Here is a 72089-nt window from a genome sequence, read left to right on the forward strand (position 1 = left end):
CTTCCTCCACTGCCGGCGCTAGCGCCGGTAACCCGATTTCCTCCTCTAAACTCTTCATCACAGAGGCCAAATCCTATACCCTCAGATCCCTATCACCGGCGTCGACATCATCATCAAGCATATCAAGAAAGAGGTCATCACACAGCCGTTTCACTTCCGGCGACTCCTCGGAGTCCTCGCGCTGCCTCTTGGAACTTGGTATGTCCTCCATCTATCATCAAGCATATCAAGAAAGAGGTCATCAGGTTTGTCTATTTTATTTCTGTTGCCATTGTCTTGTGTGCCATCTCATCTATATAATTTTAAAAGTCTGTTTTCTCTTCTATAATGGTTTCTATATAGTTGATTCTGGTTGTTGTAATATTCTTCCCCGTGCACATTGCATTTGAAAAGAAGAATGGGTAGGTTGCCCCGATTATTCATGTATTGAATTGATGGATTCCACCTTGTGAGGGTGACATTCTATCTTTGACCTGCATTTGTTTTCTATGCCTATCAAGAAATAGAACTATTGAGTGTTTTCAACAGATGCCAGATGCTTGCAATACGAGTGTGAATCTTAGTTTCTGACAACCATGTATATATAAATTTAATTTTGTATTACTTTTAAGTCTTTAAAGAGAGTATATAAGATGGGAATTTGTGTGCCCAAAGTATGGTTATATTTATCATTAATAAATTAAAAAAAACTAGTTTCTTGTATTAATTGCTGATTTTTTTCCTTGTTTGAAAACAAATGATGTTTTTGGTTATATGAAACCCTAGATCTGTGAATTTCCTCTGAGATTTGGGAGTCAACGAACAGAGATCTGTCATAATGTTGCTTTGTGTATGAACCTAATTTAAAAAATAAATGCCCACAAGGCTTTTATTGCAAAAAAACGATAAAAATAAAATAATTTTTTTCCGAGGGCAGGGAAGTGAATTCTATCACCTTCATTTTTCCGTATGTGAGAGCCATTTAAGAATTTGTAGCCTAGAGAATGCATGTTTTTATTGCTTTTGCTCAACAAGGGACCCTACTTGGAGTGAAGTGTCTTTGATATAATTTTGTCTCGGGTCGTTGATCTCTTTAGTTGAAATTTTATGACTGTTTTGCATTTGCCGATTTCAAAAACTGCTATTTCTTGACCATTATTGCAAAAAGTTTCAACAAATTCCGTTATTAGTAAGTTAATGCTATACTTCTTCAAAAAGATATCATTGAACCTTTGATATCTAATTTCCATTGCTTTGTGTGTCATTTCCAACAACCAAGTGATATTTTGGGGTTCTATGGATGAGCATATAAATATAATTAACTTGATTGGATATAGACTAGTTGCAAATTAGAGTTTGAATATTATGGAATATGGTTATTGTTATTATTCAATTTAATTAACAGTAGAACTTATAAATTAAAGAATCTTGAAGTGAAGGTGATGGTGTGGGACAAGTTGACAATTTGTTCTATTGTGAACATAAACTTAACGACACAAATTTTTATATATTCTCAATATATCCTTGGAAATTCAAAAATCGCTGTTGATGGTGTGCACTTTGGATCAAATTCATTTGTGTGGTTTTGTTTAATTCTTGTATTGTTAGTGTATAACAAAAACTCAGAAATATGAATTGCACCTGTTACTTGTTTAATTAACTAATAGTTATCTGTGCATGTTAAATGCCTGTGTTTTACTAAATCAACAGGAAGCTGGAACTGAAGTTGACCCATCAGGTCACCAAGTGTAGAGTCTGGGAAAAAATTGGGCAGGCTTGTTTTTGATAGGTAATTTTTTATTGTTATTTTTATTTTTAATGAAAGTATAAATTCAAAAGGGTACATACACTAAAGATTTCTGGCGACGTCCCTCTCCTCCATCCTCATCCCAAACCCTAACCCTTTTGAAAGTATAAATTCAAAAGGGTACATACACTAAAGATATCTGGTAGTTAAAAGCCAATATACACACACACATATATCCTGTTACATATATGTTGCTTCCCTTAAATTTTTCTTTTTCTTTTTCGTTTTTTAAATAGCAGTTTTGTAATTTTCAAAATATATTTCATTTCTGCTAACATACATGGACCACCCAAATTCTTCCCAAAATGTAATACAAATTCAATTATATGTGTGACGGTTTCTACCAAAAATCTGAGTATGAACCATTATATTTTACAGTGCTTATGGCAAGTGAAGGTATGGCAAGTGAAGGTGTGGCAAGTGAAGGAAGACATGAAGCTAGGGCAAAGTGGAATGAAATGCACAAGGCTTACCTAGTAAAGTTATTGTGTGAGTATAATACTCCTGCGTACCGTTCACAAAATGGATGGACAAAAGAGGCATGGAACAAGATCGTACGTGACATGATAACCAAGTTTTCCAATCCAAGCATCACCACAAGCCAAGTCAAAGCATTAGAGCAAGACTTGAAAAAAACATACAAGCTTCTAAAAGGGTTTTCTGAATTAAGTGGGTTCGGATGGGATTATGAAAGACATATTGTGTCCGCTCCTGATGATGTCTGGGCACCACTACTAGAGGTATGTACATACATAATGACTTGTTTCATTAATTACAACCATCTGATTTGAAAAAAAAAATCAAACAGAGGAATAGAGATGCAAGGAAGTGGCATACTAGACCGTTTCCATATTTTATGGCATTGCAGGAGGTTTATGAGGGTAAGCATATATTTTTTAATATTTTACATTTATAAACTTGTACTTCACTAACAACTTATATGTGTAAAATGTAGGGAGGTATGCTGAAGGCAAACGATCTCGTGGTATAGAAGATTATGAAGATATCTCCCAATCACCAATGCACACCCCTAACTCCAAGTGTCTTTACTCCAAACGATTCAAGGCAACAATCACTCGCGACACGAGGACCCGAGGATGATGATATCATGCAAGTGGAACCGCCTAGTTCTCAACCACGGAATCCTCACACTCAAAGTTCAAGCAATGAAATTCTACGGGGACTAAGAGATCAAGATGGACACAGTAAGAAAAAGGGAACGAAAAAGGGAAAAAAAGCCATAAGAAACATCATTCAATATGGATAAATACATTGCATTTTCGAGAGCGAGAACAAAGAATATCTTGAAGTTCTCAAGGGCACTCAAGTAGTGGAAAAAAACACAATAGAAGATTGCATGAAGGTGTTTAATGAAATGAGTGGCATTTTCACTGAAGAAGAAATGTTCAAAGCTACCCAAATTTTCATTAAAGATAAGAGTTATCGTGAACTCTTCTTATGTCTTCAAGAAGATCATAAAGTGCCATGGCTCAAAATGATGTTCTCTAAAATTGAGTAGAAGATGATTATGAACTTGTTATCCTGAACTTGAATGTTTTCATAAGCACAATTTTTTTCCCATGAACTTGTTTTGATTATGAACTTGTAATCTTGAACTTGTGAAAGTTGTTATGGAGATCTTTTCATTATGTGTAATATTGATTGTAGGTTTTTTTTTTTATAGGCAATGGTTTCGAACAAGACACAAGATTCATTCATCTAAAAGTGCTTTGCGATACAATAGATAATAAACAATTTTATGAAAACCACACCTATGATCAAGCTCGGCGGTAGCTACAATAATCATTCCACATTTGCATTGCTATTTCATCTCTTTTACGAGCACCTGCAGTTCGCTCAAAGTTCATGGTGTCAACATCCTCTCCGTATGACTCATCTCCATTAGGAACAATTGTTTCTTCGGCTTCATTATCGAAATCCTCAAAAACATCTCGTATCTCATTATGTATACGGATGAAGTTATGCAACATACAAGCAAAGAACCACTATATCGCTTTGAGAGTCTATTGGGTGGAAAGTTGCTACTTTAAGGATTGGGAACCCTCATCTTCAAAATGCCGATAATGCGCTCAACATGATTCCGTAATGACGCATGTCGCAAATTAAATAGTTCTTTATAATTGCTCGGTCTAGTTTGCGCCGACCTTGCTCCCCGCAAAATGGTAACGGACACCTCTATATGGAGCAATAAAATTTGGGGTATTAGCATATCCTCGCGCCTACTAGATAATATTTACCCCTGTGGACTTCAAAAACCTTGTTCAATCGAACGTTGGAGAATCCTAGCGTCGGAAGCAGAACCTTCCCAACCAGCTCGTACATATACAAAACGAAGATCAAAATCACATGCAACCATAACATTCTCGTGATAACGCTTTGCTTCTTTGTTTCGTAAGGATCTTGCTTATCCAAAGAAATCGTGATTGGAATATGTGTTCCATCAATAGCACCAACACAATCCTAAAAAATAAACAAACATATAAACATTTATAAAGACGGAAAAAGTTCACAATAAACTTCATAATATATAGATTTGCCTACCTTGAAATATGGGAAAAAAATTTTTTTGGGTATTCGAATAACCCGGTGATGTCGGTGTTGATGGAGGTTCTATATATTCACGAGCAAGTCGAGTAACATGCTTTTAAGTACTTTTACTAAAAATATCGACTAACCGTTTCTGCAGAATGTTGAAATCGCTCTTGCACATCACGGTTACTAGCATTATGAGCTAGAGTATACATGAACATTGCTAGTTGCTCCTCGATCGCTGTCCGCTTTTGAGTTGCAGAGGAGGGATTTTTTTCTCTTAGACGATCAACCAGTGCTTGAAATATATAAGGCTCCATACGAAATTCTCTTTTGCAACGCTCCTCATGACCTTGAAGAATTTCTTGTACATATGCATCACCTGTAAGAATGGATGTGTGATGTTCTACATTTCGCAAGGTGCCGGACATTCTCTTGACCAATTGTTGAGCATGAGTAGATCATCTTCTTCATTTCTTTTTCCTCCAAAGATGTAAGGAATCCATGGTGAAACAATGGTTACAACACTGATTTTTTTTTTCAGTTATGTGCATAATGCAAAGGAATCATGTTGTGTATAAATAGGGAAAAATGATAACGGCTATAATTATAACGGCTATAATTATAACGACTATATTTACAACGGCTATATTTACAACGGCTATTTTTCAAAGTTTAATTACCAACGGTTATAATCCAATGGTTATATTTATTATGTAATAATTATTTATTATGCAAAACAAACACTCATTATATAAGAAAAAAATATGTAATAATTTTTGTAATATTTTTTTATTTTGTTACCCAAACACCCATTCTGTAGGAATAAAATATGTCATAATTTCTGTAATAATCACTTGCACTTCCTGCATAATAAAATTATGCCATATTTTTTTATTTTGCATCCAAACAGGCCCTTAAACTTTTTTGCATATGCTGCCTGGATAAATTGAGTTTAGCTACCATGATTAAAATTTTCTCAAAAAATATATTTTTGTTTTTTTAATCTTCTCTCAAGAAGCTACATGAACTTAATGCTTGTGCTTGAGTTGCTTTTTAAGACATGTTGCCAAAGAAACAGAGTGGGAAACAAAGTAACATGGAGGAGTCCTTGATAAATAAATCTCTTTCATTATCAATACTATGGACAAATCTACATTTCATGCAAGTTGGGTTTTGATTAATTACTTCATGCCAAAGTAATAGATGATTACTTCGTGTTGTCATTAAGAGTAACTATTTTACTATTGTTTGTTACTTGGTGCCCTACTTCATTGGTTTGTCTTTTTGAATCAAGTTACCTTTTTCCTGTGTGATTCTATCCTGCATGTGGTTTCGTATGTGTTCTTTTCTTAATCTTCCTCAATCTTACAATGGTTAACTATCATTTCATTAAGGTCTAGCCCAAGCACAAATTCTTTCCCTTTTGTTGGTGTCATAGTTGTAGCCTATAGCTGCCTCTTTCTCGTTCACTGGGTCGCCATTGTTGTTGCTTACCTACAATCATAAAAGAGTCAAGCTCTTAAACTGAGCTCGAGCCCAGTAGAAGTGCATTCGAGCTGGGCTTGGGCTCGTTTTACTAGTCTTACTCGGATTAGGTCTTTATGTCCAAAATATTTATTTATTCATATAAAAATCAGCGATGAGTAACGTGTTCAAATCCTCTTTGTGGTTTTTTGGGGCATAGTTTTGGGTTTTTCTTTTCTTTTTTAATAGAAGAATTTCAACATCAAATGGGTATCGATCACCATGACAATGTGAAGCTGGGAAAGCAAAGCCCGCCCGGCATTGCACCCTTTGACCACTCCGTTGACGGCTTCTTTGCCACCATGGATTCCATCTCCGCCCTTTGTGGTGAGCCATCGTGTGAGGGCTTCTTGCTTTCCCAAATCGAACGATTTTCCTCCATGATCATGTTTTTGAAGTGAGCTCCTTCTTTCTAACCTTAAAATTATATATATATATATATTTGGCATGACTACTGAAATAGATGTATTATTATGACACTACTAGAGAATGGCGACAGTTCTATTATGAACCAAAAGTTCTGAATTTTTCTTATGAAAGTGAGTCCGGTCAAGTGAGTAATTTCAGTGAGGGGATAACATTGCAACAGTTTTCTTCAGCTTCAGTTTCAGTACCGGAGGTTAGTTTAGTTAAGTGTGATTTTTTGTGTGCTTTCAAGTTTTATGGAGTTCATTTTGGAGTTTGCCATTGGTGAGTTGATGGTGCTTAATATGTGTTTTTTTGTAATGCTATTACAGGTGGAATCTTTACCTCAAAATGTGAGATCTTCTAGTAGGTATGTTGTGCTGTACTAGATTTCGTTTTTTGTTTTATAGTTATATTGTTTATTGTGTTACTTCTTGTTCTTGATACAGATATTCCAACTATTGTTTTTGCAATTTTGATGCTGTCTTTTGTGTCAGCTTTAAGTGGGTAAATGCACATCTAAAGAAGTTTTTTTTTTTGTAAGCAGTGATTTTGTGTTGCATGTTGGTGGATCTGTTTGGGCGTTGGACTGGTGTCCTAGGACAGATGAGAAAACTGAGGGCCAAGCCAATTGCGAGGTAGCTTTAATGTTTACTCCCAAAATTGTGCTTTTATTAGCCCAGGCTCCAAGCATGTATTTCCTTTTCAATTGTGTTTTGTGGTATATTTTTTCGTGTTTGGTTTAGCTAAGAGCCTAAGATGGTGCTTTCTTTACAAGAACTTGACTAATAATGGCATAATAGGAAATTCTGATGACATCAAACACTCTTCTGATAATTTTTGTAACTTTTAGAACAATTTGGTTGATATAACGGTGGCATTTCATTTTGATTCAGTAGGTCTTTTCTGCGCTCAATTCACGATGTGCACCATGATTGAACTAATATGAAATTCTACAAATCATAATAGAAAAAATTTAAATGCAAATATGGTTTCCATTCCATGTAATTATTGTAAGGTTTTGCGATTTTAAGAAAATAAGAGACACCATGCATTTCATGGCCATCTAGCCTATCATTTCTCTGAGTAGTCATATTTGCATTTAAATTGTGGTACCTTTGTGTCACATTTGTAGTTTTTCTAATTTGTGTTACTACATCTAAATTATTTTTCATTGCAAGCTGTGAAAATTAAGCACATTGGCTACATCATATCTGATGTGTTCATATCATTCAAGTGCACTTGTACGCCTCTTCTTACATGTGATCATTTGCGTCCTGTCTTCATCTATTGGGTGAACATTCATTTATTAAAATGTAAGAAGACAAATGCCATCATCTGTTTAAATATTAAAGTAATTTTTGTCACATTCCATTTTTTTATACTTGAGTTGATATAGTTTGGTGATGATTGACCATGCGTATGTGTTGTGACTCTGTCTCCTTTGTATACATTTGCTTCTTTGTCTTCTCTCTTGTTGTATAGCACTCTCACTCTTTGCTTTGTTTATAGTATCTTGCAGTTGCTGCCCATCCTTCTGGCGCTTCATATCACAAGATAGGAGTACCTTTGGTTGGAAGGGGCTTAATTCAGATTTGGTGCCTCACAAGTTTGGACAAGAAAAATGAATTATCTCAAGCGAAGCCTAAAGGAAGAGGGAGACAAAAAATAAACCTAAAACAATCAGAAACAGAACTGTCTCATGAGTTAAACCAAAATGAGTTCTCTGCTACTAGGAGGAAGAGAGGGAGACCTAGAAAGAGACAGGCAGAAGATGATGCTTTGTGTGATTCAGATAACAAGAAAATATTACATTTACCAAAGCCTCGAGGTAGACCTAGAAAAATAGAAAAATTGAGTACAGATGATTTGTCCAGAGGGGAGATTCTTCCTGCTAGGCCTCGAGGAAGACCGAGAAAGCACATGAATCGGGGATTTAATCGTCCAGATAGTGTCAATGGATTAATTTTAGGGAGGTTCATCAGGACACTGGAAAGTGTGGATGGCAGAGAAGCACCTCCATCCACTGATCATGTGAGTTTAAGCACAATGCATTGTGTGTCAGTTTTAAATGTTGATGCAGGAGATGCACCCAAGCGGAGGGAAAGGCCTAGAAGGGAACCATTATCAAGTACAAATAAGTTTCGTCGCGAATCTGTTTTTGAATTACAGGTAGATGCATCTGGTAATGGTGCGCTTACAAGCACAGAGAACTGCATGGCTCCTTCGCACATTGGTTTGGGGAATATTGCTTCACTGTCGGTGACTTCAGGCAATTTAATTGTTGAGAAGGAATCATGTGTGTGCAGTGTAGATGACATTGCAACATGCAGTGTTGAAGTAGACGTAGAGGCGTATGGCAGCAATCTAATTTCTAGCAGAAGTGATTGTTTGCCATGTTTGAATGCTGATTTGCAGCATGTTGCTTTGCCTTTGACAACTTCAGCTGGGTCAATCATTAAAGAGAAGTCATTTGTTTCTGGGTTTCATGGACAACCTAGGGAGTCAACAATTTCAAGTGCAAAAAAGGGTGTTCTGACACCTGGTGTTGATATAGAATCTAATGCGTCTGACAGTAGTCTTACATTAAACTCAAATGAGAGCATGACACCTTTGAATTCTCGTTCTGGGAATGCTACGATGTTTCCAACATCAGGCAATACACATGCTGAAGAGAAATCATTTGTGCCAAGGCCTGGAGGAAGACCTATAGATCAATTTATTCAAAGCACAAGCAAGACCGTTTCAACATCTGGTGCTGACTTCAAGCTATTCAGTAACCTAGAGCTTGCTAATTCAAGAGAAAATTTAATTTCTGGTGATTGTCAAAGTGAATTAATTGTGTCAGACTCATGTGAAGGTGTCACAAATCGAAGGGAAGAAACTATTCCTTGTTCTCATATTCTAGAAAATATTGCTTTGCCTAGGATGGTTCTCTCTAGCTCACAATGGAAAATTTGCATGGGATGTGAAATGGAGGCCTAAAACCTCCACTAAATCTGAAGGCGAACAACATATTGGCTATCTTGCTGTGTTGTTGCAGTGGTTCTATTGAAGTGTATGCCCATTTTCATCTTTCCTTTACTTTCTTCCAGAATTTATATTATGTACTTGTTCACTAGATTCTTGTTAAACATTTAATTTTATTTGTAGATGTACTATAGGTCTAAGTAGCGTCACTACCCTCTTAAATTTTAATGTATCTGGATTGTTTTAGTTTATTAAGTTTACTATGCTGTTTACAAACGCTAAATAATAGTGACAACCTGATCACTTGAAATAATAAATGAAACTGGGTGTCTTAGTTTTAGCTGTGCTTATTGGGTATCAAATAGTGAACCTTCACCCATTTACATAACAGACCAAGTCTGTTAAAGTATTAAAATGTTACTGTTTGAAATTTGCAGCTTATGGTATGTGACTGTTTAGTAGAACAATCTGAATATCTATCTAATCTTGATGTCAATAGATAGACAAGAAAGGCCCACTAATCTGTCTTTTCATCTATGATCAACCAAACCACTAGTTATAGTGGCGACATTTACATTAGCTTGCATTGATGCATGGCTGATGACTGACTTTAAAGCTGTTTAAAATAATTAATAATTAATTTTTTATTTTTACTTTTATCTTTTTTCTTATACCTTAATTTGCCATCTGCCTTTATGCTTTAATTCTGTGCACACTAGGTTTCATTGATGAGATGGTGATTTTTGATTGTCAGTCTTTGCAAATTCATGTCTCTTTCCTGTTTATTGTCAGTATTTTTATGTATTTATCCCTCAAATATAGTGATCTCCAATGTTTATGCATTAGGGAAGTAGAACATTTATTGGAAACTGTAGGTAATAAGATTACTATGAACTGCAGAATGATTGCGTGTTTCATTTTGTACCTTATTTAGACTAGTAGTCTCAAAATGTAGAGTTGCGTTGGCCTCTTGATATTAGCCTTTGTAATATCATATGGTGATCATTTGTGGTATTATTTACTTGCCCCAGTTGCAATCGTTCCTATGATAGTATTTTCATCTTAAATGGGTATGCTCAATTTCAAAGGTCATGATGTTCTTTTCTTTCTTTCTTTTTTTTTTCTCTCTCAACAAACTTGTTTATGTAATTGTCAGTTTATATCACATGCAGGTGGGACGTGCCGCATCCTTCCTTGGTCAGGAGGCTATACATCTCTTCTAGAATTGAAGGTACTGATCCTCGTTTTATTAAACTGGAGCCTGTTTTCAAATGCTCAAAGATCAAATGTGGAGATAGACAATGGTATGATGACTTGGTTTCCCCTTTCCAATAATTTCACTTTTTTGAATTTTCTTTTGCTCATTGGGCAAGAAGTAGGCAATTGAATCCACTCTTGCTGTGAATCTCATTAGACGACAAAACCACTTCATTGTGTTTTGGGTTTTGATTTTTAAGTAGGAATGGATAAAGAGAACTTAGAGATCTTTTGTAGAATTTCCCTTTTATTGCATGTTTACATCTTTTGCTTGTCAATATACCCAACTCCTTAGGATATAGTATGTAGATTCTGTTTTCCATATTTGCTCTATATTTGCACCCTTTATTTTTTCCCCCTTTTTCTACTTGATAGACTTGTAGTTTCATGCCATGGTTCCTGTTTTGTTAATCCTTTTTGTTCTCTTTTCAATATATTGTCCATGTTTTCTTTAGAAAATTATGTTTCGTGAGAGATAATTTTCTGCCGTAGAAATGATTGCTTGGATGCTGACTCAATCTAGAAGCAATCCTCTAACTTTACTGACAGTTTGACAATGACAGAGATAAAGTAATATATACTTAAGTTACCTGCTTGTAGAAATCAAAAATCTTTTTGGACCGTTAAGTCAGAAATTGTATAATGTTGGACATCACAGACGTGCTTCATAGATTTATGTTAAAGCTTAAGCTATAAGGGGTATGAACCAGAAACACAAGTTTGGGCCCTATAATTTTAATTTTTGATTTAACATTTCAAGCTGACCTAGGTTTTAGATTTGGCCTATCCACTTAAAAACCTCTCTTCTTGCAAGGCTTCGTCTGACGCCAGAAACTTGAGGGCCCAAGCGCAAACTTGTTCTGGGAAGGTCTATGTCTGTCAGGCTTATTTGTGGCTGTTTTCTTTAGATGCAAACTGAACCAGCAACTCAAAGTAGATGAGAACCAGAAATTCTTTGATCCATCTGCAAACTGAACCTGATTCCAAAATAGAGACCACAACTGTCATAAAGAGAATATAAGAATTAGGGCTTTTACATAATCCAAAAAACATTATTATCCTTCTAAACTAAACTAGGAAAAACACCTGCTAAGTGATAAACACAAATGTGGGTGCATAAAATAATACTACTCTAATATTGGTGCAGCACGGTCTATTGAATCTGAGCTCATCCGATATCTAAAATAACTTTTGAACTCTTTATAACAAGTGATAACTTATGAAAATAACATTCTTAAGTCCTAAACCTAGGAAGTGTGCTTGGATCTTAGCTTCAATCTTTATTATCATAGATTAATTGCGCATCCTTTTATGGGATAATAGTACTTGAGCACCTAAACCTAGGGAGTGTGCTTTGGGGGCTATGTTAGAGCTAATGTAAGAATGTCATTAAAAGTTGCCTTGATGTCTGCCATTATAGTTTTTCTAAGTTTCTAACTATTTGCAACATGTAATTTCTTAGATTTCCAAATAATTATGAATTCTTAGCCTTTTAAGTATTACATCTTTCCTGTAATTCTGTATATCATATGAATATTATTTCAATAGTTATGTTACTAGTATCTTCTTTTCTGATTCATTGGACTCTACCTTTTTTTCTGACATTCCCCTAACTTTTGGAATGGTCACGTTCAGGTTCTAGTGATTTAATGTTAGCTGGATGCCACGATGGAACAGTAACGATTTGTTTAATCATGTTACTCTACTTCTTTGTGTTTATTCAATTCATGCAAAGAATATGACCATTGAAGCCATCTATTCATTTATGTAGATTGTCAGAGCTGAAGTTTTTTTAATGTTTCAGGTTGCTCTATGGAAGTTCTCTTCTCACTGCCCTTCTCAAGGTATGCTGTAGTATTCTATTTTGGAGTATTTTTCCCAATCTAATGGATACAACTTTTTTGATAAAAAACAATTTGGTTGCCATTTTTGGCTTTTTGCATAAAGGAGAACATAGTTAAATCAACTATATGGTGGAAATTGGGCACTTGCCTGTTGATTTTGAATGATTGTCATTACTCTTCTAAGTATTCTTACTCATGATTTCCATTTTACACTCCTCTACAGAGACAAGGCCTTTGCTCTGTTTCACTGCTGATGACGGTCCCATAAGATCTCTTGCTTGGGCGCCAGAAGAAAGGTGATGGTTTTTAAAATATTTTGGTCTTTATAGCTCCTGTCCTTGAAGGTTTGTGATTGGAATATGTTGACTTTGTAGTGCATTTGATAGAAAAGATTTCAGTGTGGATGGTTGAAAGTATGTTATTCGGTCTGGCTTTTGCTTTTCATCCTTATTTGTCTGCTGATTAGAATAGACCCAGCTTACGTGTTCTGATGTGCTTTGACTTGATTGTTTCAATAAATGAGCTATATTTGGTAATAGTATAGGAATTTCTTCTAAATAATAAATGACTTTATAAGTTTTTCTTCATAAATTATGCTAAGAAGGCATTGCACATATGAGGCATTGATAGTAAGGGAATTATACCTCTAGTCACATTGTTAGAAGGCAATTCAAAAGATCTTTAATGGTCTTATTTAAAGGATATCTTTAATGATCTGTTTTGCCTCATCATCCTATTCAATTTTGAATGTTGTAGAATATGTAGTTCTTTCACTGCATTAAATTTTTTGTTTTTTATTTTTCTGATGGAGGACATAGTTAGAAATGAACATTTTGTATGCTTAGTTTCTTTCTTATTGATATATGGCTTATTTATTGATTGTGTGCAATTCAGTGATCCTGAGAGCTCAAATCTAGTAGTAACCACCGGACCAGAAGGCCTCAAGTTTTGGGATGTACGGTGTGTATATTTACTTATCTCAATTCATTTTAGGGAAGAATCCGTTTTGTCTTGTTTATATTCAATTACGTGGTATTCCTGTTGCACATATAAATTGCATTATAAACATCATGCATTTAGCTAGTATTCATGCATTTTTCCTAGTTTTTATGGTCATTTCCCTTTCTCCTTGTACAATCTACTTCTTCTAGTTGTTTTCATTGTAGGAAGCTGGAATTGGTGAGAAACACGGAGGCGGGAAGAAAACACGACCCTACCGTGAGTGCGAGAAGTACACGTGGTCCATAAAGTAACTGGGGCCCAGCCTTTATCTTTTGGCTATAAAGAGGACCATAAAGGGGCTCTAAAGAGGGGGGGAAAGATCAGGAAAAGGGGCTGGCGGCTGGAGAGGGAAGAAGGAAGATCTGAAGACCTGGAGAGGGTTGAAGAAGGAAGGAGAGCTGGAAATTGAAGATCAAATCTTGTAGACATCATAGGGAGTTCTCTCAGCTTGTTGTGTTGCTTTCTGCAGACTTTCTTCTCTTTCTATCTTTTTCTTTGTAACTAAGATGATGTGTGAGTAGAACTTTTTCTTAGGTTTGGGATTAACCCAAGGTGTTTTTTGTGTATGATGTGTTGACACTTTTTGTATGGATCTTTTTATGCTTAATGGTAGATTTCTTGAGTTGATTTCTGATTCGTGTCAAAGCTTGTGATTGTGAAAGCATTGCTTGCTATCTTAGAGATCTAGGTTAGCGAAAGGATAACCTAGGGTCTTGGAACCTCATTAATCATCCCGAACTTGCTTTGAAGGCGGTTCTTGAGGGCTCATTGCTTAATCACTGTTTTTTTATTCAGGGTTTTGAGAAGGGTTTATCTACCACGAAAGTAGGGAGGTAACCTTGATCAAGCCTAACTTGTTATCTCTTGAAGAGAGTGACAAGTAGCTTAGGATTAATGCCCTTCAGAGATCTGCCCCAAATCTAGTTTAGATCCGAGCACATCATTCATGTTATACCTTGTGGTGAGTTCCCAACCTAAGTCTATTTTTAATCGAAGAAAGATCCACGACCACGTGTCCCTTGACACTGATTGTGTTTTCATTCCTTGTTTCTTGTTGTTCTTAATTCTCACCTTTTTTTAATTGTCTAGATAATCTCTTGTTGCAATAGGTTGGTAATTACACTTGGTCCTCGTGGGATCGATACTTATTTACTACTTGGCAAAACCGTGCGCTTGCGGTTGTGCAACAAGTTCTTGGCGCCGTTGCCGGGGACTATAGTGTGATATTAATTGAATTGCAACCTGGTTAGACTAGGCATTTTATTCTCTGTTTTTTCCCAATTAGTCCAATTCACTTAACTTGTTTTTATTTCTTTGCGAGGTTAATTCTCATTCTATGCAAAAGAAATAGAAGTCTTCAAAGTCTGTTAGAACCCGGATCAAGAATTTGAGAGGGATTTTTCGACTTCAATATCAAAGGAAAGCTAAGCTTAAAGAGTCCTCACAAGCATCAAACATGGAGGATAATAGTAAAAACTTTGAAGGAATTTGCAGCCCCGAGTGCTCAAGGATTGCATTCCGACATTGCAATGCCACCGGTTAAAAGCAAACAATTTTTCAGTGCTGACCCGAGCACTCATGTCATTAATTCAGCAGAATCAGTTTGGAGGTTCACCAGTAGAAGATCCACACCTCCATCTCTCTGTTTTTCTCGAATACTGCGACACTGTTAAGCTCAATGGAGTCCCACAGAATGCAGTTAGACTCAGACTTTTTCCATTCTCTTTACGGGACAAGGCTCGAGCTTGGTTACATTCACTACCTGAAGGCTCTATCAAAACATGGGATCAATTGCTCCAAGTTTTTCTTTCTAAGTATTTCCCGCCAAGCAAAACAGCTCAGTTGCGGAACCAAATCACTGGTTTTTATCAAAAGGATGGTGAATCACTGTATGAAGCTTGGGATAGATTCAAGGAACTTATGAGACTATGCCCACACCATGGCTTGGAGAAATGGCTGGTTGTGCAAACATTCTACAGTGGATTAAACTATAACTCTCGCATTTCAGTTGATGCTGCATCAGGAGGAGCTTTGATGAACAAAAAAGTGGATGATGCCTATAATTTAATTGAAGACATGGCTCTCAACCATTGCCAATGGGCAAGTGAAAGAAGCACCACTCCAAAACCTGCAGGAAGACATGAGGTGGAGACCTTAAACTTAATTGCAGCCAAGGTGGATGCTTTAACTCAAAAATTTGACAAACTGAATGCTCCAAGTGCCGCCAATGCTACATGTGAAATCTGTGGTTCCACAGGACATCTAGCTGTAAACTGTCAACTGATCGCATCCCCCTCTTCAGAACCATCAGTGGAGCAAATGAACTATCTCAATTTCAGTCAAAGACCCGTCAATGATCCATTCTCCAACACCTACAACCCTGGTTGGCGAAATCATCCTAATCTTTCCTACAAGAGCAATCAACCTCACTTTGATCAAAACCACAGCTCTAATGTCCCTAGACAGCCACCAGGATTCCAGCAGAGAATTTCCAATCCACAACCTGTGCAGAAATCAAATTTGGAGGCTTTGCTAGAGAATTTTGTTGTAACACAAGCCAAGCAAAATGAAGAGTTTAAGCAACAAGGTCAAGTCATGAATGAAGCAATTCGGCAGCTTACTTCTAAGGTTGATTCCTTGGCTACCCACAACAAAATGCTGGAAAATCAGATTGCTCAACAAGCTAGTTCTTCATCCAGACCCCCAGGGATGTTTCCAGGAAAACCAGAAATTAATCCAAGTGAGCATTGCAAAGCTATAACTCTAAGGAGTGGAAAACAATTGGAAGATCCCAAGTCAAAACAAGCTGAAAATGAAAACATTGGGGTGAATCCAGGTGAAAAGAAATGATACACAACGACAAGCGGCTGAACACAACGATGGAGATGCGAGAAAAAAAGTTGATGAAACACCGAGGGTATATACCTCCAAAACCTTACGTGCCACCAGTGCCATTTCCACAAAGGTTAGCCAAGGCCAAGTTGGACAAGCAATTTGGAAAGTTTTTTTAGAAGTTCTTAAGAAGTTATACATCAACGTTCCTTTCACAGAAGCTTTGCAACAAATGCCATCATATCACGAAGTTTTTGAAGGATATTTTTGTCTAAGAAAAGAAGATTAGAGGAGTATGAAACGAGTGGCATTAACGGAGGATGCGATTGCATTAATCCAAAACAAATTGCCTCCAAAAGCCGAAGGAGCCCGAGCGACTTCTCGATTCCATGTGAAATTGGGGCAGCAAGCTTTGAGAAAGCTCTATGTGATCTAGGTGCAAGTGTAAGCTTGATGCCTTTGTCAGTGTGCAAGAAACTAGACATGGGAGAGTTAAAGCCGACAACAATTTCCTTGCAACTCGCGGATCGATCCGTCAAACATCCAATAGGTATTCTTGAAGACATCCCAATCAAGGTCGGTAAGTTCTTTGTACCCGCTGACTTTGTGGTGTTAGAAATGGAGGAAGACACTCAAATTCCAATCATTCTGGGGAGACCCTTCTTGGCAACTGCAGGGGCACTTATTGATGTTAAAAATGGCAAGCTTTCTTTAACTGTTGGTGAAGAAAAAGTAGAATTTGATTTGGCTAACTCTGTTAAACACTCTTTTGTTGAAAGTTCATGTTGTAGGGTTGATCTACTTGAACAAGCTATCAAAGAAGAGTTGCCAAAACACATTTCCAAAGACCCTGTCCAGTTGTGTTTGGTACAAGATGAGCAGAAAGATAATGAAGATGGTGAGAATGAGAAATATGCACAGCTACTGCAGTCTAAGAAATTTCTGCAACACCAGCAGCTCATAACTGAAATTTTGGAACCAGTTTCCACAGTACACAACCCAGAAGACTGTAAAGCTCCAAAGGTAGAACTAAAACCTCTCCCATCCACTCTCAGGTATGAATTTCTTGGACCTAATTCCACATATCCTGTGATTATTAATCTTTGGACCTAAGCGGGCGGAATCGAAAAAAACTTCTCAATGAGCTTAAATTGCACCAAAAAGCCATAGGATACACAATAGATGACTTAAAAGGAATACAACCATCAATTTGCATGCACAGAATTCTACTTGAACCTGATTTTAAACCTTCTATTGAGCACCAAAGAAGACTAAACCCCAATATGAAGGAAGTTGTTAGGAAAGAGGTGCTTAAATTGCTTGATGCCGGTGTGATTTACCCAATTTCCGATAGTGAGTGGGTCAGCCCTGTGCAAGTAGTTCCCAAAAAAGGAGGCATGACTGTTTTGAAAAATGAAAATGATGAATTAATCCCAACTAGAACTATCACGGGTTGGAGGATGTGCATAGATTATAGGAAATTGAACAAAGAAACAAGGAAAGACCACTACCCACTCCCTTTTATAGATCAAATGCTAGAAAGGTTAGCTAAACACTCTCATTTTTGTTACTTAGATGGATTTTTCTCGGTTTTTACCAAATTCCTATCCATCCTAGTGACCAACACAAGACCACATTCACTTGCCCTTACGGCACTTTTTGCCTATAGGAGGATGCCATTTGGTCTTTGTAATGCTCCCGCCACCTTTTCAGCGTTGCATGACGACAATTTTTTTCAGATTTTTATTGAAAACATCATGGAGATTTTTTATGGATGACTTTTTCGATGTATGGCACAACCTTTGATGAATGTTTAGCTAACTTGTCTAAGGTGCTATACAGGTGCCAAGAGATGAACCTCATCCTTAACTGGGAGAAGTGCCATTTCATGGTACAGGACGGTATCGTGCTGGGACATGTGGTGTCCGAACGTGGCATTGAAGTAGACAAAGCGAAGGTGGAAGTCATAGAGAGGATGCAGCCACCTACAACAGTTAAAGCAGTCCGTAGTTTCCTAGGACATGCAGGATTCTATCGGCGCTTTATAAAGGATTTCTCCAAAATTGCAAAACCCTTAACTAATTTGTTAGCTAATGATGTTCCTTTTGATTTTAATCATGACTGTTTGAATGCGTTCTGCAGGTTGAAAAAGGCATTAACCACCGCACCAATAATTCAGCCACCTGATTGGGAGTTGCCCTTTGAAATCATGTGCGACGCGAGCGACTACGCTGTAGGAGCTGTGCTTGGCCAGCGGAAGGAAAAGAGATTGAATGCAATCTACTATACAAGCAAAGCGTTAGATGAAGCCCAAGTCAACTATGCCACAACAGAAAAAGAACTCCTGGCGGTTGTGTTTGCTTTTGACAAATTCAGGTCCTACCTCGTTGGCTCCAAAGTGATAGTATACACAGATCATGCTGCGATCAAATATCTCCTAAGCAAAAAGGATGCAAAGCCAAGGCTAATTAGGTGGATTCTCCTCCTTCAAGAATTCGATCTTGAGATTCGTGATAAGAAAGGTGCAGAAAATGTGGTAGCCGACCACCTCTCAAGATTGCATCAAGTTGTGGAAAAGAATGGAGAGAATGAGCTAGCTATTAACGATGCATTTCCTGGTGAACAGTTGCTGAGGATCTCCACAATTGACACTCCATGGTATGCAGATTTTGTGAACTACCTAGTTTGTGGAATTCTGCCACCAGACTTGAAATTCCAGCAGAAGAAAAAGTTCTTTTCAGACTTGAGATACTATTTTTGTGATGAACCATTTCTTTATAAACGATGTGCTGATGGAATACTTCGAAGGTGTATCCCTGAAGATGAAGCGAGAAAAAAAGTCTTGTTCCATTGTCACTCTTCATCTTATGGTGGTCATCATGAGCTCTTCAAAAAGCTGCGACCAAAATACTTCAAAAGCTGGGTTTTTATTGGCCTACACTTTTTCAAAGACACGAGGAGATTTGTGCTTGCTTGTGATCGTTGTCAAAGAGCAGGGAAACATTTCAAGAAGGCATGAAATGCCTCTTAATTACATCCTTGAAGTGGAAATCTTTGGCGTTTGCGGAATAGATTACATGGGGGCCGTTTCCATCTTCATGCAACAACGAGATATATTCTTGTGGGTCGTGGATTACGTTTCCAAAATGGGTTGAAGCTGTTCCATCCCCAACAAAGCGATGCCCGGACTGTAATTAAGCTCTTCAAAGCGGGTAATTTTTTTCCAAGATTCGGAGTTCCTAGAGTCGTCATAAGTGATGGAGGATCACACTTCATAGAAAGACAATTTGAAAGCCTCCTTAGAAAATATGGGGTAACACATAAGATCGCCACACCGTACCACCCTCAAACAAGTGGGCAGGCTGAAATTTCAAATAGGGAGATCAAAAACATACTTGAGAAAACGGTTTCAACAACAAGAAAAGGATTGGTCATCTGAAACTTGATGATGCCTTATGGGCATATAGAGCGACTTACAAGACCCCAATTGGCATGACACCATTTCGTTTAATTTATGGCAAGGCTTGTCATTTGCCAGTTGAATTGGAACACAAGGCATTTTGGGCAGTTAAAGCTCTTAATTTTGATATGAAGACAGTAGGAGATAAGAGGAAGCTTCAATTACAAGAGCTGGAAGAATTGAGATTGGATGCCTATGAAAATTCAAAGATGTATAAGGAAAAGAACCAAGCGTGGCATGACAAGCGATTTTTTTCGCAGAGAATTTCGAGAAGGGATTTGGTCCCGCTTTTTTTAATTCACGACTCAAGATTTTTCCGGGGAAATTAAGATCAAGATGGTCAGGACCTTTTGTAGTGACCAAGGTCTTCCCGTATGGCGCTATTGAGGTTCACAGTGCAACAACAGGCACTTTCAAGGTTAATGGGCAAAAGGCGAAGCATTACATTGTTGGAGAACCTATTGAGAAAGGGAGAACTTATGTTCTCTCTAACTCCTCCCATCATTGAATAAATGAATAAAAAGGGGTCGTGCTCGTGACCTTAAACAAGCTCCTGTTTTTCCTTTTGATTGTCAGTCTTTGTTTTAATTTTTCTGGTTATGTTACAAATTCTCAATTATATTAGCTGATTTAAGTTCAACTGTTTTCTGCAGGTTCAGAGTTGTCCCAGAGCTCTTTTTCGACTCATTTGATGTTCAATTATACTGGACTAGATCACCAGCAGCCAATGCAGACTCGTCTGGGTCACCTTGTATGAAACACAACCGAGTGCGTCGGGGAACACAGGTGTGGATCGTACGCGGACTGGGAGAATCCAGAAACAGTTTTCCCTCCAAATTTCCAGTCTTCTGCTCCCAATCCCAATGTCCACTCCCACTTTCCACCCATCCCCATCACTTTTTCGCTCGCCCCAAGACTGACCTAAACACTACCTATGCCTTCCCCCAATGATCTTCTTGTCCTTGGCTTTACTCCACATTGCCTTTTTCCTACTACCAAGACACTCTCATAACTCTCCCATCCCATCAACTATCCATCATCCCATCTCATCATCCCATCTCCGAGCATTCACATATTTTAACACAACCCCTCCCCCACTTTTTCTCTCAAAGATCAAACCATCAACCTAAAAACTCCATTACTAACTCCATAACCAACCCCCCCCATTCTCACCGGCCTTTTTAACAATCTCACCCTGAGTTCCGCCGGCAGCACTTTCATCATGCAGACCAGGGAGAACCCGGGCGCTGCATTGCTGCAGACCTGACTTTTGAGGACCAGCCCCCATGAACCTTCTCCGTGAGCCACCCCCAACATTGAACAGTCGCTAACGCTTCCACTCAACACATCATATTCAAGGATGCTTTCCAAAGGAATAGGTACCGAGTTCTTTTCTAAAGCGGAAAATCATCCTAACCAGGTATGTTGATGACAATCTTCTCCGCACCTTGGGTATCCTTGATGATGTATATTGGATGGTAGGCAACCTAGGGTGGACCGCATTTGTCAACATGAGATTCCCCCACTTATGAACGCCTCACCCTAGAGTTCTTAAGCTCGGGTTGATGTCCATGTCTGTCACGGTCCGGTAGTAGCGAAGGTGAAATCACATTTAGACTCCTCAACCAGGATTTTAAGCTTAATTTGGCTCAATTTAACCACATTTTTGGTCTTCCAACTGGTGGTGACCGCAGGACACCTAAAGACTTTGATGCCACTGACTTTTGGCACACCCTCACCAATGAACCCAAATATGAACCCTCAACTGCTAGGGCAACCAGTCTTAGGAATCCATGTTTCCGCTACATTCATCGTATTATGGCCCTCACATTGTTTGGTCGTGGTGAGTGTGAGGCCATTGTTAGGCAGTCCGAGCTCATGTTTCTCTGGGCAATGCTCCACAACACCCCTTTAGACACTGGTTCCCACTTGGCTCGTCAATTTGCTAAAGTAGGCAAGGCTTCCTCAGGAGACATTGTCCTTGGTGGTCTTATTACTCCTATTGCCTTTGCTTTTCATTGTGACCTGTCTCCGTTTCAGAGTATTCCAGGCAATATTCGGTTGGACATGGAAGCTTGCATTGCTATGAAGATGATCGTCAAAGAAGCTGATGTCCACTACCTCATTCTCAAAGGGACACCACGTTATCCTCTTCCCGACCACGAGCGGACCCAACGTCCCACCGCCCGCGACAAGCGGGGATTTCTGGCTCGAACCCTCATGCACCACAACATGCTAGAAATCCCCTGCGGAACAAGCTCCACAACCCCATGGCGATTCCACAGACTGCAGACTATCTCCCACGCATCATGAGCGCCCTTGACTCCATTCTTCTGTGAACAACAAGCACGCTGGCCAATCTTAAACCGGCTCGATGAGCAAACTAATTCAATCTACGAATGGCTAGTCGAGCAAGGCCACTTTCCTCCTCCACGAGTGATCGCAGTGGGTTCTCTACTCCCCATTTGCTTACTTTTTAATTAATTTCTTAACATTGAGGACAATGCTTGAAGTAGGCTTGGGGAGTTAGTTTAATAGTTGCATTGCATCTTTTCATGCATCCCTTCATGCACTTGCATTTGCATATTTATCTTGAGTTGATTTCACTTGTCATCGAAATCCTATGATGAATTGTGTAGCGTGACACAAAAAGGCCATGGAATAGATTTTTCTTATCTAATAGTGATTGAATTGCGACTTGCATTTGCATGAGTCTAACTTTGCTAATCTTATTGCTTATGATCTTGCATTTTTAATTTAGTATATACATTTTGCAATGGATTCTTCTTGAGATTTTGTGATCCCATAGCATTCTCTTTGCCTAAGTTAAGTTCTCAAATAAGAGGGAAATGATATAGGTGATGTTTTGAATTCGACTGAGCGAAAAAAAGAGAGAGGTCTATGGCGAGCACTCCTCTGTTTTTCATGGGCTATTTGCTATCGAGACATGAGTGCGTCTATGTAGGATTGTAACATGTAGAAGGGTGGCTCTTGTGCCTAACCCGGATGTGCACCCTTCGGAATTGATCAATCGCATCCTATGTTAGTCGGACAAAGAATTGAGGATCAATGAATGGTTAAAGAAATCCTATTGATCCCTCTAATAAGCAACTTGGCATGGATTGTGTAAGGGAGTTCTATGAAGTCTCTAAGACTCATTGCATCTATATATCCTATCTTAAATTTCAGGACCATTTGCATGTGAGGTGAATCAAGTTCTTTTGTGATGCTCGTGTACAGTCTATCCTATGGGACAAGCTGAATTACTCCATGACCTTTATGAACTCTATTCATAAGTTATGCTTGTGTCCTGTGCTAGATAATGTCATCATTTGAATTCTGTTAACTTCCCTTGTCATGTTGTCTAAATTGTAACATTGCTTGAGGGCAAGCAAAATTCAGGCTTGGGGGAATTTGTTGCACATATAAATTGCATTATAAACATCATGCATTTAGCTAGTATTCATGCATTTTTCCTAGTTTTTATGGTCATTTCCCTTTCTCCTTGTACAATCTACTTCTTCTAGTTGTTTTCATTGTAGGAAGCTGGAATTGGCTGAGAAACCTGGAGACTGGGAAGAAACACAGCCTACCTGTGGTCTGCGAGAAGTACCTGTGGTCCATAAAGTAACTGGGGCCCAGCCTTTATCTTTTGGCTATAAAGAGGACCATAAAGGGGCTCTAAAGAAGGGGGGAAAGATCAGGAAAAGGGGCTGGCGGCTGGAGAGGGAAGAAGGAAGATCTGAAGACCTGGAGAGGGTTGAAGAAGGAAGGAGAGCTCGAAATTGAAGATCAAATCTTGTAGACATCATAGGGAGTTCTCTCAGCTTGTTGTGTTGCTTTCTGCAGACTTTCTTCTCTTTCTATCTTTTTCTTTGTAACTAAGATGATGTGTGAGTAGAACTTTTCTTAGGTTTGGGATTAACCCAAGGTGTTTTGTGTATGATGTGTTGACACTTTTGTATGGATCTTTTATGCTTAATGGTAGATTTCTTGAGTTGATTTCTGATTTGTGTCAAAGCTTGTGATTGTGAAAGCATTGCTTGCTATCTTAGAGATCTAGGTTAACTGAAAGGATAACCTAGGTCTTGGAACCTCATTAATCATCCTGAACTTGCTGAAAGGCAGTTCTTGAGGGCTCATTGCTTAATCAACTGTTTTTTTATTCAGGGTTTTGAGAAGGGTTTATCTACCACAAAAGTAGGAGGTAACCTTGATCAAGCCCTAACTTGTTATCTCTTGAAAGAGAGTGACAAGTAGCTTAGGATTAATGCCCTTCAAGAGATCCGCCTCAAATCTAGTTTAGATCCAGAGACATCATTCATGTTATACCTTGTGGTGAGTTCCCAACCTAAGTCTATTTTTAATCGAAGAAAGATCCATGACCACGTGTCCCTTCACCCTCGATTGTGTTTCATTCCTTGTTTCTTGTTGTTCTTAATTCTCACCTTTTTTTAATTGTCTAGATAATCTCTTGTTGCAATAGGTTGGTAATTACACTTGGTCCTCGTGGGATCGATACTTATTTACTACTTGGCAAAACCGTGCGCTTGCGGTTGTGCAACAATTCCTTTGTGGGATATAGCTATAGTTTATCTGGAAACCATGAGTCCTGTATGTATCATATGCTATTAAATGAATTCTGCTGTGGTCATGGTGGCATTTTTTTTGTCCTAATTAGCAATTTTCCTTCTTGTTCTCATTGACATTTATCCTTGATATTCAGTTTTTTATTGTTATCTTAACTTGGTTGTCATTGAAATCATATTTCTGTTTTACTGTTTATGTGAATTATGCTAGACACAAAAACTGAATGTACTTTGTTGCAGTGATCCACATCGTCCTTTGTGGGAGCCTTACCCTGTGCAGAGAGCCATATTGAGTTTGGAATGGATGAAAGACCCCTGGTAAGATATATGGCAACCTACTTTGTGAAGCCTTTTTCGCGCTTCATTAAGGAATACCTATTTCAATGAAAAAAATGAACCACCGGAAATCAGACATTTTTTTCTAGTCTTTCTTGTTACTATGATAAGATATTTCAAGCTGAATATTGATGTTGGAGTTTAAACATTGGTAAGATCCTTCTTGCTAGAAGAGGATCTTTTAAGCAATCTTCACTGGCAGAGGATGACTTTTTTTTTTTTAAATTCTGGGAAAGGCTGCTGATATTTGTTTCTAGGGCAAGAAGAATTAGTAATCATTTGGAACCTCTGAGTACATGTCCATACACAGCAGTGTTGTTGCCCCGGTGCATTTAATGGATTTTATTTCTTGCTTGCTTATGGGTTTCTGGCTGCTTTATGCTTCTGCTTTTTTGTTGTTAGCATGGGCCTGTTAAATGCAAATTTTAATCTCTGAATCACTTGTCGTTAGGATTTTAAAGACTAAAAGTTGTAACTTGACCAAAGTTTTAAAATAAATCCAATATCATGGCTGAAAATCATCATAGAAGCATGATCTTCACTGTTGGGCCAATTTTTAACAACTTACAAATATCTCCCTAAAGAGTTTCCCTGGGGTTGGTCAGGTGGCATGGGGGTACCCTAGTTCATTGAGTGTCTACCATGGAATGTCTTAACATAAATAAAACTAGCCTAAGATAATATCTTTAATCGGTGAGAAATATCCTATATCCTAGTTAGGCCTCTCCTGTGTTGAGTCAGTCTTTTTGAATTTAAATTAATCATAATGCTCTAAGATTTAGTTATATCTTCATTGTTGAAACTTTCTTTCTGGTGCACTGCATCACTTTCTAGGTGTGTTATTATCTCACTCGATGATGGCACGTTGAGGACCTTCAGCTTGTGGGATTTGGCAAATGATGGTCCAGTGATTGGAAAACCTTCTGATGGCATGAAGCAGCCTGCATGGCATAGTTACTTTTGTTCATCATTTGCCCTTTGGAGCATCCAAGTGTCACGTTCAACAGGTACCTTTGATGCTTATAGGTTTTAATTGTTCCATGTTTATTTAGCAATTTTTATGTGTATTATATTACAACATACAAGAGGGGTATTTTATATAAAAATTGAAAAACTCTGCCCCTATCTCCGCCCGGCAACAACTCTACTTTGACCCTAAGGAATAGATTGTCCTAAAGTATCTATACCTTTGGTGCTTATTCGTTTCTATATGCTGTCCTGGCACTTTCACGCTGTCATCGTCTTCTTGGAAAGTCAACATTTAACAAGTCAATGATGCTCACTTTGTACTTCATTTATAGGTCTAGCTGCTTATTGCGGCGCAGAGGGTTCCACGTATTATTTTAAGGTGATTCACTGTTCTCATGTTTGCATTGAGGGGGAACATACCCCATTTAGAAAATGTAAGAAACCTCTGATTTATATGTCTAAAGGATTTTCTGTTAACAGCTTACAGTTAATTCTCTGAAGGATCCTCGGAATCGTCTCCCACACATTTTATGTGGTTCACTTTCAAAAGATGGTGAAACAGTGAAGATAAGCACCCCATTGCTCAACACTCCATCTCTAGTGACAAAGCACATGAGCACCTGCACAGTGACCTCCCAAGCTCTTATTCCCTATACTGCAGCTGCAAATCATGCTACTGGACCAAAAGACTTAAAATCTTCACTTCCAGGTTTGTGTCAAATCTCACACGGGATATGCAAATCCTGACTGCCAAACTTCTCTGAGTACTTATCAGCTATATTGTATTGACAGATGATTGGATATTTGTTTCAGGAAATAGGATCTTCTTTTTTCCTGAGATGAAGAAGCCAAAATCAAAGCTGAAAAATGTAGAGGATATATCAAAACAGTTAGTTCAGAGGAGTGAACATGGATGTAGAGAAGCAGAATCAGAGTTTTTGGATTTTCCTTCCAAAATTTTGGCTATGCACAGAGTAAGATGGAACATGAACAAAGGAAGTGAGAGATGGCTTTGCTATGGTGGCGCTGCTGGTGTTGTACGCTGTCAGGAAATTTCTTGAGTAAAACCAGCAACAACATTAATGGTATTATAGCATGCGGCTTCCTGCTAGACGACTGGATCTATTGCGCAAAGTCCCTCTTTCTTCCCTTGTGCAAAATGTAATATTATAGTGTAACCACTGGTGTATTTATAATGTTTAATGCAGTATATAAGATAAACAGTAATTCTTCTTGAGTTATTCTCTTTGTGAGGCCCATGTACTTTTTCTGTATTTTGGGGTTCCAGTAATTTTCTAGGTAGCTATTACTTTGCAGAACGTTCAAGCCATTCAATTTGTTATTTAAAGAGCATGATGATCTCTTTTCTTCAGGTGACCTCTTTTATGAATTTTGTAAATTTTAGGCGGTTTTTCTTTTTTAGACTGAATAAGATCAATGGTAAATTTTTTTTGGGCATTGTTTTGCAGCAAAGATGAAGAATAGACCCTTTTTTCCCAAAATAATGACGAACTAGTGGAAGAGTTAGGGATGATTTTTTTTTTTTTTAAATATGAGACTTTATTTTCAAAAGTAACTAAACCCAACTTTATTCTCTTCTTTGATCTTTCCTATGTTAATAACTTAATACTGATTTTTCCAGGTGCACAAATTTTGTCATAGATAGAATTCTAACTAGCATGTGATATTAACATCATCATTAATAATAACAAGAATAGCAGTATTAATAATAATACTAGTAATAAATAATATAAACACATATATCTAAAGGAGTTGTATAATACTACTATTTTTTGAGACTTTCACGGAATTTTTTTTTTATTTTTATTTAAAAATTTTCCTATTGCATTTAAGGGGTTGTTTGGCTGTCTGTAACTAAAATTACATACAAATGAAATTACAGTGTAAATGAAAATTCTATATTTCAACTTACATTTATGCTGTTTGGTTTATTGTAATTGAAATGTTGCATATAATTTTTATTTGCTTGGTTTGATGTAAGTTTAAAACTATAGTTATCATTTAGTGGGATGGTAAGATTACCCAATTATCTATTATTATTAATTATTTTATACTCTTCGTAAAAATTAATTTAAGTAAAATTAATTAATTAATTTAATAATTTATTTATTAGATTTAAAAATATTTAATATTTCTTTATTTTATTACTTGAAAAAAATTTATAATTAAAATTTAAAAACACTTACTCTATTAATTATTTTTATAATATTTTCAATTACAAAAATATTTTTTGATAAAATTATTTAATTATATAAATATTAAATTATAAAAATATAATATTTATTTAATTTAATACTTAAAAAATTATAATAAGATTTTCAAAACAATATAATATTTTCAATTAAAAAATATTTTTGTCGTAAAAATATTTAATTATATAAATATTACTTTATAAATATTTAATTATAAGTAAATTTAAAGATAATTTACTTTATTAAATATTTTTATAATTAAATATGAGATGAATATGATGGTGAAGGGATGCCACTTATATTACTACAAAATATTTTACATGTAAAACCAGCTATTTACAATTGTTTACAGCTACTTATAAGTAACTAAACAATCCCTCAGTCAGTCACTATCCTCAAACCACCACCCGTTTCTCTTGTGATTTTCTTCAACTCATTATATATATATATATATATATAACAATAACCTGGCAGCTATGAATAGCAATAGCCATATTAAGGAAAATTAAGCAATGTAAGAACGATCCAGAAAAAGCAGAGCTCATTCTCCTCTTGATTTTCATTAGCCTGGCATGTGGTATGCAATGATTCACTCTTGAACCGACCAACAAATCACATGTCGATGTAATAATCAAATTAAAACAGAGGGTAATTATGCCATTTCCCTACTAAATCATTTTGAAATTCAATTTCTTATAATTACAATGAGGGTAATAACGTCATTTTGGGCATTGTTTGTTAGAGCTTTGAAAGTGACTGTTGCTGGCCATTTTATTTCATGCCATTTTTCAAAGCCAAATCCGTGAACGGTTGGTTCCTTCTTCCTCGAAAATCAGGTTACATCTCATTCCAGAACTATGGTTTTTTCGGATTCTCTTGATTTGATATGTTTGGATAGGTGTAATGGTTTCCCTCAATATAGTGATGAATATCTATGTTTGGGTATTTATCATGGATAACCATTAATATTCTTGCAAAGGTAATGACATGGCCCATGTAGGGTAATGGTCATTATCCCTTCAAATGACATTTATGCCCCTCTTTTTTTAATATTTTTTTTTGTCTATTTTCATTTTTTTATTTTCATCTCCTTCATATTATATAAATATTTTATAATAAAATATATTAAAAAATCTAATATATTATATATCATATAATTTACATAGCTAATTAATAATGATTAAATAAAGTAAATAATGAATTATTAAATTAAAATATTATATTTTTAATATTTAATTATATTAATTAAAGAATAATGATATTTAAAATAGTTTTTAAATAAAAATTAGTAATTATAAAAACCATTATACATAACTCACTATTTTTTTATTTAAATATTAATTTTTAATTACAAAGGTATAAAAATAATTTTATCATATTTTTTTCTCACTCCCTCTACTATATAACTTATCCCTCCAATTAAACATAGTTTTCATTAGTAGAAATTGCCAGAAAAACACCCTAACTTTGCAATATGGACAAAAACACCCCCTAACTTTGTGTATCCCTAAAAACACTTTCTTTTTAAACTCAATGATTTTCAAACCTCTAAAGGTTGTAACCGGCGTTAACAAAGTTAATTTTGAGTTTTATGGACGAAATTGCCCCTTGCATGGGAAGTTATGGCAGTGGGGGTTATTTTTTTGGGCAATCCCAAAGACAACCATTACTAGTGCCGGTTATACTTTTTTTCTCTTTTCGCCTCTTCAGCTTTTTTTTTCGCCGGTTATTTTTTTTATAAACGATTATGTTAGAAAAAGAGATTTTTCGGTTTTGTTTTGTGGTTCTGTTTTTTTTTCTTTCCGTTTAAAAATTTAGGTCAACGTTTAAACATATTATTTACCTCTTAAATTTATCTGAATACTGTTTAAATTATGGTTATTGTCGCAGGCTTGTGATTATGGGGGTCAACCTAGTTAATGGGTGATGCTACTTAACACCGATAGTGGAGACTATGGCTGAGTTGAAAGTTTACATGAGTGGACGACACTGGGAGATAATTCGGAGGACACCGTTTGCAGCATTCACCGAGATTGATGCTGTGTTCCAAGAGAGGGCCCTCCTTGATTCGTTGCTGCAGAGATATGATGGACGTCCCACAAGCGGCCGCTCGAGTGCAATCAAGATGCGCCGGGAAGAAAGCAAGCGACGATAGAAGCCATATTGTTATCGCTCGAAGGAAAGGAGGTAATAAATCATGAGTCTCTGTTTAAATTTCAAACTTTTATGTTTAACAAATGTGATTTAGTATTTAAATTATCGGTTCACTGTTTAAATATTTTGGATATCGTTCAAACACATATGTAAACCGTTTAAATATTTGAGTTAACTATTTAAAACTATTTGTTATTGTTTAAATTAAATGCGACCTCGACGCCATTCACTTAATGACAACCCAACCCACGCCTTACCTAGCCCGGCCGAAACACCCCTTTCCCTGACGGCAACATCCCCTTTATTCATGACACTGATACCCCAAGGCAAAAACGAGGAAGTGTCGACTGTGCTGTCTATGTCATGCGGTTTATCGAACAACTACTCAACGGTGAAAAGCAACGGCTACCGCAAGCGGACGTCCCTTACTGGCGCTTAAAATATGTTACCCGCATACTTAAGGAAGGGAGCGCAGTTGGCATCACTGAGAAAGGGGATTCCTCGACCGGGGTGAAAAAGATTAATATGTAATTATGTAAAACAGAATTACAGTGTAAATAACATTGTATCTCATTTAAATATAATTGATTTTGTTTAAAAATCATTTTCATTGTTTAATTTCTAAGTTGCTCTGTTTAAACAACGTTGTTTCCCTATTTAAATATCATTGTTTTTGGTTTAAATACCATTGTCTCTATTTAAATAATAAGCGTTTTTGTTTAATTTTTTGTTTCTTTACAATGCCGTTTTTGTTTCTCAAAATGTTTAAGTAAAATATTTGTTCATTTACAATGGCTAGTCGGACCTAGGACACTCAAATAAGTTTGTTTCTTTTAAAATATTTGTTCATTTACAATGCCTAGTCGGACCTCAGACACTTGCGACTTGATCCTCTTTCGTCTATTAAGATCATCGACACAATGACCAATAACGACCAACATGAAGATTTCGGCTTTCCTCAACAAGTATCTCTATCTTTGAATGTATGTCCGAGTATAAGTAAGTCTCTCATTTGTTCGCTTGCTCACGGCGGTTGCATAACATGCGCATCAACTTGAACCTGTATAATGTAGAACACAGACACTTAAACAAGGTTAAGCAAAGACACTGATATTTAAATAGAAAAAATTATATTTAAACGGTAAGATTAGAAATTAAATGAAGAGCCAGATAGTTAAATACAGACAATGATGTTTGCATAGTAAGGAAAAGCTTTTAGGTAGCGTTTGGTTGGATGTAATTCTAAATTCAGTGGATTTCTAGTTACAATGTAACTGGAAATACTTGGCTTTCAAAATACAGTGGAGTCAAATCTTGTGTTTGGTTGGATGTAACTGGAATTACTGTATTATAAGATTGTATGTTTGTTTGGAAGGATTTGTAAATCTGGAATTTGAAAACATGTGTATAAGTGTATGGATATGTCTGCGTATATGCATATATACATATATATACATATATGTATATGTACATGTATATATTTGTGTATATATACATATATATTTATATATATACATATATATGTGTATTTATATATGTAAACATACTATATATAGGTATATCTAGGGAATGTATATACATATATGTATGTATGTATGTATAAATATATGTATATATATATGTATATATATGTATGTGCATACATATAGGTGTATATATGTATATGTGTATGTGTATATATATATATATATATGTATAGGTATGTGTATACATATATGTTTATGTGTATATGTATATATGTATATGTGTATGTGTATATGTATAGATTTATGTATATGTATGTGTATATATGTATATGTATACATATAGATTTCTGTATATATATATATATATATACATATGCATATATACTGGTTTTGAACTCCCGGGATTTGGTTTTACGGTCATTTTGACCGTAAACCAAAATCCCTCAATGATGGGATTTCAAAAGCACATGAAAAATGAAATACATCAAAACAAACACCGGATTTTAAAAAGGTAAGGGATTTGGAGTTACATGTAACTCCAAATCCCTTAAAACAAACACTACCTTAAAGGATAAGAACAATTCTCAAGTGATAAATATCAACTCCGTTTTAAAGGATGTGTCATGGTCATCCTCCTTTAGAGAATCCTCCGCATTCAAGCAATAAGTGAAAACTTTCTTTTCCTGACCAAGTCGAAATGCCAGCTTAATTTCTTACCCGTCATCCTCCGCTGGAGAATCCTCCGCATTCAGGCAATTACGAGGGCTTTCCGACTTGAACAGGAAAAGATAGTTTAACTTGTTTCGTGATTGCGGCTGATTGATTCTTCAGAAGAGGATGATCATGACATTCCTTTAAGATAGAGTTGATCTCAAAAATGTGGTCTGACTGAAGCGAATATCCTGGACACATGAAGAAGAAACTTATCCGAGAAGAAGCAGAGGAGGAGGAGGGGGTGTCCAGGGGAAGGGGTTTTCTTTCTCATTTATGGTGTGAAGTCCATAAGCCGGTTGACGCTTCAGATCCGAGAAAAAAAAGGGAAACGCACGGGGGACCGAGCTTGACTGATAACGAGGAAAAATATATATGCTTCAGATATTTATGTTAAATTTTAGAAAATTTAATGGCGTTTTTAATTTTTGTGCATGGGATACCATAAACTTACAATCTGAGGCCTTGTACAAGGGCCGGTCCTTGATCTTCTGAATTCCAACAATAATACTTCATATTAATCTGATGAGGAAGGAAGGCATCCCACATCGTCAAGGTCGCCATGGGGTGGGACCGGAACACTCGCAGAATCCAAATTCCTGCCAACACTTTAGTTTAAACGAAAAAGATCAATATTTTAAACAGAGACATAAAGTGTTTAAATGATAAATTAAAAATTTAAACGTTAAGACAAATATTTAAATAGAGAGAATAAATTAAACGGAGAAGACAATGTTTAAATGGAAACATAATATATTTAAACAGAGACGTACACAGTTAAATAATAATTAACTTATACAATTAGATAAACATAAAAGAGAAGAACTTTACAACGAAAGGAACTCGTCCTCAGTAGGATTCGACAATGGCACATCCGCTGGAAGTCAACCTCGTTTCTATTGGACAAACCGTTTTATATCCATCAGATGTGATACACTTCACCCTGACATGGGAAACATCGAGACCCCATCCCTGAGATATAACACCGATTCCCAATAGGTCAGCGCTGTGAACATTAGCACTCATCCCTCCCCGTTGTATTTATCAATACCACAAAAACTATCCATAATAAACCTTTATTTTTATAAATTGTGTTACTCCCTCCCTCCCACAGAATGATCAAAGTGAGAGCAACGAAGAAATTCTCACCTTATCAGGAAACCGGCTGAACTCAAATCAAATAAACCAAATGAGGAGGAGAAGAAGAAGATATGATGAGCCTTCTAAACTTTGTTTGACAAAAAGCAAGCATAAAGGCAAAAGCAAAATTGTATGTATAAAGGTCAGACATGATGTGATTGGGCGGTTTTTTTCTCACCATTTTCAAGGGCAAAAATGGATTTCATAACATGGACCCATTTGAAGTGAACGGTAGGGAGTAAAAGAGAACTTAAACAATAATAGAAGGATTGTCCGGTGTTTGCCAAAGTTAGAGGGGCTGTTAAGGAATATTTGAAATTCACGAGGGATAAACAGTAATTTTCCCTTTTCGTTACTATTTCTATCCCTTTATTTTCATTCCCATTATTTTCACTATTCATAAACCCTCATTCCCATTCCAAGAACCCGTAAGGATTTTCTTGAACCCATTTCTTTGATTCCTAGTTTTATATTTGGTTTTTATGAAATGATTCGATGTTTTTTTTTCCCACGAATTGGGATGTTCATCTTGAAAGTTCTCTAAAGATCTATGTGATTTCTTTAGGAGAATGAGTGGGTTTAGGATTTGATCGAGAGTGGGTTTAGTCAATTTGTGTGCTCTTTATTACTTTTTCATGGTTTGGTGTATTTTTGTACTTCAACTAATTGCTGATGAATGCTTTAGGGTATAATATTTTGCCTTGTAAAACTAACATTTCCTTTTAAACCGATTTTGATCTCTGCCTAGGTGGGCTGGGGCCAATCAAGCATGATTGAAGCATAGCGTATTTTGCTTAGACATGCACTCAAGGATCCATTTAATGAGAGATTTGCTTCTGTATCTGATAGGTATGTTGTGTCTATCAAAAACAACATATGTTTTGTTCTTCCCTTTTAATAATCATATGCTTAACCATTCAGATTATAAATTGAAGTTCCATGTTTTCCATTAAGTTTCAGTTGCATGGCTTGATTATTTACAATTTGCTGTGGACTTCAAGTGCAAATATTTTGTTTGTTATAATGCTTCTGTTCAGCAAAATATTTGTTAAAATTTTTAGAAATATGTCTTGAAAGAATCGTGAATTTTCTTAGTCAGTGCAGTTATTTTTCTAAGACTTGTCTATTATACCAGATGTTTATTTTCTGTGACCTAATTTTCAAAATGTTAAATGAATTGTGTGTTTTTCACTTTTGCCTCTTGACCTTTGGAGTTTCTTGATTACAAGCAACTATGAAATATTTATTACCCTGTGGGGGTTAATGGTGACCCCCTCAGGGTAATGGTGACCTCCCAAAAAAATTTCCCAAACAAAGAGGCATGGGAATGTGTAAGTAATGGTGACCCTTTTGGGGGAACCATTCCCCCCATCCAAACACACACTTAGTATTTAGACGTTAGGCATTAATTATTGTTGACTTATGTTACTTCTTTACTCTTGCAGTTACATACCACTATATAATTTCAGTTATATATATGACTACATAATGTCAACATCAACAAGCTACCTGTTCAGGTATTCAGCATATTTTATTTTTGCACAGTTAATTCTTCTTTATCATTTGCTTTCATTTTCCTTTTTATATAATACTCAGGATTTCAATTAATAATTTATTTGACCTCATAGATATCTCATAGATATCTAGAAATGGCCCCCCACACTTACATTTAATCTCTTAGGATTTAAAAGAAACATGGATTAGGGAATTTTGAGGATCACAGGCCAAAACTAAAACAAAAAACTATGTTTATAAACATATGATTGTACTATTGTGTTTGATTGGAGATAGTAGGACAAATAAAAGAATAAATAGTACCTTAAACTTATTTTTATGTTCTATGTGATTGGATTATAATTGGGGACTTTATTCTTGTACCAAGTTTATATATTCAAAGTGTTTTTTACATCTAGTCATCTTATAGATTCATTTTTCTTTTTTCTTTTTCTTATGGTTTCTTTAAGCTTCTGAAGATGCCAAAAAAGTTATTGAAGAAGAAAGGGCATATGCTCGTACCGAAATTGAGAATGCCAGATCAGCAGTTCAAAGAGTTGAAGAAAAGCTCTTCGCGAAAAGGAACAGATTTCAGCAAGTGAGGAGGAGCAGGTTAGTGCAAAAGAATGAAAATTTTGGATCCCAAATTTCTTTTCTTCACTGTCAAACTGATAGTGCTCTGGACATAAACCTCAACTTCTCACATAGAAAAGAAATAACTTATCATATGTTGAGATGTCAAGGGAATCACAATCCGCAGATAGTACTGGGTATTATTATGATTAGTGTTCTTGCCTTCTTGTGTACTGATGAGTGGTATCACCTTTTGTTCTCTAATTCGAAGCTAAGCCTGGTTTAATTCCTTACATCAATTTTGCTCTCCTTCATGCACTTAAAATTTTGGCTAGTGAGGGCCAAGTGAAGAAATATATATATATATATATATATATATATGTATAGCTTTCTTGTGCTATTTTCCATGGCTTGTGTAATACTTGCATAAGTCTTAACAAAAAGTACATTTAAATCATGAAAATAATTTCACTCTAGCTTAATTTCCATATGATTTATTTCCTGTCAATGGGTCATCTCTGTACCAAAGAAATCTGTCTCAGGCTCTAAATTTTTCACAGTAGCCAATAGAAACATTTTGTATTGTTTCCTGGCCCAGTTAATTTTATACAGAAGAATGCGATGCTCGATGAAATAATAATGAACCCACATTGTTCATGAAATTATTGTTGCTCCCTTGAGTTTACCATTCTTTTTTAATGCCACTTGATTTGCTACAAGCCAGTTTCTCAAAATGTAGATAGAATTAAGGTATCCTGTAAAACATGTCTGCAGTTCCTACCTTCTTTTTTCTGATAGAAATAATATACCTTGTGTGTTGGTGTTATTGACATGCATCTATGTTTTCATTGTAGGATTTGGAAGAATTAATGGTTGACGTTCAAGAGGCTAGAAGATTTAAAATGCTACATCAACCAAGCAAGGTGGGCTTTCACTAGAATTGTGTGATGCAATTATGTTGAATTCCACAAAATGTAGGCTGGTTTGTTCCATCTAGGTCATTCGTAGATGTTCTGTGCAGTATAATTTTTTTTTTGTTTATATACTTATTCTTAGATTTCTATTAGCTAAATATAATATTTTTGCATCACAATTGGCATGCAGTTTGTTCTAACTTTCTACTGATGAAAGAGTTGAAATCAAATTGTCAATTAATAGGTGATGGACATGGAAAGTGAACTTCAAGCATTACGTGGCCAGATTGTAGAAAAGTCTTTGCAGATTATAAAGCTTCAGAAAGAGGTAACAGTTTGAAACATTCTTCTATTACTTCAGCATCACTATAAGTCTTTAAGTTGATAAACTAGGATCTATCTATCTTTTGTTTTGGCTTTGTAAAATGCAAAGTCCTCCACTTTTAAACTTCAATATTGTTTGAGTTTTGGTTTGTTTGTTACCTTATCTTCCTATCAAAGATCCTGAAAACTTTGTTCTTTCAAAAAATTCAGATACAGTGTCTATTTTTAATATAGAATTTATGTATTTTGGTTTGTTTGTCACCTTATCTTTGTATCAAAGATCCTGAAAACTTTGGTTTTTTCAAAAATTTCAAATACAGTCTCTTTTTAATATAGAAATTTATGCTTGTGTCGCTATTCTAACCTCTAAACTATTTCATCTCTGATGATTTGCTCTTAACCTATAGTCTGGGTTACAGTCATAATCTGTATACTATAAAACATAACCGAGTCCATAGTCATAATTTGAGCATGCATCATAAGAGCTGGAATTTTGATGCCATAATCAAGTGTCAGATTTCCTAAACATAAGGTGAAGACTGATATCTAAAAGTTGAAGAATAGTTTATTTTTATTATCTTTATTATATTGATCCCATGTCTCATTTTTGTCTAAATTTTTTTCCAAAAACTTTCTCCAGCTTGCAGTGAACAGAAGGCTTGTGGAAAAAAAATCCCTTTTGTATGAGTTAGAGGCATGCTATAGACTTGGTAAATATTTCAAAATTTATTTGAGTTTTTCCCTTTCAGCATTCAAAAAATGGTTTAATTTTAAAGTTTTTACTTCGTCCTTGTAAACTTGTTATAGTTTTTGTTTTTATAATTTTGTTTTATTAGAATAAGACACTTCAGAGGACACCTACTACATTTGATATCTTCTGTAAGACTCATATGAATAAAGAAGGAAAATGAGTTGATTCAAGAGTATAGGCGGTTTATGTAATCTTCAAAATTTATCTCATATTATTTTATTTATTTGTCAATTATTTCATATATGTTGTAATTAATGTTATTATAATTAATTATAAGATGCTATGCAGAAGAAGGTTGAGACTGCTTCTCAAACATTATCAGATGGCTCACAACCTTCACTACTTGATATGGATGCTATGTACTTGGAAGTTTCTAGTGGAGAAAAGAAGAAGAGAGTTTATGGTTTTGGTTCTCATGCATCAAGCTTGTATCAAGAGTCAATTTGTAGTGGTGCTACAACAACTGCCCCACCACCTTTAGCATCTATGATCCCCCTGAAAATTGTGTCTGAGATGGAGGGCATGAAAAAGAAAATGATAGATTTGAAAGACCAAAAACCAAAGTTTGATACAGTAGAACTAGACCATGATGAGACATATGCGTCATGATTGGAAGCGTATGCGAATGATGATGCAATCCAGAGTAGGCCAAACATCACATCCTCACGAGGATGAGGAGGAGGATGATGATGACCTATAGTTGTACCATGAGTATTTTCATTTGCCTTTGTGGATGTTACTAGTACTATATATACTTTTTACTTGTCTTTGTGCACATTACTAGTACTATTTGTTTTCTTTTGTTTTATGCATGTTACTATGACTAATTTTTATTACTATATTATATTTTGTTAAATACATTAGAATTTTTTTGTGCTATGTTTTATTAAGATGATAGTGTTAGAATTCATTAATGTACATGATAGTAGGGTATTAGTGAATTTGTATTGGATTTGTGGTTGATCAAAAATGTTGTTACAAATCTGTTACAGATTTGCAATTGATTTACAAGGGACTTGTTTTGGATCCATTACAAATCTGTTTCAAATTGCGAGGAACATGTTTAATGGATCCATTGCAAATTTGTTACAAATTTTACAACCAATTTGCAAGGGATTTGTTATGGATCCATTGCAAAGTTGTTGCAAATTTGCAACCACTTTGCAATGGAATTTGCATATATTTCTGAAATCCATTGTAAATCTATTGCAAATTTGCAACACATGTGTAATGGATTTGTCTGAGATCAAATGATCTATTGTAGAGCCCTTGCAAATTTACAACCCAATTGTAACAGACTTTGCAATGGAATGGTTGTAAGTCCGTTACAACTCTATTACCAATATATAATATATTTGAAACTGATCTAATATTACTCCATTGCAAAGTTGTTGCCAATCCGTTGAAAATGTTTTACAATGGATAAGTTCTCATCGCAAAAATTTTCTACGAGCAAAATAACAACGGTATTAATCCATTGCAAAGCAGTTACAAAATGTATAGTTGCAATGGAATTCAACGGAATTGACCGTTGCAAAACTATAAAATTGTTGTAGTTATAAGTAATGTTAACCTCTAGCCTATGAAACTTGATGCCTCAATTGTAATGATCACCTCAACACTTTAGCAGTATACAATATTATATGGTACTATAGCATGCACTTACAGTTGGTACTATAGCAGATGTTGTGATTTTTACTGTTGCATTGGATTCTCCTTATGGCTTTTATTTGAGCATTTTTTTTACCTTAAGATTAGTGATTTGATTGAGAGTGGTTAGCTGGTAGTAGAAATGAGAATAAGCAAAAAGAATGAGATGGAGAGTAAGAAAGAAAAAGGAAGAAGAAGAAAAGGAGTAGAAGAGGTGAGCTACTGGTTACCCAAGCTTAAGGTGAACAAAACTATCATAGACGGACCAGCCAAGGAGAAGAAAAAGAAAGTTTTGCTTTAGGAGGTAAGTACCCTAAAAAAGAAAGAGTTTTGAAAATTCTTTGCATTACTTTTGAAAACTTTAGGAACTTCTATGTGGAATTCTTCATAACTTTAGTTTTGATTTTATGATGGAAATGTTTGTTTTATATTAACATGCATAGGATTATGTGGGAGAGTATGTTAATATGTACTCGGTTTATGAAAGAAAGGTTGTGTCTTAGAATTTTGCATAAATTTATGATGGTTTTTAGAAATTTTGTGCTATTTCTCCAGCAAAACATGCATGATATTGGCTTTTTCAAGTAGAAGAGATTCTAGAAGTTTTCCCCTTTGGTATTGTTGTGCTTATGCCCCCTTTGATTTTGTCTTGCGAAGTAACCTCCAAAATTGTTTAGATACTATCAGGTCTTAACACAATACAATAAATGTTCCGGTAAGTACAAACATGCCTAAATATGTATTCACATACATAAATAGGTGCACATACTTGATTTGTGGTATACATACATGAATTATGATATATGTATATACCTACTTACATACATAGATACTTACCTATACAAATAGATGTACAATATATATATATACTTGCATACATACATATATACTTATATACACATATATTCCTACATATATTACTCACATAAGTAATATGTGTGTGTCCTCTGATTCATATATATATATATACATATATACATATCCATTTGTATATATTGTGTTATATAAATATGCATCCCAAATACTAATGCATACATATAGTCACTCTAATCATGTGGAAGTATTAGATTACAATTTTGGGCATGTTACATATGTATCATGGTGAATTGTGTGCGTGGGTTTTTGTATGGTGGCGATTAAGTGTATTCTATAAAATTCTACATTGGCCTTGTATGTACTCGTATTATATTTCTTAACGAAATGTAGAGGTGCATTTGGCCATGCGACATGAGTCTAGTGTTTTCATTGGGGTATTTGTGGATGGTGTATGGTGTGATTGTATGGTGGTGTGTAGAGTGGTAGTGGATATGGTGGATGGTGTAATCGGGGTTTGTTATTCTAATTTTAGCATCTGAGAAAGAAAATTGGAATGTGAATATCCAGAAATGAGGTTTATCATAGTTATGGAGTGGATTATTTCATTATTCATGTTATGTTTTGGAAAGACTGTTTTAATTTCATGAGTTATGTGATTTAAGTTATGAACCTACATCTCATTAGCATATGTAGTTTATGATTTATGTATGGCTTGTATGTTTTTTCTTTGTTGGTTATTACTCCAGGGTTTTTTTTTTTTTGCAGATCATAAGGAGTAGACAGGAAACATAGAGCGGAAGACCTCAATCAGGTTAGTGTGAACTGTATTTGTATTTTGCATAAGGGCCACTATGGCCTTAGGCTTAAACCTATCAAGTATTTGTTTTCTAATGGAACTTAGAGTATTATTGTGTTGTTTTTATAGCATGTTGCCCACATGGTCTATTTAATTAGTTTCATTAATTTTTATTTGCTAATATTTCCTTCTGGTTATTTCCAAGTATACAAAATTATATATATAAGGTGGAGTCCACTCCTCATATGCATGCAACTGGTCTGTTGATGTCCCTAACTGAGTTTGGGGTGTGACATAGCCCTTCTTACAAGGAACTTATTACTACTATGCGACATGAGATTTTGTTGTTCTATTCGAAGAATTATTTGACAAGATCATCAATCATGAGACTTTCTTCCTTTATAGTGATAGTAAAATTTTGATCTCATCCAACCCTTTGCAAGTTTAACCTCAAAATCTCCATCATCCTATGCAATCCAAAGTCCCATTTTCCTACCCAAGTGCCTAGCTCATTATTGTCCACAATTAATCAATACCTAACTTCTCTATTTCACCATTATGCATATGTCAATCTGGTCATCCCTACTCATTACTTTTCATATGGACAATAATGAGGGATTAATCGAGATGATTGCATATTTGATGAACTCACCCTCCTACCCCATCTCCAAATATCATTGGCTGATATGCATTTTCTCGATTAAATGATATCATAATAGCTTTATCTCTAGGTACAAGATTGTCTTGTTAGTAAAAGATCTCACTAATACCATAGTATTGATTTTTATGATACTTTTTAATCTTGTTGTTGACCTTATGACAATTTATCTAATACTTGGTCTAGCTGTATACAATGACTGGCCTTACATGATGGGACACGATTTGAAGAAGTCTTAATGTAGGAAGCACTAGGATTTTTTTTATCAAGCTAGTCCAACCATTGTTTGTGAATTATGAAAAGTAATTTATGGTTGTTGACAAGATTTAAGAGCATGTTATCATAAACTCAAGGGATTTTTACTCTCCTATGAATTTACTACCATTTATAATGGCATCTTGTTTTCATATATCATCACAATGCTATTACTCCTTGTTGCTTATGTAGAAGAGTTGATTATCACAAGTAAAGACAATTGGTTTCTCACTTTTTTCTTTTTTTGTTTTTTTGGCATAAGCATTGGCAATTCCTTTCGCCATCAAAGACTTTAGTGATATTCAATATTTTCTTAGTGAAGGGTTTTTTTTTTTCCTACATTGATCATATTAAGGTTGATTAACAAAAGGTATAGAATGAAAAATCAATTTTAATTAAAATTTTTAGGTGATTATGGGTTCATATTTTTTCTCAAGAGCGATCCCCTAATATTAATTACCTTGAATAATATCGTAGGGGCATCCAATTAAGAAATAAGTGTGAATAAGATAAAACAAGCAAAATAAATTGTATAATTTTTATTAATTTCATGTAATATATACAATTTATATTTAAATACATGTTTTTATTATTTTATTGAGATTAAAAATTTATAAAAAAAAAGAGTATCATCTTATTGTTATTGACTCTTATTTAACTTTTCTTATGAAGAGGTCATGACATTTTGACTTGTTCTAGCATTCTTACAAAGAGTATGATGAGGTATGTTATTATTAATTTATCAACTTATTGACCTCCTAACAATTCTTTTCCCGATTTTCACAAGAGTATAATTGAATTAATTTGTCTCCTTTGATTTGGTTGAGTTTGACTTTCTTCAAATTGTTGGAGCTTGCATCTTGATGTATATTTCTTCGATTAAAAAATTCTTCTTAATTTGATGTTTTCAATTTAATATTTTTGTCATATCTTTAATTCTTGACTTGTCATTATGATTTATATGGAAGCATGGTACATCAAGAAAGAAATTCCATAGGCTAGGGTAATAGAAGCATGGCACTTCAAAAGTTTTACTCCACATGCTAACTTTAAGGTAGTGTTTGGTGTGACAGAAACATGAGAATTTTTCATAGAATTTAGTTGGGTTGATTCACTATCTACATTTTATTATATTTATTTGTATGGAAAGTTGGTGAATTGTGGAATTACTTTCCTTGGTTTGATGGAATCAGTTTTTAATAAGTTGAGCCAGGAATCCACTTTTTCAAGTGAGAGGAAAAGCTACAAAACTACATTTTGTCTAAAATACCGTCATCTTTAACAAGTAAAATTTTATCGTTGCTTCTTTTCTCTTTCCTAACTACCTTATTACTTGCTTTTTTCAATTTGTATGTTTTTTCTTTTTTGCCTCTCTATTTCTTTTTCTTTTTCTAGAGCCTTCTATAGTGACTAATGCAACAAAATATCAAGTATTCAACATAAAAAATAGATAGGAACTATCAAAACATAATTAGATAATAATAAGCAATACTTAAAACATAATTATATAAATGTTTTATGTTTAGGAATTGAGAGAGGGTTAAATATGCCATTTAGCATGGTTAAATATTATCTTTCCATGGATTATCTAATTAATTAGTTAGAGGATAAATTGAGAAATCAATAAAATATCCTCAAAAGAGTACTATCTTTCCAAATACTACAATGTGGCTATCCATGTATTTTAACCAACACTTTTCTTTACATACCAAACATTGTAATCTTACTTTCTAGAATTTTAATTATAAGGAATCACTTTCTTATCAATTATCCTCCTTCGAATATGTTTTTATGGGAATGTACTGAAAGCTTTCTAAGATGAAGGATGGCACGATGAAAGGTGAACTCCATAGGTTGATTATATATATAGGTTGAAGCATGGCACCTTGAAAATTGAACTCTATGAGCTAACTCTAAGACAAAGCATGGCACCTTGAAAGGCAAACATTACGGGTGGATCTTAAGATAGCGTGTTTTACTAGTATGATTACTTCAAGGAAGATTGTTGTTTAGGCATTTGACTAGAGAGTGTCATCTCAAACTGTGAACTCCATAGGTCGATATTAAAATATGGTATCTTGCTAGTATGATTATCTAAAGGGAATTCTTGATTGGACATTTAACTAGTGCCAAAGCACCTTAAAAGATGAATTGTATAAGCTAACTTTAAAAGTGAGCATGGCATTTAGAATGGTAAACTCCACAGGAAAATATTAAGATTTGGTAGTATGATCGTTATTGATTGGAAATGAGGTTGGAGAATGGCACCTCAAAAAATGAAATCCATGGGTCAACTTTAAGATGGAGTGTGGCACATCGAAAAGTAAAATCCATTATTCAACATTAAACATTAATATGTTTTCATATTATTATCACCTAAAGTGGGATTCTTGATTAGACTTTTACTTTGGAGCATTACATCTTGAAAGGTAAACTCCATGGATAAAATATATCATGACACCTAAAAAAAGAATTCTGATTAAGCACTTATTTGGAGGATGGTACCTAACATGGTGAACTACAATTCCTATCTCAAGATGAAAATGTTTTGCTAGTGTGATTAGGAGAAGTTAGACTATATACTTGGTTGGAAAATGGCACCTCGAAGATGAACTCAATGAGCTAATGTCCACTATCCAAATTGAATAAAAATATGCATTGAATCTTCAGTTACATTTTTAGTAAGATTGAGCAAAATCTTGCTATTTGATCTTACTCTTGACTAAGATTGGCCATGGCAAGAAAATACCATGAAGTTCACATTCAAGCCTCAAAATTCTTTAATCACCTTCATTTTTCTTCTTTGTTTTCTCATAATTGTATCTTTACTAATCTACTCATTATCTCTTTCCCTTTCATTCAAAGCCCCTCAAGCTCCTCCACTACAAAAATAAATAAATAAATAAAATTCTTCCCTAAGCTCCTTATCTTTCTCTATAGGTTTGCTTTTATAGCAAAAGAAAATTTATTTGCTAGCAAAAATAAACTCATTCATAAGTTAAAACTCCACTAATCTTATTATTTGTAATTTTTTTCTTATTTTGAATTTCATAGAAGACGTCATTCTTTTTAAATTTCTTGTGATTATAGTAAGTGGCGGAGCAAGAAATTACAAAGCGACAAATAAAACTTAGTAAATTATAGCTCAAGTATATTCAAAATTATATAATAATACAAGTTAAATGCTATATCTAGGTTCTTAAAATTTTTTTTACATAAACAAGTAATACAAAAAAAAATCAATAAGAATGAATTCATAATTGACCTCTAGGAGTTTTCATATTTTAAAAGCAATATTTTATAATTGTTTCATTATCTACACTATCAAAAATATCTTTCTCAATGTATATTTCTAAGTAGTCAACTAAGACTTGATTACTAATTCTATTGCATAGTTGAGCCTTTATAGTATTCATTGCAGAGAAAATCTTCTCCACAGTTGTAGTTGAAATTGGTAAAGTTAGAGCTAGAGTTATAATCCTGTAGATCAATGGATACAAAATGTTTCTTCTTGTTTGCAACAATCTTATAGCAAGGTCATTAATTCCTAGTACATCATTGAATTCTTTGTTGGATCTCATGTTAATAATATAAGTCTCTAATTAATTCTTAAGGGTAAGGACTTCTACCTCTGAAAAATCATTTGGATATCAAGTTGAAGTAACCTTTTCTTATCAAAGCTAAATAGAAGAATTTGTTAAACTCGAGCGTGTAACACATCATTAAAATGGTTAATGAGCCTTTGAAGTTGTAATTCTATAATAGAATAAGATCAGCCCGATAATGATGTATAGTTATCACCTTTTCTGCATTACGTCAAGATCATCTTAAGCAAAACATCCATCATAAATGTTAATGACCATATTTTACCCAAAATAAAGAAACCTCATCCAACAAAGAACTCCATCCATCTTCTCGCACAGACTATAATCAAAATTTGGCTATTTTAACCAAATTCATTACATTCATAATATGTTAGTTTTTTTTTCCTAAAATGCTAGTGATAGATCAATATTGATTCCCAATATGTTCTTAATAAAAATAATGTAAAATGCCATATCAAAAAAGTATAGAGAATTCAAACAAATGACTTACTTAGTTTCTTTTTTCAAACTTTGGATTCCCTATGATCAAATCATGTACTTCAATAATAAATGAAAACATTTTTATCAAGCAAATCGAGATATTATAATGAGAACTCCAATGTATCTCACCAAGTCATTTGAGAATATTCTATTGCTTTTAGCCTCTCCCACTTAAAAGCTCACTGATTTCAAGTGCTTTAAAAACTTTAATGTCTTAATTTTACATGAGAATATCACAATGCTTGCAAGATCCTCCATCCACATTAATAATTCCATTCACCATTATAAAAAAACACTTCAATAGAAACATTATTTTTTGTTACAACTACAAGTGCTAGTTGGAGTTGGCGTGCAATACAATGGATGTAAAGTGCAATTTTGTTTTATTTCAAGATTAGAGTTTTGAGACTATTGTAATCACCTTACATATAATTTGCCCATCATATCCTTGACCATGCAATTGAAAAGGGCTTATATTATGCTTGAAAAATAAGTCTTCAATTGTTGTTTGTAGTAACAAAGCAATGGCATTAGTAACATGAACTATACACAAAATGCACTAAATCAATTGTTTGTAACTGTTCACATGCTGTACTATTACACCCATTTACTCTTTAGTTGATTCATCACACATTTCATGAACTAAAATTGAAAAATAAGAATATTTAAGATCTTGAATAATGATCTTAGAGGTCCTACTTGCATATACATGAATGATATCTTTTAGAATATCTGGTGAAGTCAACTTGAAATTTCCAATACATTTATCCAATAAAGGCCTTTTAATGTCTTCATTATGACCACAAAGAAATGTTAACATTACCAAAAAGTTCCCATGAGTTTCAAACCTATGAAAAAAAATTCCATCAATGGAAGTAGTCAAATGGTTATTGTGGTCACTTTGGAATTGATCATTGTACTTGTTAACAATTGTTTGAGTATGTTGCTATTGATTCATTAAGAATTCACAATTATTCTAAGCCTTTTTATGTGTACTATTAGGGCCATTAATATGCCCTGTAGTTTTTCTTTTTTTCCCAAATACTGAAGTTTTCTGTAATAAAAGAATTTGAGCTTCTTGAATGACTCTTGCTATCTATTTTAAACAAATAATAACATAAGAATATGTTGCTTCTTTAATAATACTATAGTCAAAGCAACTAGGAAATTCAAGAATCCATGAGGGGTTACATCATCACATTATATTACCTTACACTTTTTTTTTTTGATGAAAAAGATTAAATTTCATTCCAAGTCTATTATAAGAATATTACACAAAATAGGTGGTGGGTGTAACCACTCCTGCCAAGAAAGACTTTGAACAGCATCTTTAGCAATTTTATCTGTGCAGATGTTAGTTGTTTTGCTGACAAACCTAATTTTAATGTCTCCAAAAAAACCCAAGTAATGACCTACAATCTTCTAACATAATGGCTACCAAGGAGCTTTTGTTACAGCTAGGTCATTAATGCCTTCTACCAAACTTTGGGGGAGGGGAGGAATGTCTAGCTTGTCCCATCCTTTCTACAACAACCATTGTATGGTCTCTTGACATGCTAACACGTCAGTCAACAACGAGTATATATTGTAAGAGGTTGGACTAGAGACTTCCCTTTTAAAAATACCCTCATAATCTCGAAGCACAACTCCAAACATTGTTGATTGAGTGCAGCATCAAAATTGCACTTTAGAGGTTTGCTTGAAAATATGGCTTCGAGGTTGACACGAACATTTTTAGAAATTTACTCTTTGAACTTGGTCCTTTAAATTTGGAGCATATCCAGGAACAGTATTATTGCAATATAGGATAGAAGGAAGATTGGCTAAATCAAACTTTATATGACTCCTCTTTGAGCCATGAGATTTATGACCCACTGTATTGTCTTCCTTTTCTTTTGCTTGAGGAATTACTATTTTTGTTATTGATTATTTTCTTGAAATACCTCCCCATAAAGTGTCTACATAAAATTAAAAAGAAAAAAAAATAAAGGGTTAGAATTCAAGTTAATAATTTTAGTATTCTAATTTTACAATTTTTCATTAGCAATAGAATATATCAATAAACAATTAATAGTTCACATATTCAAGTGAGTTGGATAAAATATTCTAAGTTATTTTTATTCAAATATAAAATGTAAGAGAGATATTAGCCACACCTAAAACTAATGAAATTCCACAAAATTTTAGTTATTTTTAAGTTGTAAGATATATTATATTGCATTAAATTTCAAAATTTGATATCATCCTTGAAACCAAAGGATATCTGATCTACTTTGATATCATAAGAGTAACACAATTAATACCACTTACAAGCATAAATCTTAATAATCAAATATATCTAGACATTAAATTAAATGAAGACATGGGGTCAATTTCAAAATTGTTAAAATTTTACAATTTTACAAACTAGAGACCAAGAGACAAGATCCACAATAAACGAATATTAAGTACTCACTCTACACTATCTAATAATGTAGTAGATCTCTCCTCTATGGCTCTACACCATGATTCTAGTAATCTCCTAATCCACAAATCAAAGATATTAATCTTAGGTTTCATATAAAAAAAAATGTCTTAGAGGATCAACAATAACATTGATAAGGGCACAAATGTACATGCTGATCATGTAATAAAGTACTCAAAAGTGAGGTATCGATCAGTAATTGATTCGATACAATGTTGATACAGACACCCCACAATCGCATTGTACTCTATAAAATCTCAATGTGAACTTACAAGAATTTATGAAATAGATAATCCTTCTTGTGAAGAGATTGTCCCTAATCCCATACAGAATAGAAATATGATTTCTCCTAAAATCTATTTCCTACAATTACAAAGAGCATAGAAATCACTTGTTAATTCACTAAGGAGGATTGATGGAGGAGAACTCTCGACTCCAAAGTACCATATTACTAGGCTTACTCACAATTTCCTCTAATCATAGTATGTCTATGCTAAGTCGGTGTTTTTACTCGTCACAAAGCACATGATACATGAGAACTAGGGCTTTCTTTCGTTAACAATCAAGCCATATAAAACACTTAATTGGATTCAAATAATATGGATTGCAATTAAGAAATAATTTAAGCAACAAGATTTACATCCAATGTCAAAATAGAATAAAAACCTAGATTCAACTATGTCTGAGTATCTACAAAATTACCCCTATATTAATGGAGGTCAAGCATCCAAGCAACAATAAAAATGAGAAACAAAGAAGACATGAAACCCCCTTCTCAATTGTACCGAGAGATGATTGTCGAAGAACACCCAATGACCTTCCACGAATACCACCAAGCTAATCATAAAGGCATCAATCCCTCTCCTTCCAAATAGGTTTGCTGATTCATCCTCTTAATTCGCCTCCAAAGCCTTGGAGATCCATCCCTTCCTTTCCCCTAAGCCTCGCCTTCGAATAGAACCAAAGATGCCCTAACAATCCTCTTAAGAAATATTTATACCTTGCCACTTACGGGTTGTTTACTAGTGTAAGAATGCGGCCGTAAGGAGCTAGGGATCATGAGTGGCCAGCCTTATGGGATCACTTACAGTCGTAAGTGCTGAAATGTAAGCTCCTCTAGATTGCAGGCGTATGTCCTCCTTGTAAGGTTTTTTAGTTTGTCTTTATACTCCTCCTTATGGGCATAAGAATGCTCACAAGGTTCTCTAGAAGAGGCTTACAACTATAATCATGACTGTAATTAAGGTGACCGTAAGTAACTATCCTGGCATGTTCTTCATGAATGATACCGAGAAAGCTCCATCTTTATTATTTTGGCTCTAGAATGCTTCTTTTTATCTCTCTCTCTCTCTCTCTCTCTCTCTCTCTCTCTCTCTCTCTCTCATCTTTAAACACTACCCGAAGCTTGAAAATGCAAAATACACATATTTGACATCGATTTCCATAATGTTAATCTAATACATGCCTAATGAGTGTACAAAATGATATTAAATGTTGTAAAATTGTACATTCATCAAACATTTTCTCAATTTCATAATATTGTTCAATTACAATTATCAATATCAATATCAACATTAAAGTATCTCTATGTTTTTCTAAACATATGCTTCATGTGCTCAAATGAACAAATGTAGTCATCCATTGTTATGTTATTTTTTAAACAACTTATTCAACATCTCTACGTTTTTTTTTCAAATGCAGTCATATATGTGCACCTAATTTCAAGCAACTTATTCAATCAGTACAAATGAACAAATGCATACATTCATATATAAAATGGATAAAATTAACTAAACAAACACAGAGAATAAAACCTTAATAAGAACATCAATTCAAGATAAAACTTTGGATAGAAAACTAATCTTCATCCCCATTTCAAATTTCAGTTCAAGACAATACATATACCCCATCTACATTAGCATTCAAAAGCAACACATACATTAGCATGAATTACAAAAACCTAATCTTAATGTACATTTCAAATTTTAATGAAATCAATATAATGGTTTACAATAAATTGGTGGTCTTGCCTTTGTTGGCCTTATCTTCCAATCAACCTCCATGTGCGCTCCTGGAATTCCTCCTAATCATTATGTGGTTTTCATTGCTTCTTTGCAGCTTTTACGTTATTAATGTTGTGAAGAGCCAAGATTCCTAAGTCCACCGGAGAGCAGAAGCTACCACAGTGGAACGCTGACTTTGGCCGATGGTGGATGAGTGGTGGACGAACACTGGTTAGGGCAAAGGGTTAAGAGATGGGTATGAGCAACCATTGCGGAAGAAGGGTTAATATGTTCACTTATGATGTGGCATCTAATGTGGATTACATGATAGTCATGTGTTCAAGATGATGAGATGGGATGTCCACGAGTGAATGTGACTTGGAAAAATAACATCCACGTGAACATTTCGGCAACCATGTCAGCCAAACCCAATTGGAATAACTCCAGTGCCCTCCTGTTGCAATGAAATAGATAATAGGTGCTTAGTTTGACGTTAATTGAAATTGAGTGCTCAAAGTGATATATGGGCATAATTCAGTGCTCACACAAGATAATTACCCCAAATTTGTGCTTTGTTTGATGGAATAAGCCCACATTTTCTTATTATATTTTGTTTAGAGCGTAATGCAATTATTACCATTATATGTATATATATTTGATGGGGTTATGATTTCAAATTTCATTCATAACATATATATATATTGACTATATATACAATCTACAAATAAACATTTTAAAAAAATAACCAATATGACGTGGTGGTCTTGTGCTACCAAGATATTAAATTTAAATTTTCATAATAAACTTAGCTGAAAATTCTTATAGTATTATATCACCTGCGCCATAAATATATTAAACAAATTAAAACAATCACACTATATATATATATATATATATATATATATATATATATATATATATATATATATATATATATATATATATATATTAATCATTTAATTTGATTTTATAATACGAGTGTATTACTAATCTAAAAATATGTTATATAGAGTGGCGGAGCCAGAAATTATAGAATAGAAGTGCGAATTGTAAAAAAAAAAACAATTAATTAATAAAATTTTATTTATATGTTAATTTGTGATTTAATTTATTAAAATCAGATGTCAACCAATAAATTTTTACAAAAGAATCTATTAAGAATATTATTTTATATATTATTTAAACTAATTTGTAGAATAAAAAAAATAAAATTGATTTTATTAAAAAAATACTACATAGAGTAATTTATAAAATATTAATACATCAAATAATAAATTTTTGTGAACATTTTCTTAATTTTTTTTAAATTATAGGTATTAATTTGTAAAAAAAATTGATTTTTTAAATAAAAATAAAAAACCTGAGTGAGAGAGAGAGAGAGAGAATTTGAAAAAAAAAAAAACAATATGGCCTTAGTACCATTAAAATTCTAGATATTGAATTTTATTTTAAGCTTTGATGAAAATTCTCATAACAATATATCAAGCAAAGAGCACTGCACATATAATAATAATAATAATAATAATAATAATAATAATAATAATAATAATAGTTTAATACTAGTACTAATAAACTAAAAATATATGATATACAATCCCACTTAAACAGCCTTGACCCTAGTGACTATATACATATATTAGCAAAATTACTGTTTACCCCTTGTGAATTTTAAATATTCCTAAACAGCCCCTCTAACTTTGTCAAACCCCGGACAACCCTTCCGTTATTGTTTAAGTTCCCTTTTACCCCCTACCATTCACTTGAAATGGGTCCATGTTATGAAATTTCATTTTTGCCCTTGAAAATGGTCGGAATAAAACCGCCCAATCACATCATGTCCGAGCTTTTTACACACAATTTTGCATTTTTCTTTTCTTTTCTGCTTGCTTTTTTGTGAAACAAAGTTTACAGGGCTTAATCACATCTTCTTCTTCTTCTTCTCGTCATTTGTTTTTTCAATTTGAATTCTGCCGGTTTTCTGATAAGATGAGACTTTCTTAGTTGCTATCACTGTGATCATTCTGCGGGAGGGAGGGAGTAACACAATTTAGAAAAAAAAATGCAAGTTTATTATGGAGACTTTTTGTGGTATTGCCAAATACAACTGGGAGAGACAAGTGCTAATATTCACGATGTTGACTTGTGGGGAATGGATGTTAGCTGAGATATGTGAGCGATGGGTCTACATATTTCACGTGTCAGGGGTCTACATATTTCACGTGTTAGGTAAAGTTTATCACACCGGATGGATTTAAATCAGTTTGTCCAACAGAAAATGAGTACTCCATCTTCAAATGCGCTGTAGTCGATCTTGTTGTCGAGACAGACGATATGCCATTGTCGAATCCTATTGAAAACGAGTTCCTTTCGATGTAAAGTTCTCCTCTTTTATGTTTATAAAGTTGTGTAATTACTTATTGTTTAACTATACCGTTCTCTGTTTAAATATATTAAGTTTCCAGTTAAACATCCTTTTCTCTGTTTAATTTTTTCTGTCTCTATTTACCTATTCATTTCTCCGTTTAAAATATTGATCATTTTCGTTTAAATTGAAGTGTTGGTAGGAATTCGGATTTTGCGAGCACTCCGGTCCCACCCCATTGCGACCCTGACGGTGTGGGATACCTTCCTTCCTCGACAGAACAATCTGAAGTGCTGTCGTTGGATATTGGACAACATTGTGAATGTCAGCTCAAAGACCGGCCCTTATACAAGCCCATCGACATTTAGGAGGACATGTATTCAAATGTCGCGGAGTCGTTCAATGTGTGGATGAAAGAAGCATTGCATTTACCGGTGACGAAAATGGTTGACTCCATAAGATATTTTGTGTGTTTAAACATCACAATCATCGTTTAATATCCTACATTAGTGTTTAAAATTATTTTGTACTGTTTACGTATCAGTGTCTTTGCTTAATCATCGGCCAATAGAAATTGCTCATCCAGCAGATGAAAAGTTTATGGTATCCCGTGCACAGGAATTAATATCGCCATTAAATTTTCTAAAATTTAACATAAATATCGGAAGCAAGTATATTTATTTTTCCTTATTATCAGTCAAGCGCGGTCCCCCGTGTGTTTTCCCTTTTTCCCTCGGATCTGAAGCTTCAATCGGCTTGTGGACTTCACACCATAAATAAGAAGGAAGACCGCTTCTCCTGGACAACTCCTCCTCCTCCTCTGCTTCTTATTGGTTGAGTTTCTTCCTCATGTGTCCAGGATATTCACTTCAGGATGTGTGATGATCATCCTCTTCTAGAGAATGAATAAGTCGTAATCACGCATCAAGTTAAATTATCGTTTCCTGTTCAAATTAGAAAGCCTGCATAATTGCCTGATGGGTAAGTAAACACCCTCAAAACAATTAAGCAGGCTTCTGACTTTTACAGGAAGAGATAGTTTTCACTTATTGCTTGATTGCGGAGTATTCTGCAGAGGAGGATGACCATGACACATCCTTTAAGACGGAGTTGATATTCAACACTTAAGAATTGTTCTTATCGGGCTTTTCGTCGAATTTTGAATTTTACCATTTCAAAATAGTTGTTTCCCTTTAAATATCAGTATCTTTGCTTAACCATGTTTAAGTGTTTGTTTTCTATGTTGTACAGGTTCAAGTTGATGCGCATGTTATGCAACCGCCGTAAGCAATCGACGGTAGAGATACTTGTTGAGGAAAGCCGAAATCTTCATGTTGGTCGTAGTGTCGATGATCTTAATAGGCGAAAGATGATCAAATCGCAAGTATCCGAGGTCCGAAAAAGCATTGTAAATGTTGTAAATGTTGTAAATATTTTAAATGAAATAAAGTTATCTGAGTGTGAACTTTTGATATTTAAATAGAGGACATTGTAAATGCTGTAAATATTTTAAATTAAACGAACTTATTTAAGTGTCAACTTTTGATATTTAAATAGAGACATTCTCACTTAACGTTTTACTTAAACATTCTGTTTAAACAGAGATAATTTTTTCCACAGATAAACTTATAAATTAGTGTCTTGAATAAAGTGGATGTTACTGTCGGGGGATGGGGTGTCTGTAAGTGAACGATATCCAAACGGTTACATAAGTATTTAAACAAATAACATATATTTTTAAACAGTTAAATACAAATATTTAAACGGTTAACATAAGTATTTAAACAATATCCAAAATAGTTAAATGGTTTAAGTAAGTGTTTAAACGATATACAAACTAGTTAAACACGTGCAGCACGGTTTACATAATTGTTTAAACGATAAGTGTTCTTTTGATGGAGGCTCTGTGTCTCTCATAAGTTTTGGAAAAATATCCATCTTCAACACAATATCAGTGAAAGCATTCAATTTAAACAATAACATGCAATGAATCTGTTGCCGAGTAGGCATTGATATACTTCTTAGTATTGTTTAAATATTAAACTTTATATTAAAATATATCTGTTACCGTTTAAATATTGGCGTCTCAGTTTAATTCTATTTTTTTATCGTTTAATCTATATTTTTATCCGCTTAAAAAATACAATGCGATTGTGCCAGCGGTTCCCAAAGTGTAATTAATGCACGCTCGGTTACCCAAGTGTTTCCACTCCCATCGCACATAAAAATAGGAAGCCGAAGCGTCAGCGGGCTGTTGGATTTCGCAGTATAAATGGGAAGGAAGAACCATTTCGTTGAACATACCCTACTGGCGCATCCGTCTTCGAATGAGGCCTTCTTGGAATGGCCATCCCGATGATGTCCTCGTCGTCGAATTCCGACGGCGCATCCGTCACGGGTGCTTCATTTGTTTGGAGGAAAGACGCAGTCGATTGTGACTGTGCTCGGCCTTCCAATACCTCAACCCGAGCGACAAGCCGAGGAAACTCAGTCATCAAAATCTGACAAGCCTGCAGAAGAGTTGCAGTGACATCTTCGTCTAGTGCCGGCGGGGGTTTTGCCACGGTTGAGGGGGTTGCCACGGTCGGGAGGGCTGCCACGGTCGGGCGGGGTAGGGGAGGGCTTCTCCGGCCTCGAGGAATGCGTGCGCGTTTTGGGCTGGACGTAGGAGAACGGCGTCGAGCGCGCACGGAAGAGGTTGCCCTCTCATCTTGCCTTCGAGCAAGCGGTTCCGGAGCAATAGCATCCAACCGACGGTTGGCCTGAACAAATATTTCTTCGTCAGCATTTGCCGGAACCAGCTCAGGAAACTAACATGTGTAAACCAAACAATCTTAGCGAAATCATTCAGTTTAAACAATAAAAACTATATTTAACATGTAACTTATATATTTAAACGTTATAGAGTATTAGGTTAAACAGAGAACAACATATTTAAACATTAACAAAAAGATTTAAACGGTAGATGAACAAAGTTAAACGGTAAATGACAGTTTTAAACATTAACGTCTACTGTTAAACATATTTTTTTAAATTATTACCTCTTTTCCTTCGAGAGATGACAAACTTGTTTCTATCGTCGCTTGCTTCCGGTAAGTATTTTCACCGTAGCACAGCATCCTTGGGATCTTGCAGAAACGATCTTTCTTTCCGGTTCCGGTTAGCTCGTAAAACCAGATGTTAAGCGTGGCCGTGCAACCTTTAACATAACCGGTGTTGGTCTTCTTCCCCGTGCATCTAGATTGCACTCGAACGGCGGCTTGTGGAATGTCCTCCATAAGCCACTTGTGCGTCGCCTGTGCCCATGCGTATCGTCCCATGGCAGGTAGATCATCGATATAATCAACAATCCAGTTAGGAACCGAGCAGGACGTATTTGGGAAGAGACCCAAGAGGTACACCATCAGTAGTTTGGCAAAATTTTCTTCTTCTACCCTCTGTCCAACCAATTGGTGAAGAGTGCTCTTGATGGAGTCTCTGTATCTCGCGTAGGTTTTACAGAAATACCTCTCTTCGAAGGTTGAGCGTGTTTTCCTCTTCTGAAACATGACTGCGTCTCCATCGCAACGCAGACCAAGAACGAGGGCCACATCTTCAGGCCTGAAAGTCTGCATGCTTTCCTCGATCCTGAATTTATTGGTGCGGCTATCGTACCTTTACAACAGAGAATCAAGAAGGGCCCGGTCTTGGTATACAGCTTCCAACTCGGTAAATGCTGCAAACGGTGTCCTTCGGATGATCTCGCAGTGTCGATGGATCATGTGAACTTTCAATTCAGCAACGATCTCCACTACCGTTGTCAAGTAGCCGTCCATTAACTAGATTGACCGCCATAATCACAAGCCTGCGATAATAACAACATATTCAGACATCAGTATTCACAAATTGATAAGCGGAAATATAAGTTGTTAAACCGTAAACTCTCAATCCTTAAACATTGATATCATTTGTTAAAAAAAGACCTATATTATTAAACAGAGATACAAATAGTTAAACGGAGACAACAAAACTTAAACGGTAAAAGCTCATTATTTAATCGGAGACCTCATTTTTACAACTGCAACCATATCAACTGAAAGGGTAAACGTAGATTATAAACATTACACAAATCACAACAATCGAAAAACCATTTCGATCGTGTACACAGACGAAAATGTAAAACAAAACAAAAACTATAGCCGAGAGATCTCCCTGCAAACTAACAAAAGCCCAGCCGATAAATCCCTATGCAAGCTTCAATGTCTTCCAAGAAAAACAAAATCACAAAACAAAACAAAAAAATGTCTCTTCGTAACAGATTAGTTAACAAAAAACCATAATCAATAACTTAGACTGCAAAGTGATGAAATGCCGAATACTTGCGCGGGACTTCTCCTTCGAGACGCCGGTGGAAAGGGAAGAGCTGGAGACGCGAGTTGAGAGAAGACAAATTGCTGGAGATGCGAGTTGAGAAAAGACAAACAGCTGTAGCCCTAAGAAAAATCCACCCACTTCCTCTCACACCGCCGAAATGGGTACAACCATGACTTCCCGTGTAAGGGTATTTTCGTCCATAAAATTTAAAAAACACTCCGTTTAATGCCATTACGTACTTTGGGGGTTTGAAAATCATGGAGTGTAAAAGGAAGGAGTTTTTGGGGATTGCAAAACTATAGGGGTTTGTTTGACAATATGGCAAAGTTGGGGTTTTTTTTTTTTTGACAATTTCCACTTATGCTAATAATAAAATTGTCGTTACCCGAAAAATATAATGACAACTTCATCTATATATATATATAACACAAATATGTATAGAAAAATTAACCGCCCAAAACAATTTGGCGGGAGAAGCAAGTGGTGGCAAATGAAGCATGTGGAGACCACCACTAACTCAAAAACTAAAATAAAATACTGTTAATAACAAAACCCTACCAATCAACAAATTTCTTTCTTTGTCATGCTGCTATCTCATCTCATCTTATCTGAATTTTTTTTAAGTAATCTCATATAATTTTATTTGTATTTTATTCTTTCCATGGTATATATATACTGTGTATAATAATTTGCATAGTTTTTTAATTGAAATTTTATTTTGAATGCTGATTATTTCTTGTAGTTTGAAAGAGAGATTCGGATTTTTAAAAGGAATTCCTTCTTGATAACATGCTACAGATTTTATTAAAAGATTTGCTTATTTAACATGCCATTATTTATTAATTATTTTTTAATTGTACTTAAAATTTGCATCTCAAAATGGTAAATATTTAAAATAGATCTTGGACAAGTTTTGGTGATGAGCAACAAACTCTCGATATAGTAGATGAGGTTGAAACTAAAAATGTACCACATCAACAAATAGGGTTGGTAATCGACGGGGATCCCCTCCCCGCTGCGGTGATAGGGATTCCCTGCCCCGTCCCTAATTTCCTAAAGGGGTCCTTGCGGGAATTCCCACGGGGATTCCCCATTTCCAAACATTGCATTGCATTTAAGAATTTTACTTATAAATTTTAAATTTTAAAATATATCTATAAAATATATAAAAACCACTCAAAATAGATACATAGATTGAAAACATTAAAACCACTGAACATATATAGAGCTCAACAAACCTGTCAAACCAACATATAAAAACTTATATATATATATATAGGTATATATAAATCCAAATGGTTTTCAATATAGAGTAAAGCATAAAATTTGGAATTCATATAAATAGGCAGTACAATAAAAAATTAAAGTTATTTGTATCATCATTTAGGGATTCCCCGTCCCCAATTTCCCAACAGTGTCCTCTTGGGGATCCCCACTGGGATTTCCCATTTCCAAACATTGCTTTGTATTATAAAATTTTACTTATAATTTTAAATTTGTAAAAAATAAATTTAATACCAATATATCTATGAAAAATATAAAAATTACTCAACATAGATACATACATGAAAAACATTAAAACTACTCAACATATATAGAGCTCAACAAACCTGTCAAACCAATATATAAAAACTTATATATATAAAAATCCAAATGGTTTTCAATATAGAGCAAATTATAAAATTTGGAATTCATACAAGTAGGCAGTATAATCTAAAATTAAAGTTATTTGTATGATCATTTAGCGCTTTGGGTTTTTAATGTTGAAAAAAATTATATATAGAGATATATATAAATAATTTTCATTGGGTTGGGGATCCCTGCGGGGCGAGGAGGGCATTCGTTGCCCCTTCCGCTTTTAGGAAATGGGCAAAGATTGCACCCATCCCCACCCCCACAAGAGAGGGAATCGTGGAATCCTCGTCACCGTGGGGTCGGGCCACCATGGGGATTAGGGATTCTCCGTCCCATGACCACCTTTATCAACAAACTACCTAACACACTTCTAATGACACATCCGAACAAGTTGTTCCTATAAGAGGTTAGTGTTTTTTGCATTTCAACACTTGTTTATCTTGATTTTATATAATATTACGTATATTTTTAATTGTAACCTTTTTTTTTTCTTATTTAAGGAAGTGGTAGAACTAGAAAGAAAGGGAGAGGACCAACAATAAATGCAAAGCTTGCAAAGAAGAAAGCAAAAGGAAAAGAAATTGATATTCAATTCCCTCCTCCATATTATAAGCCATGGGGTAAGCATGCAAAACTTTTCAAGGCAGAGATGACTGTGAGTATTCGGCAAAATGCACCCCTTTGGGTCACTAATGGAAAGATATTCTTGAAGATAAAGTGAAGACAATATGGATAATTTTAAAGGTATGATTAAACATAAGGTTTTTTTAATATATAAATATTAAATGTATTTAATTGGTTTGTTATTTAAGGTTATAATGTTATATCCTTTACAAGTCATTTAAATTTTCAAATGAGGTGCAATCTTATGTGATGAAACAAGTGCAAGTGCAATATAAGAATTGTCAATACCATTTGCACCAAAAGTACCTCAAAAGCAAAGATTGCCCAAAAGATGTAAATGGAGGTGGAGGTGACTGGAAATGTTTAATTGAAAATAAATGGGAGACACCAAAATTTAAGGTAATTTTAGTATTCAATAAAATCTAGTTAATTTCTTATAACAAATTAATTGTTTATCATTTTGTAGGATCAGAGTGAAAAAAAAACAATTAATAGGGAAAACTGGGAGATGAGATGAGTTGTTGGCATAAATTCAGTTGTGCAGAAAGGCCTTTGAGATGGTAAAATAATAATTTTTATAAATTATTAATTAATTATATTTTTTTGGTTATATATTTTTAGAAAGATTCTGAAGAATGGCCCAATGAGGTCAAAGTGTGGAAAGCAACATAATGAAACCAGATGGAACTTGGGTTGTTTCAAATGGAAAAGCAATATTGGTACATGTAGAAATTATAATCAGTTTTGATTTGTTTTGTGATAATATTAATATCCTTTTATTAAAATCTTAGTTTTTATTATTTATACATGCAAAACAAGCTTCAAGAAAAGGGAGACAAAAATAAGGAAAAATTTTCATCTACATCTTTACCTCTAGTTGAGCATTTCTCTCTTGATTTTGGGAAAATGTCTAATGTTTTTGCACATCTTGCAAGTAATGGACTAATTCATAGCTTGCCCAATGCATCTTCATCAAGTAGTACCCCAACTAATGATTTAACAAGTGCCACAAGTAATGATGTAAGTATAACAAGTTATAACATTTTGAATAGTTGATTATACTCTTGTCATCATTATTATATTATAAATTTTAGAAATAAATTAATAAATTAATATTTTTTTATGAATTAATTGATAATTTATGGCTTTATTTGTAGGAAACCAATGCACAGAGGGTTTGGGTTTCATTCATCATCCTAGAAGCTGTAGCTTGTGTTTCATTCATCATCCTAGAAGCTGTAGCTTGGGTTTTATTTGGTTTGAAATTTTTATAGCTTTGTCCGACATGTAAACATAGTTTTCTTTCTAACTAGTAGTTTGGTTATTAATTGAATGGTTGTGAGACGCATTTGCATTAATTTAATAATTGTATTTGTAATTTTTATTTTGCACTTTTATTTATTGAAAATTAAGAATTTAACAATGTAAATAATTTTTATTTACTTTTAAATATAATGTTGGTGGCATAATTATTATAAGATAAAAATTTCACATTTGTGATGAATTTTGTTAAATATTATGGCTACTAATGCAAATTTTGTTAGCCATTAGCGCAATTAAATTATTAAATCAACATTTTCATTTGTGACAACATTGAGTGCATTTAATGACCAAATTTTCATAAGATATAATTCCCATGTTTGTGACAGAAGTTGTTGGCCACTAATGCCTATTTTGATAGACATTAATGCAATTAAATTATTAAATCTATATTTTTATTTGTTACAATTATAAGCACATTTGTGCCAAAATTGTTGCAACTTATAATATCCATATTTATGACAAATTTCATCATCAAAGTTTTCCAAGATTTTAGTACCGTTAATGTTGTCACAACAATATTTGCTATGGACATGATTTTTATGTCACAATTTAAAATTTTTCGAGGCAAGAAAAATGACACAATTGGCTGAAGTTATTGTGATTAGACAAATTTCTTCACTGATATTTTTAGTGTCAATATATTTGTCACAAATGTGTTGCATAATTATGTCAATTTTTTAAATGTGGTCACTATTTTAATAGTGACTGGTTTATTTGTGATGGCAAGTGACGAACTAGAGAAATTCTAACTATGAATAGTAGTGGCTATTTATTAGATTTTTATTCACGAATTTTGTCACCTATATGGAATGATAATTTTAGTTTCACCAACCAACCACCTAGATCTACAAGGAAAGAAGTGGTTGAAAACATCTTACTTTTGCAGTTATTTCTTTCTTATGTTCGCTAAATGATGTTTAGCTATAGAAGGTTTATCTTACTTGCATTATAGAAGTACTTAAGTTGTAAAACCATAATGCTTAATGCTATTCTACCATTCTATTGATTGAGATTGAGAAGGTGCATCTTAATAGGGGTTGGGCAGACACTGTATAAAAGGTTGGTCACTTCTTGACTTTGATTTATTTCCAATGTAGTTATCTCATAGAATAATAGAGAATTGGAATACTGAAGAGGCACTGGCGGTTTGTTAAAGAGTGGAAGAGTAAGGAAAGAGAGAAAGGAAGGAGAAGAGAAAACATAGGACAATTCAATGCCCTTTTCTCCATTATTTTCCAGGCTATAAACCCTTACATTGATTACCACAATTGTCCCATGCTATTGGATAGTTCTTCTCCACTGATTCATAATAAACCTTTCCTATTGGTCATAACTCCCCATTACACATAACCATTGGATACCTTACCAACTACCAAGACATAACAAAGAAACAAGGTTTAGTTAATCATTGGACTAGCTAATAACATGACAAAATCCTTAAACCTCATGCCACTTATGGACTTCAGCTTGGTGCGTGTTGTGCGATGACTCCCTTATAGTATCACATGTTTCTCCTTGACGTGGTCACCCCTTACATCAGCCTCGTCTACGAAAATTGTCTTGTCCTCAAGACAGAAGTCTGAAATGTTAGTTTTTAGGGTATTTTTAGTAACCTAGGTGGCATCAACCACGGCTTGATTTTCCCATTGCACCAGGTTTTGATGTTCGGGCCTTCCATACTGTAAGACCTCTCTTGAAAGTTGGTTTGAAAACTAGCATTGATAGTGGCATTGGTTAGGCAAGGGAAGTTGTTGAATGTGAGGGTCACCTATGCAATATTTAAGCTTGGAGTCGTGAAATACTTCATGGAGTTGGGTAGTAGAAGGAAATGCTAGATTGTATGCGATAGGGCCAATCTTTTCAAGTATTTGGAAGGGTTCTAAGAACCTTTTAGAGAGTTTATGTGTTGGCTGCCGGTGAAGAGAGAGTTGATAGAATGGTTGTAAGCTTAAGAAAACCCAGTCACCTACAATTAAGGAAATATCAATGCACTTGGAATCCGCATGGTTTTTCATTCGTACTTGAGCCTTCTTAAAATTATCTTTGAGTGTGAGACGGATTATTGAATGATCAGAGACAAGTTCATCCACTATTACCACAGATGTGTATCGGTAATGCAGTCCATAAGTGTTGAAGGAGTGCGGCTGAACACAGCTTCATAGAGGTTATCTGGATGGTGGAGTGCCAAGTAGTATTATAGTCCCATTCTACCCATGGAATGTAGCGAAATAAGAGGTGAGGTTGCTTCGACATGAAGCTACACAAATAATCCTTAGGGTACCTATTTAAATCTCAGTTTGGCCATCGATCTGAGGATAATAGGCACTACTGATGGATAGTATTGTGCCTTATAAGCGGAAGAGTTCATGCCAAAACTAGCTCATGAAAATAGGGTTGCAATCCGAAACTACCATTGCTGGGATACCATGGAAGTGCATGATTTCATGCACAAATATTTTTGCCACTTGAGGTGTGGTAAAATAGTAGGTCAAGCAAATAAAGTGTGCTTGCTTTGATAATCGATTAACCACCACGAGAATGACAGTCTTGCCAGCTGGTGTGGATAGATGAGTGATGAAATCCAGTGATGCTGAATTCCTGATTTTTCCTGGTATCGGAAGAGGTTTTAAGAGGCCTTGTGGAGAATGGTTAAAGGGTATCACTATTTGACAAACTATGCATCGTTGGATGAAATCACGAATTGAGTTTTTGAGATGTGGCTTGGAGAAAGTTGATGCTATTCGATGCTGCATTTGCCTGATGCTAGAGTGACCATTGACTGGAGTACTATGGAATTCAGCAAGAAGTAACTGTTGAAGAGCAGAATCTTGTGAAAAAAATGTGGCCCTTGAAGAATAAAAGCCCATCGTGGATTTGGTAGTCAGTGTGTGTGTGTGTTAGGGTTGCTCTGAATAGTCTAAAAGAGGCTCGTCATTGTTGTCTCTATCCAATAATAGTGGCAGAGAGCCTCTAATATTACTAATTGTGGTTTGGACATAGTCAATGAGCCGTGCGCTGGAAGAGAAACTTCATGCAGCCTTGATAAGGCATCAACGGTTTTATTCTAGGCCCTTAGTTTGTAAACAATGTCGAACTCATACCCGAGGAGTTTGGCAAGCAACTTATGTTGATTGGGGGTTTGCATTGTTTGATGGAGAAGAGAGTGGAGTCTTTGGTGATCGGTATAGACCACAAAACACGGCCAAGAAGATAGTAACGTCATCGTTAAATGGACTCAATAATTGCATACATTTCATGTGTGTACACAAAAAAAGAGCATAGGTGTGGGGAGAGCTGCTTGCTAAAGTACATAACCGAGTGTTGATTTTGGAATAGGACAATGCTAATCCCAATAGTGGATACATCAGTGTGTATCTCAAATGGGTAGTTGAAATCAGGAAGTTGTTGGATAGGAGTATGAATCGAGGCATGTTTTTAAGTCCTGAAAGGCTTTAGTGGTGGTTGGCATCTAAATGAATGTGTTTTCTTGGAGAAGATTTTATAGTGGTGCAGAAATGGAGGCATAATTGCAAAAAAAAAATGGTGGTAATAGTCGGAGAAGCCAAGGAAGCCGCTAAGTGCACAGATGATGGTTGGTAAGGGCCATTGTTGTATGGCTGCAATCATTTTCGGGTCAACTTCAACTTTCTTGTCGGATATTTGATGGCCATGATAACCAATGCGAGAGCAGCCAAAAGCGCATTTATTGCGTTTGGTAAATAGTTAGTTTGTTCATAATAAAGAAAAGATTCTGTGGAGGTGTTTGAGATGTTCGGCCTAGATGGTGCTGTAGACCAAAATGTCATCAAAGAACACTAGGGAAAACCTTCATATCGCCAACTGGAAAATAGATTGCATGAGGGTCTGAAACGTCAAAGTCAAGTTCTAGAGGCCAAAGGGCATGCCAAGAAATTTGTAATGCCCTTTGTGCGTCTGAAACCATGCACTTCTCAACGTCAGGGGAATGTATGCTTACTTGATGATAACTTGAACAAAGGTCAAGCTTGGAGAAGACCTGAGCACCGGAGAGCTCATCAAGGAGTTCTTTGATAGTTGGAATGGGGACTATGGTTCTTCACTATTACCACGTTCAAGGTGTTGTAGTCTACACAAAATCTATACGAAACATCTTTCTTCTTAATGAGGATGACCGGTAAGGAGAAAGGACTAGAACTAGAGCGGATGATACCCTCCTTCAACATCTCGCTGACTATTCATTCAATTGTTTTCCTTTTGAGAGTGTGGGTATCTATATGGATTTACATTCATAGGCACAGCCTTTGGAAGCAGAGAGATACTATGATCGAATGCTTGAACTGGTGGCAAGCCTGTAGGAAAAGAAAAAAATGTCTTCATACCTTTAGAGGAGCATATTCAGTTGATCGACAAAGAAATGAGGGTTGTCTGGGGTTGGAATTGTTGAAGGATGTAAGTGATGGTCTAAGCCAACCACATCCAAAGAGACTGAAAGATGTAAAACTGGCTCACATTTTGGTCTCGTGTGTGTCTTCGTAGAAAAGATGTAGTGGAATCATGCAAGTGATGCTATTTGAGATTATGTAGTCATGTTTGGATGCCCTCACAAATGATTTCCAATTGCAACTCATGTAATCAAATAATATTTGTCCTAATCCAGAAAACCAATGGAAACCATGAAAAATGTCAGTGCCGAAGACAGGTAAGAGAAGTAAGTCCACCGGAAAGATAGGCTCGCCCAGTTGGAGTGGTACTTGTAAGCATTCACCTCCACATGTGAGGATTTCGCCATTACCAACTGTGACTTTGAGATGGGAGGAAGGTTGAACTGGCAGTGTGAGGTGACATGCCCACCGAGTCTGGATGAAATTATTCATGGAGCCACTATTGATCAAGACGATGGCGTCCTTGCCAAAGATGGTACTTGTGATCTTAAGGGTAGATGGAACAAGGAAGCCATTGAGGGAATGGAACAAAATAAATGTTGTGTGTACCTGCAAAGGTGTAGTATCATGTGGTTTAGACTCCACCACAATATCATGTAGATCTAGTATATTGTCATCCTTCTCATTGGAGTCATCATCGTGAATCATAAGGCATAGAAACTATGGTGGATTACACTGATGTCCTTTAGTGCATTTAGAGTCACAATTATAGCAAATACCACACTCATGACGAGCCGCCATTTCCGCCGGTGTTAACCTCTTAATGGGAAGGGAATCTACCTCGGGAGATGTGTAAGGTGATGGTGTAGTAGGCGTAGCTGAAGGTTTGAGAATAGACACGTGCTATAGAAAGAAATGAGTGATTGTTATGGCCACGTTGCATTTGTCCTGCAAGAGTTTTCTCATCTCGATGGAGTCTTGGAGGGATTCCTGTCATAGAATATACAACTCGCATTGAATATCTTCGCGCAACCCGAAAAGAAAACAATTAAGTAGACTTGAGGGCTTGAGGTCAGTGACACGTGTAGATAAACATTCAAACTCATATAGGTATATGGTGATGGTGGAGCATTGTCAAATTTTAAATAGTTGGGCTTCATGATTCACAAATGAGGATGGACCGGAATGAAGCTTAGCCTAGAGGGTGAATTCTTCCCATGAAGAGAGATTTTGAGTAGAAGATAACTAATGATACCATTGTAGTGCTTGCTCTAATATATAGAGTGCCACAGTTTCAATTTTCTAATCAGGAGATATATGGTGGAATGTAAAAAAAATGTTTGATTTGAAAATTCCAGGAAAGGACATCTTCGCTTGCAAATGAGATAATCTCTAGTTTCGGTAGTCAATTAAGGGATAGTGACTGGTGAGGATTTGGTGGTGCTAATATCATAGTGGGGTGGTTAATAATGGAACGAGGTTGGGTGGAAGGGTAGGAGGAGATGGAAGTAGTGGTGGTGAGAGGAATGGTCACTCTGGACGTGTCAATTTCACCATTAATTTAGTTATGGCGGTCTGCTGGATGGTTAAGGATTGTTGTACCATATCGAACAACTTAGTATGCTGGTGAGTAGAGGAAGAGAGGATCTCTAGTTTGTTGAGCAAAAATTCTTGATGTTCATTGATGATGGCCAATTGTTCCTCAATTGCTCAAGATCATGTCCGTAGTTCCTCTATCATAAATGGAGGGCTTAATGAAAGCACCAGTGAAGAGGCACTACCGGCTGGTTAAAGAGAAAAAGAGTAAGGGAAGATAGAAAAGAATGATAAGAGAAAATAGAGGACAATTCAATACCCTTTTTTCCATTACTTTCTAGGCTATAAAGCCTTACATTGATTACCACAATTGTTCCATGCTATTGGATAATTCTTCTCCACTGATTCTTAACAAACCTTTCCCATTGGTCATAACTCCCCATTACACATAACCATTGGATACCTTAATCATAACCAATACATAACAAAGAAACAAAGTTTAGTTTATCATTGGACCAACTAATCACATGACAAAATCCATAAACTTCGTGCCACTCATGGACTACCACTTGGTGCGAGTTATGCGGTGACTCCTTTCTTGTCTCAAATGTTTCTCTTTGACCTGGTAAGCCCTTACAAGCACTTGGCAAAAAAGCTTCATGGTCAAGGATTTTCTAATTAATTTCCATGAGGACATATGTTTTTATTAGGAGTCAAAATTACTTCACAATATCCTTCAAGTCATTTGGAGCTTTTTAGTGGTAAATTTCTTGATACCTTTAAGTATATCCTTGCTCAGAGATATATTGAAGTTACTATAATTAGATGGATAGTGTAGACTGAAACTAATAGGTAAACTGATCCATTAAAGCTCCTATTGTCTTTTAATTGAATTCTCAATCTAGTTGATATGACCCAAAGACCAAATAATAATATTCATTGTTTGCACATTTATCTATGGGCTACATTGTCATCAACTTGAAGAAGAATTCTGAGATGAAATTGACTCAATTCATTAATAAAAGTTCTTATCCATGGGTTTGTGAGAACTTCAATACCATTTTCATGTTGGATGACAAAATTAAGCGTTGCACAATCTTGAGGACCTTGGGTGTTTCTAATCACTCTCTTAAGAACTTATCTCTATTGATCTTCCTCTATTTGGATGAAAGTCATATGGATAAATGGGTAAGTACATCCAACTTGGGTATAGCTTGACATATTTTTAGTGTCTCATAATTGATATAATACTTGTCCTTGGGTTGATTCATTTAGTCTTATTATGCTTCCCTTAAACTATGTAGCCTTTCAAATATTTTTTAGGATCTGCAGAGGGCTTATAGAAACTCCATAATTAGTGGGGTAAGTGCGACATTGTTGAATGTGGCCCTATAAAACAATTCCACCTTAGGAGATGATGGTAACCTTGGGCCAAAGCAAAATTTGGATCTATTTCCCTCAAAAAGAAAAATATATATAGATACCTTAATCTTGAGGCCCTCAAGCTTATTAGACAATCAAGGATACTAACTCTTTTTGATTAAGATAGATATTTTTCCCATCATAATGAACTTGAAACTACTTTAAACCAAAAGAAAATTTATTAAAGATAATGATCTCATGTCCTTTAGCTGAAAAGGGTAATTCTAGCACCAAATTCTTCCAATCAAATGTTAATGTATGCTAAAATGGAAACCATATCCTTTGCATCTTTCAAAACAATAGCGGGATAGTAAGCATTTCAACAACAATTTGGTTATTAGCATGGCTTTTACTTCAAATCTAATTGGTCTATTTTGTTTGCTTATAATTACCTATTGACCTTTCACTATTTAAAGTTCCTTCTGTTTTATGGAGATTAAGAAAATGATCTTTGATTTGGGATCAAATTAATAAAGCTCCAGGGACTAATGGCTTCCCTATCTCTTTCTACCAAATATTTGGAAATTTATCTAATAAGATATGTTTATCGTTTATGAAAAATTCTAATTTGACATCTCTAATCTAGAACATATCAATTAGGTACACATTGTGCTTACTGCTAAAAATGATTATCCAGAACAAATCTCTGGCTTTCTCTCAAAGAATATTCCTACTTTCTTCTTATCTTGGGACATTTATTAATGATCTTAATGACAACACCGAATTAGCTTATATCCAGGAAAGAATAGTACAAATAATATAATTTTTGCTGAAGAATTAATTTTTAGCTTCCAAAACTATAACATCCTATGTTGTGTATTCAAGTTTGATTTTCCAAAATCTTTTGATTTAGTTAACTAATACATTATAGATTGGATAGAGCAAGGTTATTTTATACTTAACTAAAGCCAAAATCCTTGTAAATTGGATCCCCGATAAATACAATCACTACCAAAATAGCCTTAGGCAAGAGACCTTTTTTATTCTCTTCTATTTTGCTTGGTTGCTAATCTTCTTAGCTTAATATTCACCCTTGCATGCATTCTCCTATAGAGTCTTTTTTGGCATCCCACTTGTACAATTAGGGAAAATATGCCACTTGTCGAATGCGAATGATATTCTCATCCTCTATGCTCATTAGATGCATACTTTACCTTTTCAAGAGTATTGTTCAAAGCCTTGTCACTTAGTCTCAAGAGAGTTGTTGTTATGCCCCGAACCGGTCTATTGAGTCTGGTGCATCGACAAACGGCTGCATACCCATGAGACCAAGATCAAGTGAGCATGCAAAGCCTCAAAATCTGTCTCCAAATAGAAGATAATATCTGATAAAAAATTACCTCTATCACGCCCTGAACCCAGTTCACTGGACTCGATGCGTCGACAAACGGCCGCATATTCACAAGGCCGAAATTAAGTGGACACAAAAAAACCTCAATATCTGTTTGGGATACACAAGTATAGCAAAGTACCAACTTCACAAAAACAAAAGAATTCAAGGGATATAATAACCAGGTTTACAACTATGGTCCAAGAAACTAAAAGTGCAAGATTCGAAGCTTTAAACAAATAACAAGTTCTAGATTCACAACAAAAGAACTTTTTACATGCTTACCAACTCGTGATCGCTCAACAGTCCCTACTAAGCTATCCACCACACACTTATTCCTTATCTGAAAAGGATAAAACAACTATTTATGAGCTTGACAACCCAGTAAGCAGCCACTAAAAACAACAAAAATATAGGGATTACAAAACTCAATAATTTCAAAAACTTACTTAAGTGTGATGTTGTACAATAAATGTCAAAAATAAAACCCAAATCTCAGAGTATTTCAAATAAATATAATTTTTCAAATAAACGAGTATATATGCCCCCTAAATAACCAATGCCAAAAACAAAAGAACAGAATTTATATATTTTAACTCAGTGACTCGAGTTAGATTTTCAGAGTTCATTTATTTATCCTCGGTGACCCGAGTCAGAATATCAGAGACCGTTATTCTCCACCGACAGAATAATGTGAAACTATAATTTCTTATTAGAGTCATAGGTTCATGTCGACATAGATAATGTTTAACCCCCAGTGACACGGTTATTGCAAAGTTAATTTGGGGACTACAAGTTACTATATCAAAATATGTCAGTTCTAAAATTATTGTCAATGCAGAAATACTGAAATTTGGTGATCCCATTTTCTAATAAAAATAATCAATTATTCCAAACAATAATACATTCAACAAACCAATAAAAAATAGCTATATTTCTATACATTAACCAATAAAACAAAGCAAATGAATATTTAATTAAATAAGTAGAGTTAATAACCCAAATAATTAATCAGATAACTGATTAAATAAACGAGTAATCAAATAACTGAGTTTAAAATTATGACTTTAAATCAGTGGCGGATCCAAGAATTTGGTATAGCTCGGGCTTAAATAAAAATCAATGTTCATGATACACACACTGTGCTCCAACCACGGCTTTATCCCGGGCTTCTCTTTTCTCAACCTAGACTTAAACCTTATCAAATGGTGTCTTCTAAGCTCTTCCAGCCTGCCAGCCCAGGCTTCCACCCATGTGGGTCCTCCATTGCTTTAAATATTGATTCCCAAACAATTCAATACTTCACAAATAAAAACAAAATAGTATACAAGCCAAACTTATAATAATGTGTATTTAAGCAAAACATTATAATCACATAAATAAATAATTAAATAAATATTTATAAGTTCTGAATTTTAATGATAGTCACAATATTTACATAGTATATAATGACTGGTTTTAATAGTAAAACCCAAAATAATTAAATAATTATGTAAATCATTATCGGTAACCAAAAATTTTATATATACATCTATACAAGTTTATATGTGGTTTACTTACCTTTCTAACTCCTAAACCTCTAAATTCCCTCTGAAATTAGGCTTTGATTGAATACAATATATTTGAGAGCACATTCCAAGGGTATTAATAAGAATGACTACCTACTATACACTATCCACTATACACAATTATAACAAAGTTAAACTGAGGGACTTTGGCATGAAGAGACCAATCATTCTATAATGCATTAGAGCAATAACAAAAAGAATTAACTGTAATTCCTAGCTATAACAATCCAAAGCCAATTAATGCTACCCAGCCTATTGCCATGGCACAAAGGCATTTAATTGAAACTTACTACTAATTAATTGAATTTTTTTAATCTATGCTATTCCATAATCATAACAACCACATTTAACAAGAATAACAAAACTATATGATTTTAATTAATATGCAACAGCTATGTGTGATGCTTGAAACAAAGGTATTGAATCTAACAAGCACTTACATGAAAATGCAATAGCTACAAACAGAAACTATAACTTCAATAAGAAAGAGTAGACAAAAAGTATGAGCCTAAAATTAAATGGACATGACAAGATAAGCAAAAGATTCTCGTAGCTTGACAAAGGAATTCTTGGAAAGTTCACAAGTGATGCAACACCATTATAATTGAGATATTCTTAAACCATGTCCTTTGACTTTTTTGACACTTTGCAATATCAAATTGAGGATTAATTAAGGGCTGACCAGGAAGAATGGTCACAATTAGATTAGATAATTTAACCATAAAACTAATAAAACATAGTATGGGATGATTCCCTGCCACGAGATAAAGATTGCAAAACAACAATCTCTCAACATCAAACTTTTTCAACCAAATCATGCAACTTAAATCAATATAATTTTGCATGCTTAAGAATGTGCAAATAGAGACACCATACAAGGCATGGATCAAGAAAAACTAGATCTTATCTAATGGACTATAACTAATATCACCCTAAACATAAGAGATCTAATCACAAAATTATTCACAAAATCACAAGCCATACATACCTGTGATCTCTCTCCTTGGAAGTAATTCATGAAGAAAAATCCAATGTTGTGAATGAAGAAACTCCTCTCTTTTTCAATTCAGACAGGATCAAGAAATCATAGAAAGGGTAACGGTTATAGGTGTTTCTTTCTTATTCCAAGGTGTGGTTGTCGAAGCGAGATGCTTGCGCGATGTGGTTGGAAATTTGAATTGACAAGATAATAATTTTTAAAATATTTTTTTGTTAAAAAAAAAATAGATGCTAAGGATAAGGTATAAGATGCTAATTAAAATTATAAAAATGTGGTGGGGTCCACAAACTATTTCAAAAGCAAAAATACTACAAATATTGGGATCGTGTAAAATCTCAATAATTCAAAATTTAAATACCAAAAACATAACAAAGTAAAACACTTATCAAAATATAATTAAATAACAAAGTAATTCTACAGAATATAATTTTATTAGACATTCCAAAATATATGTCTCCCAATTCACTAATGGTACTAAAAAACACCAGATGCCATTTGTTTAAACTCTGTGACCCTAGTTAGAGGTTTAGAATTCATTTGTTTACACTCGGTGACCCAAGTCGGATTGTCAGAAATCATTA

The 72089-nt window shown here is 34.9% G+C and overlaps 3 protein-coding genes and 1 non-coding gene across 4 annotated transcripts; 3 read left to right on the forward strand and 1 right to left on the reverse strand.

Annotated features, from left to right (window-relative positions):
* The first annotated feature begins 38 nt into the window (after positions 1–38).
* On the forward strand, positions 39–2887 carry LOC120251297 (uncharacterized protein At2g29880-like). Its single transcript, XM_039259854.1, has 4 exons — positions 39–198; positions 2165–2526; positions 2595–2667; positions 2742–2887. Exons 2-4 carry the CDS (start codon positions 2170–2172, stop codon positions 2885–2887), a joined length of 576 nt encoding a protein of 191 aa, XP_039115788.1. The 5' UTR covers positions 39–198; positions 2165–2169.
* Positions 2888–6055: 3168 nt separating this feature from the next.
* LOC120251298 lies at positions 6056–11470 on the forward strand. Its single transcript, XM_039259855.1, has 10 exons — positions 6056–6260; positions 6350–6482; positions 6601–6638; positions 6816–6906; positions 7781–9199; positions 9676–9681; positions 9958–9974; positions 10411–10555; positions 11265–11363; positions 11420–11470. The coding sequence occupies exons 1-10, from the start codon at positions 6070–6072 to the stop codon at positions 11468–11470; spliced, it is 2190 nt and encodes a 729-aa protein (XP_039115789.1). The 5' UTR covers positions 6056–6069.
* Positions 11471–12109: 639 nt separating this feature from the next.
* On the forward strand, positions 12110–26768 carry LOC120251637. Its single transcript, XM_039260231.1, has 9 exons — positions 12110–12171; positions 12300–12339; positions 12563–12635; positions 13234–13299; positions 24463–24540; positions 25393–25565; positions 25860–25906; positions 26008–26236; positions 26341–26768. The coding sequence occupies exons 1-9, from the start codon at positions 12145–12147 to the stop codon at positions 26586–26588; spliced, it is 981 nt and encodes a 326-aa protein (XP_039116165.1). The 5' UTR covers positions 12110–12144; the 3' UTR covers positions 26589–26768.
* On the reverse strand, positions 15176–15287 carry LOC120252366. The gene has a single exon (XR_005533901.1). It is a non-coding gene; the product is annotated as a small nucleolar RNA R71 (small nucleolar RNA).
* Positions 26769–72089: the final 45321 nt, after the last annotated feature.

Source organism: Dioscorea cayenensis, chromosome 20 (assembly GCF_009730915.1).
Source record: "Dioscorea cayenensis subsp. rotundata cultivar TDr96_F1 chromosome 20, TDr96_F1_v2_PseudoChromosome.rev07_lg8_w22 25.fasta, whole genome shotgun sequence".
Lineage (NCBI taxonomy): Eukaryota > Viridiplantae > Streptophyta > Magnoliopsida > Dioscoreales > Dioscoreaceae > Dioscorea > Dioscorea cayenensis.

Coding starts and splice junctions, on each gene's coding strand:
- LOC120251297 (XM_039259854.1), top strand. CDS start 2,170: ATGGCAAGTGAAGGTATGGCAAGTGAAGGTGTGGCAAGTGAAGGAAGA. Junction 2,527..2,594: donor TCTGGGCACCACTACTAGAG/GTATGTACATAC, acceptor AAAATCAAACAG/AGGAATAGAGATGCAAGGAA. Junction 2,668..2,741: donor ATTGCAGGAGGTTTATGAGG/GTAAGCATATAT, acceptor TGTAAAATGTAG/GGAGGTATGCTGAAGGCAAA.
- LOC120251298 (XM_039259855.1), top strand. CDS start 6,070: ATGGGTATCGATCACCATGACAATGTGAAGCTGGGAAAGCAAAGCCCG. Junction 6,907..7,780: donor AGGGCCAAGCCAATTGCGAG/GTAGCTTTAATG, acceptor CTTTGTTTATAG/TATCTTGCAGTTGCTGCCCA. Junction 11,364..11,419: donor CGCAAACTTGTTCTGGGAAG/GTCTATGTCTGT, acceptor AAACTGAACCAG/CAACTCAAAGTAGATGAGAA.
- LOC120251637 (XM_039260231.1), top strand. CDS start 12,145: ATGTTAGCTGGATGCCACGATGGAACA. Junction 12,340..12,562: donor TTCTCACTGCCCTTCTCAAG/GTATGCTGTAGT, acceptor ACTCCTCTACAG/AGACAAGGCCTTTGCTCTGT. Junction 26,237..26,340: donor CTTAAAATCTTCACTTCCAG/GTTTGTGTCAAA, acceptor TATTTGTTTCAG/GAAATAGGATCTTCTTTTTT.